Genomic DNA, 70,998 nt, shown 5'->3' with positions numbered 1-70,998 from the left:
ACCAAGATGGTAACAGTAACAGTAACAGAGTTGGAAGGGACCTTGGAGGTCATCTAGTCCAATCCCCTGCTCAACGCAGGAGACCTGTACTAGAGATCCGAACTGCCGAATTGCCGACCTTTCTGATTGACAAGCTCAGCGTCTTAGCTACTGAGTTTGGGCTTTCTTTTGCCAGTTGGGCCCACCGTACTTGCTGATGATGTCAATCCATCTTGTTTTAGGTCTCTTTCGTGGACGCTTTTGATCAAGTGGGCGTTGTGATCGCCAGCAGCCTGCGGAGCTGGCAACGGAGTCGGACAGTGATGAGGCTGAGGAAGAACATGGGCCAGTCCTGGAGGCTGGGGAAGGCCTGGATGAGGGCTCTGCATTGGAGCCAGAGGTGGGGCCAGGTCCATCTGGGAGTGATATGCGGACTCCAGAGCCTCCAGAGGCTGACAGTAGTGAGGCAGAGGAACAAGAGGAGCCTGTTCCTAATGCACACATGAGAAGAGCTGCCAGAAAGCAAGAGCAGCTAAACTAAAGAGGACGACTTGAGAGTAGGGCCAAGAGATGATTGGCCCCTCTCATAAGGCTTAAAAGACCAGCAATGGCATTTGGGCTCTTTGTCGGAAAACAACATTGATAGAATTGTTCTTTGTCTTGCTGCATTTATTTCTTGTCGGCGTCTTCTGCTTTTGAACTTTTGCCAAGAAAAGCTTTTGGCAGTTTGCTTAATTAGGCCAAGGTTGGTAATAAGACTGAAGAATTATGTTATGAAGAATTATGTTATGAAGAATTTGTTTTGGACCGACGCTGAGGATGAGTTAATTCTCAGCTGTTCTAATAAAGTCTGTTTGTTTTTGAACTGACTGCATTTACTACTATCTACTTGGGCTTAGGTCACAACAATGGGATCCATTCTGTGACTGCTTTGGTCCACCGGCCATCAGTTCTTCTTGCTAGGTCACCAGCCCGTTTCCATTTCAATTCTTTCGTCCTCTCGATGGCATCATAGTATACTTCCATTTGTTCTCTAAATCAGGGGTCTCCAACCTTGGCAACTTTAAGACTTGTGGACTTCAATTCCCAGAATACCTCAGCCAGCAAAGCTGGTTGAGGAATTCTGGGAGTTGAAGTCCACAAGTCTTAAAGTTGCCAAGGTTTGAGAGCCCTGCTCTAAATCCATGCGCAGGTCTTTCAATCTTGTCTTGCGATGCAGAGCGTGTGTCTTTCCATGGCTCTCTGAGCCCCTCGTAGCTTTTGTTATCGACTGGATACCTTTAGAAAGATGAGTGTTTCAGAGTCAATATTTTGGAGAGTTAGCTCCAGTTCTGTTGTAATTGAAATAGCGTGTAAGCCTGAGCACTAAATAAATAAACAATACAATAAATCAACAAGGGCTTGGCTTCTCAAACATCACATTGACGGTAGAGCTCTATCCTTGAAGAGCCTGTCCTTTATTATGAATTATTATTATTATTATTATTATTTTTCCGAGCCATCCTTTCCTCCGGCAAAACTTCCATGTTTTCAATGGCATCGATCACAGGAAGAAAAGAAAAAAAAAGATCCCAAAGTTTTCTGAAGGTCAGACAATTCATACAGCTGTTCAAGAGCCGATATTCGACATTTTTGTTAAGTTTGGAAAAGGAAGCGCATTCCCCGACTCTTTGGAGTTTGCAAACCAACCATGGAGTCCAGGAAAACCCAGCAAACGGTCTGAGAACATCAGGTACTTTAAGGAAGCGGGCCAAGTTTGGGCTTGATAAGAAGGAGACCATTGGCAGATTCAGATAATAAATACGTTAAAAAAAAAAAACCACGCACACAGCTGTGAACAAATCAACACAGTGTGATCCCATCCTCCGAGCCAAGTCATCCCTAATGGAGCTGAAACGTTTTGGTCTGGCAGGAAGACCATTTCGTGTGTCAATAGAACTCCATCAAAGAACATCTGGAGATGTTAAAAGAACATGAAAAAAGCTGGGCTGAATAAAGCTCCCACCTCAAAGGGAGACGCATATTTCAAAAACTCCTTGGCCCCGGCCGGTATACAGCGGAGGGAAAAGAGGGGTCCTAAAAAAATCCATTGTGGGGCAAACTCCACCCTTAAGAGATTGCAGGCAATGCTGTGATGGATGCAAGCATAGGAAGGTACCAGAGGTGGGTTTCAGCAGGTTCTGGCCAGTTCTAAAGAACCGGTAGTGGAAATTTTGAGTAGTTCTGAGAACCGGTAGTAAAAATTCTGACTGGCTCCAAAAGCAAATCTCATTTACTTCTCTGCAGGGTCTTTATGGCTAATTTTAGTGCCCGTTTGCTGCTGAGCATCTCACCAGTCTCAAAATAATGCCGTTACTTGAATGCTGTTGTCGTTTTTAATAGCAGAGGGTTACATTGTGTAAAGCAGGCATAGCTATTGATGGGTGGAAAAGTGGTCGGATTTCTTGGAAAAGATCATTTGACTCAACATTTTACTGAGGGGAATCAGTTCCTCATCTCCAAACATCGATCAGGCCACATATATGTATAATTTCTTTTTGAGTTTTCTTGAATTTTCCCTCTATTTATTGCTAGTGGCTATATGACATTTCCACACATTTTATACTTCCGTTAGAAGGGCATAGGCCAGCCATGGGCTGGAATAAGTTTGATTCAAAATTGAGCCTTCCTTCCTTCCTTCCTTCCTTCCTCTTCTTCTTTCTCTCTGTTTCTCTCTCTTCTTTTTCTTTCTTTCTTTTTATTCTTTGTCATTTTGTTTCTCTCTTTCTCTTTTCTTTCTTTCTTCTTTCTTTTTCTTCTTTCTCTTTTTCTCTGTTTTTTTTCTTTTCTTTTCTTTTCTTTCTCCTTGTCTGTTCTCGTCTTTGGCCTAACCTTTCCTATGGAAAGTAAAGAATAGTAATCCACAAGGCCTAATAGGTCTCTCCTATTAGCTGGCAATTTCAGCTGAACAAGCCATTAAAACGAAAAAAATAAAAATAAAATAAAAAGTGTGCATCATCACTCCCGCAACACGTGGAAATCTCTTAATCCTTCCAATATTACAAAAGAACAGAAACTTGATGAGCCTCCAGAATCAGAATCAAATATATGAACATCCCACTTGTTGAAGCGTTCCAGAAGGATTGCACAACCATAAAGTTTGGTGAAATATTTTTTGACTTTGTCTTTCTTGGAAATCCCTACTATATGTTGGTACCAGACAAAGGCTCTTCAAATAATTGTTTTCTGCACATACACTTTTGGTAATGGATAAAAGGCCCTCCAACAGTGGTGGTATTCAGGCGGTTCAGACCAGTTTGGGAGAACTGGAAATGGAGACTGTGGGTGGGCCCCAGGGGTGAAATCCAGCAGGTTCTGACAGGTTCTACAGAACCAGTAGTGGAAATTTTGAGCAGTTTTGAGAACCGGCAAATGCCACCTCTGGCTGGCCCCAGAGTGGGGTGGGAATGGAGATTTTGCAATATCCTTCCCCAGGAATGGGGTGGGAATGGAGATTTTGCAATATCCTTCCCCCAGGAATGATGTGGGAATGGAGGTTTTGCAATATCCTTCCCCCAGAATGGGGTGGGAATGGAGATTTTGCAATATCCTTCCCCCAGGAATGGGGTGGGAATGGAGGTTTTGCAATATCCTTCCCCCAGAATGGGGTGGGAATGGAGATTTTGCAATATCCTTCCCCCAGGAATGGGGTGGGAATGGAGGTTTTGCAATATCCTTCCCCCAGGAATGGGGTGGGAATGGAGGTTTTGCAATATCCTTCCCCCAGAATGGGGTGGGAATGGAGATTTTGCAATATCCTTCCCCCAGGAATGGGGTGGGAATGGAGATTTTGCAATATCCTTCCCCAGGAATGGGGTGGGAATGGAGGTTTTGCAATATCCTTCCCCCAGGAATGGGGTGGGAATGGAGATTTTGCAATATCCTTCCCCCAGGAATGGGGTGGGAATGGAGATTTTGCAATATCCTTCCCCAGGAGCAGGGAGGGAATGGAGATTCTGCAGTATCCTTCCTCTGGAGTGGGGAGGAAACAGAGATTTTGCAGTATCCTTCCCCTGCCACGCCCATCAAGCCACACCACGCCCATCAAGCCACGCCCACAGAACCAGTAGTAAAAAAATTGGATTTCACCACTGGAGTGCCCGCCCCTGTCCTGCCTCCTCACCCCCGACCCAGCGCTATGCCATCCTATTTAACCACGTTTTTTAAGCTGCGTGCATGTGTACAAGCCCCGCGTGGGAGCAAAGTGCCTGGGCAGAAGGCAAACTGGTGGTAAGAATATGTGAAACCCACTTCTGCCCTCAAATGATTGTTCCCTGGACAGACGCTTCACCTGGAGTCAGAAGAGAAGATCACTTTGAACATGGCTCGGCCAAATTGTCAGTCTTGCTGTTGCAGAGGGTTGCCTGAAAATATACTGGTGGCCTTTTTTCTTTTTAAAAAGATACAATTTGTGGAAAATAGATATTCAATCCAATTGGAGAGCCCTTTCCAAATATTTCAAAGGAAGGAAGGAAGGAAGGAAGGAAGGAAGGAAGGAAGGAAGGAAGGAAGGAAGGAAGGAAGGAAGGAAGGAAGGAAGGAAGGAAAATGGACAAAAAGTAGACAAAGCCATTACAATAGATCAAGTTTTCCTAGCCAAATCTACATAAATACAAAGAATGCAATTAAACAGATTAAGGCCTGATGTACTAAGTTTATTTGGCCTTGTTTTTTTAATTGAAATTTTATGATTCCTCTGATGCCCAACAGATGGCAGCAGCCCCATTTCCTATTCACTTATGGATGAAAAGGATCTGCTAAATTGTGTTCCCAGAAGGAACTACATCCAGGCTATCCTGAACTGAGAATGGGAATATGCTTGGGAGCTAAGCTTTCAAGGTGTGAATTTGGACCAGAGGCTAACAAATGCAGCTGGAAACTCACAGGTCTGAAAAATCCCAGGAATTGTGTGATTTGATTATATATATTTTTTTCTGGACAATTGGCTATTGTTGAACAGGGGGTGGACTAGAAGATCTCCAAGGTCCCTTCCAACTCTATTATTCTGTATTTCACTGAAAAGGCTCCTCTTTATGGTGGTATTCCTGTTTAAAGAGGCAAACACTACAGAATGATTCCAGAGGTCAACATGAGAAGCTGAAACATTTGAGCAGCTGGGAAGGAAGGAAGGAAGGAAGGAAGGAAGGAAGGAAGGAAGGAAGGAAAGGAAGGAAGGAAGGAAGGAAAAGCAGGGAGGGAGGGAGGGAGGAAGGAAGGAAGGAAGGAAGGAAGGAAAAGCAGGGAGGGAGGGAGGGAGGAAGGAAGGAAGGAAGGAAGGAAGGAAGGAAGGAAGGAAGGAAGGAAGGAAGGAAGTTCAACTCTCAGAATTATTCAGCCAGTCTACTGGATGGAGAATTCTGCAAATTGAAGTCCACATATGACAGGCGAGGAATTCTGGGAGTTGAAGTCTGCATATGCTGGCTGGGGAATTCTAGGAAATGAAGTTCACACAACTTCATCTCCCAGACAATAATTGACAATAATTCTAATGCAAAATACCCAAAGCACCCCACTTTTTAGAAACGAATAATGGGATCAAGACCTACTCTCTCTCCTCTCCCTCCTCCTGTTCCTAACCGGCCTTGCAGCTTTCTTGCTCTCCTGTTTAATAATAGGATGAAATATAATAATTGTGGAAGGTTTGCATTCGGTTCTGATTGTGGCTTCTTTGCTTGTTCACCATGGGATTTCAGCTATGTGAACACAGGTGACCCAGGGGGATGCAGAAAAAAGAAAGAAAGAAAGAAAGGAAGGAAGGAAGGAAGGAAGGAAGGAAGGAAGGAAGGAAGGAAGGAAGGAAGGATGGAAGGAAGAAAGAAAGAAAGAAAGAAAGAAAGAAAGAAAGAAAGAAAGACAAGAATTCAGTGGTTATATAGGATATAAGTTCCTGTGGTTGCTTGGAGCTTAAATGAAGAACATGTTTCTTCTCCTGTTTCAGCAGCCTGATAAATGCCATTTTTCTCCCGCATTGGACCCTGTTCAAAAAGTTATGAAATGCATTGCTCAGCAAAATAAAAATAAAAAATAGAGAGAGGCAGAAGCCGTTTCCCTTAAAATTGCACTATAAACAGGTGGCTTTATTCTTCAAACACAATGAAAAGCTTTCCAATAGCAGGACCCTCTCTTGCAACATGAGGCATATGGTCACAGAGGAAGCGCCGTGCTTGGCTAGGATTTCCCTCGCGTCTGAGGGTCTCCTCTGGCTAAGTGGTTGCCAAGAGAACAATTCTTTTGATACGAATATTATTATGCCTGGAGCTTGTCCTGAAGCCTGCTAGAAATGGATACGGCTGCAGCAATGCAGAGGCGACCATGCACATTGAAAAAATATAATAAAATAAAATGCACATCATAAATTCTGTCCAGATGGTTTTAAAGAATCGTTCACTCTTGCTTGCAAAGAAGAATTGATTCAGAACCGAGCTGGAAGGGGCCTTGGAGGTCTTCTAGTCCAGGAAACCTAGTTTAGGCAGGAAACCTTACACCACTTCAGACAAATGGTTATCCAGTCTCTTCTTAAAAACCTCCAGTGTTGGAGCATTTACGACTTCCGCAGGCAAGTTGTTCCAAAGATTGATTGTTTTCACCATTAGGAAATTCCTCCTTAGTTCTAGGTTGCTTCTCCCTTTGATTAGTTTCTCCCCATTGCTTCTTGTCCTGCCTTCAGGTGCTTTGGAGAATAGCTTGACTCCCTCTTCTTTATGGAAGCCCCTGAGAGATTGGAAGACTGCTACTCACCCCTAGTCCTTCTTTTCATTAAAATAGACCAACCGAAGTCCAGCAAGCTCTCTTTATATGTTTTAGCCTCCGATCCCCTAATCATCTTTGTTGCTCTTCTCTGCACTCTTTCCAGAGTCTCAACATCTTTTTTATAACATGGTGACCAAAACTAGAACAATGCTTAGTCTTGGTTTTTGTTTACCTCTTTCCTGCTGATCTAACAATTTTTCTTTCTGCTGCGGTAAGGGCATCTTTGCGAGCTATGCCTGAATGCTGTGTTTTATAAATAGCCCTCCAACTACCAAGAGTCCCAGGAGGATGGAAGAGTTTTCTGTTTTCCTCCTCTTCTTGATTTTGGGGTACTTTAGAATTTCTTGAACATTACTACAGTTGACCCTTTTAAAACCTGCTTTTGAACGTAACTTGGCTCTCGCGGCGGCCGTTCTGTTTTCCGTTTCAGCCAAAAGTTGAAAAATCGTTGCCCTTGGAGAGAATGTGCTAACTGTTGCAGGAAAAGAGTAAAATTCTCCATTCCCCCTAAAAAATCCTTATTGAAATCTCTGTTAGGTATAGGAACCATTCAGGGCCGACCTGGGTTTGACACCAATCCTTTCCATTCATGGAAATTTATGGAGAAATAAAAATAGAGAGAGGCAGAAGCCGTTTCCCTTAAAATTGCACTATAAACAGGTGGCTTTATTCTTCAAACACAATGAAAAGCTTTCCAATAGCAGGACCCTCTCTTGCAACATGAGGCATATGGTCACAGAGGAAGCGCCGTGCTTGGCTAGGATTTCCCTCGCGTCTGAGGGTCTCCTCTGGCTAAGTGGTTGCCAAGGGAACAATTCTTTTGATACGAATATTATTATGCCTGGAGCTTGTCCTGAAGCCTGCTAGAAATGGATACGGCTGCAGCAATGCAGAGGCGACCATGCACATTGAAAAAATATAATAAAATAAAATGCACATCATAAATTCTGTCCAGATGGTTTTAAAGAATCGTTCACTCTTGCTTGCAAAGAAGAATCGATTCAGAACCGAGCTGGAAGGGGCCTTGGAGGTCTTCTAGTCCAGGAAACCTAGTTTAGGCAGGAAACCTTACACCACTTCAGACAAATGGTTTTCCAGTCTCTTCTTAAAAACCTCCAGTGTTGGAGCATTTACGACTTCCGCAGGCAAGTTGTTCCAAAGATTGATTGTTTTCACCATTAGGAAATTCCTCCTTAGTTCTAGGTTGCTTCTCCCTTTGATTAGTTTCTCCCCATTGCTTCTTGTCCTGCCTTCAGGTGCTTTGGAGAATAGCTTGACTCCCTCTTCTTTATGGAAGCCCCTGAGAGATTGGAAGACTGCTACTCACCCCTAGTCCTTCTTTTCATTAAAATAGACCAACCGAAGTCCAGCAAGCTCTCTTTATATGTTTTAGCCTCCGATCCCCTAATCATCTTTGTTGCTCTTCTCTGCACTCTTTCCAGAGTCTCAACATCTTTTTTATAACATGGTGACCAAAACTAGAACAATGCTTAGTCTTGGTTTTTGTTTACCTCTTTCCTGCTGATCTAACAATTTTTCTTTCTGCTGCGGTAAGGGCATCTTTGCGAGCTATGCCTGAATGCTGTGTTTTATAAATAGCCCTCCAACTACCAAGAGTCCCAGGAGGGATGGAAGAGTTTTTCTGTTTTCCTCCTCTTCTTGATTTTGGGGTACTTTAGAATTTCTTGAACATTACTATAGTTGACCCTTTTAAAACCTGCTTTTTGAACGTAACTTGGCTCTCGCGGCGGCCGTTCTGTTTGTTTTCCCGTTTCAGCCAAAAGTTGAAAAATCGGTTGCCCTTGGAGAGAATGTACTAACTGTTGCAGGAAAAGAGTAAAATTCTCCATCCCCCCCCCCAAAAAAATCCTGTTATTGAAATCTCTGTTAGGTATAGGAACCATTCAGGGCCGACCTGGGTTTGACACCAATCCTTTCCATTCATGGAAATTTATGGAGAAATAAAATAGCATAACAACATTTCTTTTGAAGCTACTCTTTCTATGCTCAAGATACCTGAAACAATCCCACCATCAGTTGATGGACAACAAAAACAGACAGACTTGCAAAAACATGTATCATTCAAACTTTTAGTCCATTTAAATGGGAGTGGTTTGTTTTAAAGAAGGCTGTTAAACAAACTAGGATGACTCCTGCAAACTTGCTTAGCTACAAGCCGCTGATCAACAGCGACTAGGTTGAAATAAACCTTGTGCTAACCAAGTTAGATTAGAACAATTAATCAGTGGAACAACTTGCCTGCAGAAGTTGTGAATGCTCCAACACTGGAAATTTTTAAGAAGATGTTGGATAACCGTTTGTCTGAAGTGGTATAGGGTTTCCTGCCTGAGCAGGAGGTGGGATTAGAAGACCTCCAAGGTCCCTTCCAACTCTATTATTCTATTCTATTCTACTCTACTCTACTCTACTCTACTCTACTCTACTCTACTCTACTCTACTCTACTCTACTCTACTCCATTCCACTCCACTCCACTCCACTCCATTCCAATTATTCTATTCTATTCTATTCTATTCTATTCTATTCTATTCTATTCTATTCTATTCTATTCTATTCTATTCTATTCTATTCTATTAATTCTAATTCGTCAAATCACTCCCCTTAAAACTCGTGCATTTATGCTCCATAGTGGAGTTCTTTTTTTGCATCTTAATGTTTTTAATTAAAGCCTGATGGCTGAATTAGCCAGAACGATTAACCAACACAAACTACCGTAGATTGAATTTGGCTGTTTGAGTTGAGTGCTGATTAGAATAAATGGCAAGAGACCAACTTGCTTTGGCCTACAGATGGGAGGTCAGCTGACGTTGGCTGACCGAGACTCTGCAATAGATGGTTAAAACAAACACGTTGCGTGCCCAGCGCATCAGTTTGTTTGTAAGATGCTTCCCCCACTTCTTATCTCTTCCAATAAGGCAACCTTGAGACAAACCATTCCTACAAGCAGACTGTGCAAATATGACTAGGCAGGAACTAAATGTTCTTTGTCCAGAGATGTGTATTTTTAGATTGGGAGAGCTCTCGTTGACATTTTCCGTTTCCGCGTCTAGTGGTGTGTCTTCCCCGACGCTTACTGTAACTTTGTGAGGGTGGAAGTTACAGCGAAATTGGAATAGGAATCAGGCAACCCCATTTCACCGGACAGGTGAGGTCAACACCAAAACTGAATTTGATCTCGTGTTCAGGTAATCCTCGATGTACGACCACAGTCGGAGCCCAAACCAAATGCCGTTGCTGGTCTTTTAAGCCTTATGGGAGGGGCCAATAATCTCTTGGACCTACTTCCAAGTCGTTGTCTTTGCTTGAGCTGCTCTTGCCTTCTGGCAGCTCTTCTCATGCGTGCATTAGGGACAGGCTCCTCCTGTTCCTCTGCCTAACTACTGTCAGTCTCTGGAGGCTCTGGAGTCCGCACCTCACTCCCTGATGGCCCTGGCCCCACCTCTGCCTCCAACACAGAGTCCTCATCCGGGCCTTCCCCAGCCTCCAGGACTGGCCCACACTCTTCCTCAGCCTCATCGCTGTCTGATTCCATTGCCAGCTCTGCAGGCTGCTGGCGGACCGCAACACTTACTACCAAGTGAACTTTCCATATTGACACGTGTCTGTAATGCCCTCTTGTGTAGCCTACCTCGTATTGTGCAAGACTGCCCATGACGAATGTTTTCTGGCTCCCTAGATTAGAAGATCTGCACGAAGCCACACCAGAGGCAATCGTCTGGATAGCCGAATTGGACATCTTATTGTGAGGGCCCAGCTGTATCCGCATGGACATTTTGTGTATAATTACGTGGGTTGTGTGTATGCATTTACTTCTCTTCTGTCATGTTCTGTTCACACGCTAAATAAATAAGGATAAGCCCACCTCTTAGGATGGGAAGGCTCTGGGTCTCTCCTGTTCTGGGAATCCCACAGTGGACAAGGGAATTCAGTCTCCCGCGGAAGGAAATATGTGTCTTCTGGTACCTCACGAGATCAAGACGTGTCATCTTTGGGCTCTGTTCTTATCCACACTTCCTATGATAAGTAATCCATTGGCTGAACCTTTGCTGATCGAGGGAGCTGAGTTCAGCAGTTCCTCAAGCTCCGCTTTTCTCACAGGCTGATTTTGCAATCCCACATTTCAACTGCTGTCTAGAATGCACATTTCTGAAGCTTACAATTATGTGGCAAGATCTCTCCCATGATACACATAGCTGATGGACCCCCCACCTCCTTTCTCTCTCTCTCTCTCTCTCTTCCCTCTCTCCCTCTTCTCTCTCTGTCTCTTTCCTCTCTTTCTCTCTCTCCTCTCTTTTCTCTCCCTCTCTCCTCTTTCTCTCTCTTCTCTCTCTCTTTTATCTTTTTCTATTCCCTCTCTCTCCTCTCCCTCTCTTCTCCCTCTCTCCCCTTTCTCTCTCCCCTCTCTCTGTCTCTCTTCTCTCTCTCCTCTCCCTCTTCTCTCACTTTCATCTCTTCTCTTCCCCTCTTCTCTCCCCCTCTCTCTTATATCTGTCTCTCTTCCCTCCCTCATCTCTCTCCCTCTCCTCTCTCTCTCCTCTTTCTCTCTCTGTCTCTTTCCTCTCTTTCTCTCTCTCCTCTCCCTCTCTCCTCTTTCTCTCTTCTATTTTATCTTTCTCTATTCCCTCCCTCATCTCTCTCCCTCCTTTCTCTCTCTTCTCCCTCTCTCCTCTCTCTGTCCTCTTCCTCTTCTCTCACTTTCATCTCTCCTCTCCCCCTCTTCTCTCTACCCTCTCTCTCCTCTCCATTCTCTCTCTCTTTCTCTCCCATGCACTTAACTTGGCACAGATTCACCTGCAGATCGAAAGCAAGATCCATAAACTGCATGAAGTCAGTGCTTAACGGCAAAAGCAATTAATAGCATATATACTGCACCAAGGCCCAGCGAGCCATGTTTTATGGCGCTGGTTCCCAAAACAAACAAAAAAAGGAAAATCCACACCCATTGTGGCTAGCTAATCATTAAATGCAAAAGATTTCTTAATTATTTGAAAAGTGGGAAACGTCACAGTGATTCCACGAATTAAATACATCGGGGGGGGGTGTCTTTGAAGTGAACGTTCTCTTCTGAACATTTGCTGAACCACCAAACATCATGCTGTGCCTCCATTCCAGGGTATCTGAATATACTTTCTCAAATTCTAAACTAGGGATGTCCAAACTTGGCAATTTTAAGACTTGTGGACTTCAACTCTCAGAAATTGCCCAGCCAGCATAGCTGCTGGGGAATTCTGGGAACTGAAGTCCAGGGATCTTAGAGTTTCCAAAGTTGGACACCCCCATTTTAAAAGATTCAGATAGTCCTCCACTTACAGTCACAATTGAGTCCAAAATTTATGTTGCTAAGTGAGACATTTGTTCAGTGAACTTTGCTTTATTTTCTCGCCACAGGTGTTAAGAGAATCACTGCAATTGTTAAGTTAGTGACCGAGTTGTTAAATGAACTTGGCTTCCCCATTGACTTTGCTTGTCAGAAGGTCACAAAAAGAGAGCATGTGACCTCTGGACACTGCAATGTCATAAATATGAGTCAGTTGCCAAGCTGACTGAGCAACCATCATAAATACGATTCAGATGAATTTCAGCTGACCATTGAACCTGACTATGGGAATGCTGCTGTGGTCATCAGTGTGAAAAGTGGTCATCGGTCACCGTTTTTCACTGAGGCTGTAACTTTAAACGGTCACTAAATGAACTGTTGTAAGTTTGAGCACTACTGTATCATATGATCCACACAGAAGGTCCATTTTTCTATACCGAGTTTGCCTTTGCGCCATTATGGGCACAATGCTGCTTGTCGCAAACAGACATTTCAGCAAATGTCCTAGAGAGATAGGAGATTCCTACGAATCTCCCTGTCGTGTCCCACTCCTCCGCTGACGGCCGGGTCAGGGAAATCCGGATCAGGCTTGCCTCTGCAGCTCTGCCCAAAGTCCTAGCAAAGTCCTCAGAGCAGGCAGGAGACCAGTAAGTGACTTCAGCAAGATAAGTTTGACTTTTGCCTGACTCAGAGACTGCCAGAAAGCAGATCCTTTATATAGGCCATGGGGTGTGGCTCCATGACTCAGCACTCATTAAGGCCTGCCCCTCCCTTCCCTCTGCAGCCTCCGCCTCTCCAATCTTCTGATGCGAGGGTCACTCCAATCAGCTGTTGTTGGGAGTAAACCCTCCTCAGGCTCACCTGCTGTGGAGGAGGGGGAGGGGTCTAGCTGCTCCGTTTGCCTGGGCATGGAGTCAGGGCTGGGGCCGGGAGGTGCTCCTTCTTCTGCAGTTTGTCTGGGCATGGAGCCAGGACTGGGGCCGGGAGGCATACATTCCTCAGTGTGCGGGAGCAGGTAAGAAGGCCCCGGCTGCTCTGAGGGCGGGCAAGACACAACACTCCCCAAATGCGTACAAAATTCATTTTTCATGAAAAAATCAGTGCTCAGACCTACCTTTTTAAAATTCACACTGCAACCAAAGCCGCTCTATGAAGCTTGTTGGTTGAACAGCAGGATAGAAATCCAATGGAACATTCCCTATTAACTTAGCCCATGATAAATTGCTAAGTTATTTTAAGAACAGGCTTAGATCCTTGCTATTATTTAATCAAAGCGCTAGGATATAATTTATTTTCTGGTTGTACTCTTGTGACAAGGATTGTTTTCCCCCTCCCATCAAAGAAATAATGTTTCTTCAGATTACATCCCAAGCAAATACTAGCACCTCTGTTTATTTATAGGCCTTTTTGAGCAGTGTATATCCTACAAGCCAAAGATTAAACCCTACTTAAGCTTGTTTGCACAGTAAGGGAGGGGAATTCCATCCATCTAAAGAACGGTGAACTCAACTGATATTCCTGAAATACAGATGGTTTCCATTGATGAGATAAATCCTTCTTTTTTTCTTCTTCTTTTTTTTTTCTTTTTCCTGGCTCTTAAAAACTGTTGTTCCTCTGAATTGCATAAGAAGCCTTGCTTGTTATTTCAGATCATAATGTATGACGGGAAGAACGGCTTATATTCTCCGCTCTTCCATCTGCTTTAGACTGGCTCAATCAGTGGTTTCAACAGGACCCCTTCATAGTTTTTTCTCACCAAATCTCAAAGTGAAGATTGAATCGGGCTCATCTGTTTTGTTAAACAAAATCCTGCCGAATTGTTTAGCTCTGCTGGAATTGGATTCTGTACCAACATCTTTTTTTTAATTCACCCCTTCAATTCCCTAAATAATTCACTCCCTATGAAGCACAGACATTTCTCTTCTTCTATTTCATTTTCAGATTGCTCATAGATTTCTTTAGAACGTCTTCTGGGAATATTTTTAATCTGATTCGAACACAGTGAACGAGCAAAAGATTTGGGGGTTATTTTCTCTGTGGGTCATCCTTCCATCCCACTGAAAGCTCCTTGGCTACTCATATTCCCTGATCTAAAATAAAATAAAATGAGATGAAAACTCTTGGCAGGTTTTTTGGTTGATATGGGCCCAAGGGATTAAAATATGGAAGGGTAGGAAGCCAAGACCACAGGAGAGGCAATTGTATGGTTCAAAACAGGACATTTTAATATTATTTTTTTAAAAAAAAACCCACTTCTGGTGAAATTCATTCCCTGCCTTTCTGCTTCTATAGGCATGTGGTGAAAACAAAACACAAACCATAAAGCACAACCATAAAATAAAGGTCCTCACTCTGTCAAGGAACTTGGAGTACTCATTTCTAATGATCTAAGTGCCAGAGCCCACCGTAACAACATTGCCAAAAAGACATTAAGAGTTGTTAACCTAATTTTGAGAGGCTTCTTCTCCGGTAATATTGTATTGCAAACTAGGGCATACAAAACCTTTGCCAGACCAATTCTCAAATACAGCTCATCTGTTTGGAACCCGCACTGCATATTGGACATTAACACAATTGAGCGAGTCCAGAAATATTTCACGAGAAGAGTCCTCCACTCCTTTTCTCACAACAGAATACCTTATGCCACCAGACTTGAAATTTTGGGCTTAGACAACTTAGAACTATGCCACCTTCGGTCTGACCTAAACATAGTAGATAAAAATATCTGCTACAATGTCCTACCTGTCAATGACTACTTCAGCTTCAACTGCAATAATACATGACCGCATAATAGATACAAACTTAAGGTAAACCACTCCAAATTGGATTGTAGAAAATATGACTTCAGCAACAGAATTGTCAACGCCTGGAATGCACTACCTGACTGTGGTTTCTTCCCCAAACCCCAAAACTTTAACCTTAGATTGTCTACTGTAGACCTCACCCCATTCCTAAGAGGTCTGTAAGGGGCATGCATAAGAGCACCAGTGTGCCTACCGTCCCTGTCCTACTGTCCCCATTTATTTATTTGTACCCATTTCCTATGTTCATAATCATGTTTATACTTATATCTATTATCTTGCACATGCTTGACAAAAATAAATAAATAAAAATAAAAGGCAATTAATTTTAGTTGCCAAATTTGGAGACTTCCGCTTTAGACTGTTTAAGCCAGGGGTCTCCAACCTTGGTCCCTTTAAGATTTGTGGAGTTCAACTCCCAGAGTTCCTCAGCCAGCTTTGCTGGGTGAGGGACTCTGGGAGTTGAAGTCCACAAGTCTTAAAGGGACCAAGGTTGGAGACCCCTGGTTTAAGCCATTGGGTTCTCTCTTTCTGTTCTAGCATAGAACAGGAAGAGAGAATGTTGTAACAGAGCAGTAGAGTGTACTATAGCTGTTCGTTGTCATTTCTTACTCTTTCAAGATAACTCACTCCTGTGGTCACGCAATGATCCTCTCCAACCAATGACCTTCTGCATAACGAAAGGAAGATGCGCCCATTTGACTTCCATCATCGTCCATCAGATTGGGCTCCATCTTGGAGCTCAAAGAGGCAAGTGAATTCATTGAAAAGAAGGCTAGCAATTTCTGGAGTATTCATGTGGCTCAACCCAACTATGAAGTCTACGAGATGGCATTGGATGTCAAGAAGACTGAAATGTAGGAAGTCCGTTCCAAGAATCGGAGAAGTCTTTCATAAGGAGCCTCAACCGTTCATCTGAAATAGAAGCTTCTATTGATTCTTAAAAAAATTTCCAGTGTTGGAGCATTCACAACTTCTGAAGTCAAGTTGTTCCACTTATTAATTGTTCTAACTGTCAGGAAATTTCTTCTTAGTTCTAAGTTGTTTCTTTCTTTGATCAGTTTCCACCCATTGCTTCTTGTCCTACCCTCAGGTGCTTTGGAGAACAGCCCAAGTCCCTCTTCTTTGTGGCAGCCCCTGAGATATTGGAACACTGCTATCATGTCTCCCCTAGTCCTTCTTTTTGTTAAACTAGACATACCCAGTTCCTGCAACCGTTCTTCATATGTTTTAGCCTCCAGTCCCCTAATCATCTTTGTTGCTCTTCTCTGCACTCTTTCTAGAGTCTCAACATCTTTTTTACATCGTGGCGACCAAAACTGGATGCAATATTCCAAGTGTGGCCTTACCAAGGCATTATAAAGTGGTACTAACACTTCACGTGATCTTGATTCTATCCCTCTGTTTATGCAGCCCAGAACTGTGTTGGCTTTTTTAACAGCTGCTGCACACTGCTGGCTCATATCTAAATGGTTATCCACTAGGACCCCAAGATCCCTCTCACAGGTACTACTATTGAGCAAGGTACCACATATACGGTACCTGTGCATTTTGGGTTTTTTGCCTAAATGTAGAACCTTACTTTTTTCACAGTTGAATTTCATTTTGTTAGATAGCGCCTAATGTTCAAGTCTGTCAAGATCCTTCTGTAATTTGAGCCTATCTTCTGGAGTGTTGGCTATTCCTGCCAGCTTGGTGTCATCTGCAAATTTGATGAGTTCCCCATCTATCCCCTCTGATGCTAACCAGATTGTGGCTAATAATAATAATGATGATGATGATGATGTGTAATGTTCCCCTTCTGTCTCACAGTCCTCCTTCCCGAATTTCCTTCCTTCCTTGGATTCGATCCATCTGTTTGTGGGAAAACAGAAACAGATATCAATCTAGCCCTGCTTATTCGTGCCAGGTACATTCCTTCGGAAACTCATCCCTCCCCCCCCTTTTTTTTTTCTTGGCTGCTCTACGTGTCTTCTGATGGGTATGATGGATGGACCGATGAGCTTCCTTGTTGCCAAGGACACATCACACCAGTCTTTCCAAGCTGGAATGAATTGGGTGTCAACTGACATTCCAAGCTGCTTCAGAATGATATGATGATGATGCTTATTTTCGAAGGAAACCATGAGCTGCGGCTTGGAAATAATTGCAAAAAGTATCTCGTTTAAACACAGTTTGCTCCGGCGAACCGAGAGAAAAGTATCAAGACATTTTTTTCACCTTTACAGTACACGCGTTCATCTCTTGGAGTGGCCTGCAAAGAACACAAAACGTGTATACAATATGACTCAGAATTGGTTTTGCTGTCCTGGGTTTCACCCCCAAACTATAGGGGGAAATTTGCATCGTTCTTTATTTGTTCCAGAAGCACCTACAGATTATAGCTTTATAACAATCAACACTGAGCAAATAAATAGGTAGCCTGCGAACTTTTAGAGTTTCTAGAAAGAAATTATGGAAGAAACAAAAGAAACCACTGTTTTTTAAACGAAGTCTCAGCAACCTCTTCTCAGGTGCGAATGGAAATTCAGAAATAAGCCAGTGCAGAGGTCCACGGATTACATAGCCGTCTGCTTTGGGTAATTTTTGTTGTTGCTGTAGTTATAAAATTAGACTCTAATGATTTGATTTCACACTACTAATTACATTCTCCTGGTGTGCCATTTCTAATTAAATGTTTTCTTCCAAAGCATTTTTATTGGCCTCTGCGTATATAAGCCATTCATTTTCTCCTGCCCTTTTAAGTGGATTTTGGAAACTGCTAATTTTCTCTTCCCAGTTAGCCATTGAACAATGCAAAATTGTCGCGAGGGCAAATAACTGGGTAGCCAAGGAACACAAAGAGGTCACCAGTTTTCTCATTTGCTCCTTGCAGATATCTAAATTTCAGTATCTTTAACAGATGTTTAGTTTTCATTTGAACACCTTCAGTGAAGAAGCATTCACCGCCTACCTTGATAATTGAATCTACTGTTAAATTGCTCGTATTATTGCAGCATTTCTTTTAATATTTAACCTGAATCTAACTTCCTGGGTCTTGAGACCATTTATCCATGTCCTCTATGCTGGAATGACACATAATAAGTGCAATGAGCAGAATAGCAGATGTGAAATTCGAACTCCACCTGCATAGAATTGGGTTAGTGCCATCTAGTGGCTAAATTATATGATAACATTATCCACGTACGACTCTTCTTGTTCTTAAGATATTTTAAAGTGGATTGTTTATCCCCCCCATCACAAATCAGAACTTTGTGGAAGGTGGGACGGGAAACCCACATCAAGACAACATTTGAAAAGTCCTTTTGGGTTCAGTCCATAAATTTGAAGACTCTGACTTTCCACCTCATAATTCCATATCATATGTTTGATTCAAGATTTAGTTTTCTTCAGATCTCTAGAAAAGGAGAACCATAGACTGTCCAAGACCAACTGGTTTCAAATATTTTGTATGCTTAACAAATAAGAACACTGGACTTTTCCTGTCACATGGGCTGAAAAAAGAAAAGGAACTTGAGAATTGCCAATTTCACCGATCAAGAATATTTCTGCTGGTACTCAAGAGTACCGGAAATACAGTTTTTATGTGATCCGAAGCGGGAACATTGCGAGAAAAGTTAAGCAATTTTTTGCAACGGTCACACTGCGTTTTGCAAGAATAGGCAAACTGTGAACCTTTCATGAGGCGTATTTCCTGAGTAACACACCAGTGGGCATCTCAATGAATCAGTGGAACAACTTGCCTCCAGAAGTTGTGAGTGCTTCAACACTGGAAATTTTTAAGAAGAGGTTGGATAACCATTTGTCTGAAGTGGTGTTGGGTTTCCTGCCTAAACAGTGGGTTGGACTAGAAGACCTCCAAGGTCCCTTCCAACTCTTGTTATTCTATTCTATCGATCAAAATAGGGTGTGATCTCTACAACTAAAAAAACCCACATTCCCTAGTTAGTGGTGTTCTACCACCATGGATGTTATCTGCAAGAGTAATGAACCCTAATTAACATCTAATGGAGCTGATGCTAGCAGTACAGGAAATGTCAGGACATAGTCCAAGGATAAAAGAAATACACAGAGTCTTATCTACCCAAGGAGTCCTTTGTGCTCTGCTTATTCCTTTAAATCAATAGGGATAGATTGCACAATTAAATGATAGCTCATGCAAAATAATAAAAACTTGGCATCGCTCCAGGCTGTCTTCACCAAACCTTTCAACACTGTAAGCTTCAATGAATGGCGATATCCCCAAGTAACCTATTGTATCTTTGGATCAAATATATTTCTGTCTACAATTAATTTCTCTTTGTAGAGAGGTGAAGTTGACGGTGATGGCGGTGGTGGAGGTTGGGCTGCAGGTAGGAGAGCCCTGGGTTCAACATGGCAGCCTGGAGATTGGACTTCAGGTCATCGGTTGAAAGACCCTGGAAAGAATCTTAAATTCCACGTAAGGTGGATGGTTTTTGTCTGGGTTGTTGTTGTTGTTTTTTAAATGAATCTCTATGGGCCATCTTTCACTGTCTGCACTTTTCAAAATGTTTACTCAAGGATTGCCATAAACTGCACGCTATTGAACTAAGGATGCAATCCAAGCTGATTTGAACTGAGCCTTATCTGCATCATATAATCATGATCCAAGGCATACATTCATGGGAGAAGAGAAACAGAGAGAGAGAGAGAGAGAGAGAGAGAAAGAGAGAGAGAGAGCAATAAATACTAGGTCATTTATACCTTCCAACCTCCTGATAATGCTGGGAGAGAGTAAACGGGATAGGGGAGGTGGGGGGTGGGGTGGGGAACTAGGTAATGATTTGTCATCCGGGCAGCTCGGAGTAGTAGTCAAACCTTCTGTGTTAGAAACCCTAGCTGTGATTGACAGCTGGGCTGCGGGGGCCTTGCCCGCCTGCGTTGACAAGAACTATGAGGATTTGTCAAAGCCTAATGGACATGGAAATGCCAGATTATGCCGAGTCTCTCGACTCCTCGTACACCATGCTAGAGTTCGAAAACCTGAGGGTGCTGCCCACAAATTCATCAGGTGAGGAGCTTCTTCTTTTCCTCTCTCCAGTCGAGCCCTGTATTCTTAGTTGTCCTCTCGGTGGACAAAGGAGACCGTGAGGTCGAAGGGTGGATCGTACCAACTTCTCCTGGTGAACTCTCCGAGGAACAGAAGGATTGGGCTGTGGGGAGATACCAGGGCCTAGGATTTGATGGCCGATCAAACTTCTGGAGAACTTTCCTGGATTGGCCTGGAGAGAAAAGTTTTGTTAAGGTCTTGCTTTGTTAGACCTAGTAAGGCCAACTATTTAGCCACCCAGATTAGGATTATGTCTGGATGACCGCTTTCCTAAGGATGGTTGGTGGGTTTCGGGAATAAGGGAACGTTCTTCCTACAAGCCTTTGGAAAACGAGATAGCGCCCAGAGAATTGAACCATCTCATTTAGACAATGAAGTGCTTTGAGAAATAGAGCAGGAAATAAACAAACATTCCTCTGGGGGGGAAATAGATAATTTAGCAGTCTTGTGTCCGTGAAATTACTTTCTCTGCTTACCTACCACTGTCTTTTTCCTCTTGCTGGGGGCGTGGGGGGGGGGAGACGGCCATCTAGGATTCATGGTTGCTTAGCAAACGATGTGGTGATTTTTTTCCCACACCCTCAAACTTCACAGAGAATTAGTATAGCTTGGATTTGTGTCCGCTGTTCAAAGGTTCGTCTCGATACGTGTCGGTGTCTCTGCCTGGTGGTATTATTTTTTGTGGAAATAGGTGACACTCTGGGCTGTTTCACAAATTTTTGTGATGGACGCTTGCATGTTTTGGAGACCGTAAGAAAGAGGGCATTAACGTGAATTTTTGTTTTTGTTTTGTCTTCATTGTCCCTTTTTCTTTGGTTACATTGTATTTTCTAACACTAATAGTCTTACTTTTATACATTTCTATATATTTGTTATATACATATTTTACATTTTTAGATTCTCCCCTATATATATATTCTTTATTTCTAGTCTCAAGCCGTTCATACCATTTGTTCCAATTTATGTAATAATCTGTCTATTCTTTTTCTTTAATTTCTTTTGTTAATTTGTCCATCATTTTTTGTGTGTGATATTTTTTTTCTTCATCTGGATATATCTTGGTGTTCCTTTGAACTGTACTGTTATCAGTTCAGTGCAAAATCATAGTTACTTACTTTTTTTTTACTAAGAGACCATGTGCCTGTTGTTCTGAATCAATCAGAGAATCGTAAGGCTGGAAGGGACCTTAGAGGTCATGTAGTCCAACCTCAGGAACCCAAAACAGGAAAACTTATGTCATCCTGGACAAATGGTTTCCCAATCTTTTCTTGAAAACCTCCAGCGATGGGTCTGAGTGTGGCTAAAAAGACAACGGAGAGCAACAAATATAGAAGTTCCTGGGTGGACGAAAATCCAGAGACTTAAAAAAGTGGGAAACCGATATTGGTTTTATGAGAATGGAGAGTGAAGCTGTAAGATTTCACAGTTGGTCACTCACGATTTCGATAAGCAACAGAAAAACCACCTGATCGTATCACAGTGGATGGGAAAGCTTTTATTTCATTTTTGTTTTAAACAGCAAAAAATGTGGACCATTGGAAGTATTTCTTTAGCAGCGAACTGCCAATTCCGACTTCCAAGCAACGTTCTGGAGTTTTAGGAGGCAGAGGGTGTTTTTTACAACACGACCTTGTGAACAGTGGAGGGTTTTACTTACCTTTGCTACTGGTTTGCTCGTGCATGCGCAGAGCATATTTGATGATGTCTGGGTGGTTGGGCGGAGTCTCCCGCCATCGCTACTACCGGTTCGCCTGAACTGGGGCAAACGGGTAGCAGCCCACCACTGCTTGTGAAATCAGGGGTTTAAGTTGAAAACCTAGACCTCGAGTTACAACTACAGTCGAGTCCAAAATGTCTGTTGCTAAGTGAGTTCTACCCCACTTTTACCACCGTTCTTGTCTCAGCTGAATCAGGGAATCACTTCAGATGTTACGTTACTAGCAAGGTTGTTAAGTGAATCTGGTTTCCCCGTTGACTTTGCTTGTCAGAAGGTCACAGAAGTGGATCTCAGGACAATACAGCTCTCGTAAATATGAGATAGTAGCCAAGCACCAGAATTTGGATCACATGACCATGGGGATGTTGCAACGGTCGTAAGTGCGAAAACGGTCATACGTCACTGCTTCCAGCGCCGTTGTAACTTCAAGCGGTCACTAAACAAGCTGTTGGACTTCCTTCAATAAGACTCTTCAGAGGCAGAATTCTTTTACATCCAGGCCAGGCTTACCCACATTTTTTTACCCCAAAGGTGTGTTTTCAGGAGGCAACTGGACTTTCGTTTTTTTCTCTTTCTCTTTGAAGACATTTTGCTTCTCATCCAAGAAGCTTCTTCAGCTCTGACTGGATGGTGGGGAAGCTGAAGAAGCTTCTTGGATGAGAAGTGAAACGTCTTCAAAGGAAAAGAACCCAAGAAAGTCCAGTTGCCTCTTGAAAAAAAGCACTTTTGGGACAACCATGACCCAAATGACGGAGAATCTCTGTAGACACACTTTTTATAGGAATTTGAGCCAACAATCTATTTTTTTATTTTATTTTTTTGGTATTATAGGTTGACATCCTGAGGCTGTGAATTTTATGCAAATCCATTTTCATGGCCTGGTTTCAGATATCAATCATCTTGGTGCCTATTAAGTGGAAAACATAGATGGAATATGAAATGACAATCCATCTCCTACCAGGTGTAGCTAAATTTAAATTTCTGCACAAAGCACACAAGCTCCTTTCAGTTCATTCAAGTATTCTGTCTCGATTGATGGATCAAAATTTCTGCATAGCTGCCTGTCTCATTCAGAAGTGCATCCAGGAACTCATTCATTCTCTTTCTGCAACGAAATGCCTCTGGGTTTGCTCGGTGTCCAAAAAGATGTACGGTAAAAGTTCACGTTGTAGACGCCACATGCTAGATTTTCCTAAAGGTGAAGGCTGTTTCAAGCAGGCACTGCGGTATTTGCTCATGAGCTAATAAGTAAACCAGCTTGCTCAGGAACTAGCTGTTTTGAAATTAACCGTGTTTGCCTTGAGTAAGCACCCTCTTGAAAAATTTGTCAAAACAGCTTTTGAGAACTGAGCCAAAAGGGTCCCATTCTGGACCAATCCTGTCAATGAAATCGAGGAGGTCTATCCAAGAACTTTATATGACGCACTAGGGAAACTGTTCTCGTGAAATTTAGGGGAAAGAATCAGAAAAGAGCCCGTTCGGTTTAAAGAAGCCATTCTGACCATTTAGAGAGAGGGATCCTGGGTGATTGAGTATCAAGAAAATGTCTTTTGCAAGCCTTTTTATGCTTTGTAATGATGGATGGTAGGAATGATTTAACAGATTAATAGAGTGAGAAGGGACCTTATAGGTCATGTAGTCCAACCCACCCACCCACCCCGCTCAAGCAGGAGACCCTACACCATTTCTGACAAATGGCAGTCCAATCTTTTCTTGAAAGTCTCAAGTGATGAAGGCAACTTCCGGAGGCAAGCTATTCAATTGGTTGATTAATAATAATAATAATAATAAGAGTTGGAAGGGACCTTGGAGGTCTTCTAATCCAAGCCCCTTCTCAAACAGAAACCATTTCAGACTAATCGTTGTCCAATCTCTTCTTAAAAACCTCCAATGATGGAACACTCACAACTTCTGAAGGCAAGCCGTTCCACTGATTAAATGTTTTCATTGTCATGAAATTTCTCCTTAATTCTTGGTTGCTTCTCTCCTTGGTTAGTTCCCATCCATTGCTTCAGAAGCTTTGGAGAATAGCTTTACCCCCTCTTCTTTGTGGCAGCCCCTCAAATATTGGAACACTGCTATCATGTCACCCCTGGTCCTTCTTTCCATTAAATGGGCCTCTGTAGCTCAGACTGGTAAGACAGTCTGTTATTAACAGCAGCTGCTTGCAATTACTGCAGGTTCAAGCCCCACCAGGCCCAAGGTTGACTCAGCCTTCCATCCTTTATAAGGTAGGTAAAATGAGGATCCAGATTGTTGGGAGCAATAAGTTGACTTTGTATATAATATACAAATGGATGAAGACTATTGCTTGACATAGTGTAAGCCGCCCTGAGTCTTTGGAGAAGGGCAGGATATAAATGCAAATAAAAAAAAGAACAACAACAAAAAAAACTAGACATACCCAGTTCCAGCAAACTTTCTTTATGTTTTAGCCTCCAGTCCCTTAATCATCTTTGTTGCTCTTCTCTGCACTCTTTCTAGAGTCTCCACAACGTTTTAATATTGTGGCGACCCAAACTGGATGCAGTATTCCAAGTGTGGCCTTACCAAGGCATTATAAAAGTAAAGCATGAGGATCAACCCTTCTTAAAGTCATTGAAGTTGTGAAACGTTGCTCCAACAAAATATATTTTGTAAAAAAAAAAATGCGGTAACAATGATAGATATATTCATAATCTATTCCTTATCATATTTATTTTATTTATCGTATGGCACATTCACATCATACGTCAGCAATAGGGAAAATGGGGCTAAAATAAAACATATTACAAAGGCATCTCTAAGTTGCAAATATAATTTTTTATTTCATTTGTCACTGCCAGGAAATCAACAAAATCTCCATTATAGGCTCTGCTCTGACACAATGTCGCTATGTGTTGGATAATTTATTTTTCCGTCTCCACAATTGCAATTTTGCTGCTAATCATAATGACTCATATACTCATATAGAGGTAACTAATAACCTGAGATATCTCTGAACATTGTTCCCGATACTTCACAAGATAAAACCATGCCAGTTCTCTAAGTTTCTGGCAGAAGAAAACAACAACCTATTCACACCCATCCGTACTTATGATCTTGTATAGCTAACATCCCTGGGTAGGGGGTGGGGATGTATTTTATAAAAGGAAAATCTAGCATTCTGGTCTTACGCAACATCTGTGTACTTTTGTTGACAAAGTAAGCATTGGGAAAGATGTTAGCTTTAGCATTCTAGGATAGCTTCTCTCTTGCAGAAATCAAAAACTTCCTACTCTTAATCTTCAGGGATTGACCATCCTTCAGGAGTCAGTTCCGCTCCAAGACTTCACCTGTCATTTTTCTTAGGCCTCCCCTGATTCTTGAAATCCCCTTTTGGCAGGTGAAGTCCACATACTTTGACTTCTCCAACAGAGAGCTAATAACTCTGGTTGTGTTTCATAGTGTTGGAAGAAATATCCATCTGGGTTCAGTTCCAAGTGGGGACAAAGACACTGGAAACATGGAGACTGCTTGGAAAGATGGTTTAATGGTGGTCAGGATCACATGGTTTGAGTTCCTGAACAGAAAAGGCTGAGATCCTGTGCGCTCCCTGGCTTTATGCTTTTTCTGAGCTTTGAATTTCCTGGGGCACAAGAAGAGTACCCTGATTGGCTGTCAGACTCCCAGGGAGTGGGGGTCTTAGCTAGCCTTGCTGGCTGATGTAATCTTCCCAGGTGCCATGTGGTGAGTTTCAGTTGCTAGATGGGTTCTATTATGTTGCAGATGATGATGGCCCATTGACAAAGGTGGGGAGAATGAGTTTCTACCTCTGACCCATTGACAAAGGTGGGGGGAAATGAGTGAGTTTGGCTGAGGCTTTAATGGCCCATTGACAAAGGTGGGGGGGGAGTCAGGAAGCTGCTTTGTCTTTAAAATATGTTTCTCCATTTCTCATCCAGGGAAATATATTCTGCCTTTTTAAATATTTTCTAAAATATTTCATTCTTCTAGGAGGGGGTGGGTGCTAAATTCCTACAATAGTTCCTTTTCATAGAGAGAGAACAGAATAACAGAATTGGAAGGGACTTTTTGAGGTCTTCTAGGCCAACTCCCTGCTTAGGCAGGAGACCCTATACCATTCCAGATAAATGGTTCTCCAATCTCTTCTTAAAAACTTCCAGTGTTGGAGCATTTACAACTTCTGGAGGCCAAGTTGTTCCACTGATTAATTGTTCTCACTGTCAGGAAGTTTCTCCTTAGTTCTAGATTGCTTCTCTCCTTGATTGGTTTCCACCCATTGCTTCTTGTCTTGCCTTCAGGTGCTTTGGGGAATATTGCCTGACTTCCTCTTCTTTGTGGCAGCCCCTGAGATATTGGAACACTGCCATCATGTCTCCCCTAGTCCTTCTTTTCATTAAATTAATTGTACACAATTCCAGCAACCATTCTTTATATGTCTCCAGTCCCCTAATCCTCTTCGTTGCTCTTCTCTGCACTCTTTCCAGAGTCTCAACATCTTTTTTATAATATGGTGACCCAAACTGGATGCAATATTCCAGGTGTGGCCCTACCAAGGCATTATAAAGTGGTATTAACACTTCATGCTAAAAGCAGTTCTATTTCAGTGGCTTTTCAGTTTTGTGTTGATGCTTACAATGATTTTCTGCTGCTGCCAACATTTTTTCTCTCTCTATTCTCTTCTCCTCGACTTGCAACCATTGACTTAGTGGCCGCTCAAAGTTACAACGGCACGGAAAAAAGTGACTTACGACTGTTTTTCACACTCATGACCAGTGGTGGGATTCAGCCAGTTCGCACCACTTCGGGAGAACCGGTTGTTAACTTTCTGAGCAGTTTGATGAATTGGTTTTGGAAGAAATAATTAAGGCAGAGAACCGGTTGTTAAATTATTTGAATCCCACCACTGCTCATGACCATTGCAGCATCCACTGGTCATGTGATAAAAACTCAGACGCTTGGCAACTGGCATGTACGTATGTCAGTTGCAGTGTCCCGGGGGTGGGATCACGCGATTCCCTTTCGCGACTTTCTGACAAGGAAAGACAATGAGGAAGCCAAATCCACTTAACAACCGTGTCAAGAATGAACATAAAACAGGGCAAAATTCACTTAACAATTGTCTCGCTCAGCAGTAGAAACCTTGGGCTCATTTATGGTTGTAAGTCAAGGATTGCCTGTATTGGATCGGGCTGAAATCCCAGTTGCTATCTTTATCCGTTTGGTATTGTTCTTAACAAGGGCAATTGGCCATCTTGAAAGTTTGATCGTTTCACAATGACAGTCTTTTCCTTTTCGTAGAGGCCCTTGTCTCGGAGACAAGCAACAACGGCTTACTTGCAAACGGGATCAACTCGCTGTGCTCCATCTGTGGGGACCGTGCCACCGGGAAGCATTACGGCGCTTCCAGCTGCGATGGCTGCAAAGGGTTCTTCAGAAGGAGCGTCCGGAAGAATCACATGTATTCCTGCAGGTATAAAAGATGCTGCCATTTTTTTTCAGGGAAGTCCGGGAAAGTCCCATTTCCTTACAGATGTTTCTCAACCTTGGCAGTTTGAAAATGAGCGGCCTTCAACTTCCAGAATTATGGGAGTTGAAGACTATACATCTTCAAGTTCTCACTTGTTGTTGTGTATGAAGCTGCAGTCCACACATCTTCAAGCATGCTAGATGCTAGATGCTAGATTCTGGGAGTTGAAGTCCACACATCTTCAAGTTCTCACTTGTGGGTTATGAAGCTGGAGTCCACACATCTTCAAGCATGCTAGCTGGGTAATTCTGGGAGTTGAAGTCCACACATCTTCAAGTTCTCAATTGTGGGTTGTGTATGAAGATGGAGTTTACACATCTTCAAGTCCACACTTGTGTATGAAGGTGGAGTCCACACATCTTCAAGTTCTCACTTGTGGGTTGTGTATGAAGATGGAGTCCACACATCTTCAAGCATGCTAGCTGGGTAATTCTGGGAGTTGACGTCCACACATCTTCAAGTTCTCACTTGTGGGCTGTGTATGAAGATGGAGTCCACACATCTCCAAGCATGCTATCTGGGGAATTCTGGTAGTTGAAGTCCATAGATCTTCAAGTGACCAAGTTTGAGAAACACTGTGTTAGACACAACCATTAGCAGTCTTGGGAAACATCTTTCCCAAGGCATAAACTTTGTCGTTAGCTATCTCTTGGAAGAGGTAATGATTTACAAAGCAATAAACGAAGACGCCCTCTCCATAATATAGTTTTCTCATATTTTTTAAGAGATTTCTGTGGGGGGAGGGAAACAGGAAAAATGCTATGTCCTTTGCTAAAACAGCCCTTAAAAAAAAACAAAACCAGCCCAGGTTGGGAAATAATCTGTTCTCTTTCCTACGAGTTAACCTCTTTCCCGTTCCAGGTTCAGTCGACAGTGTGTGATCGACAAAGACAAGAGAAATCAGTGTCGCTATTGCCGCCTGAAAAAATGTTTCCGAGCAGGCATGAAAAAGGAAGGTAATTTCTTCCAACTGTCCTTCGTTCGTGAGTGTGATAGAGTCCGTGTTGTGTTGCTGGCTGTGTGATCTCTAGCCTCTGGATGAGACAGTGAGTCAGACTAAGTTCCACGTAGGCACATCTCTGCTAGTATCTTTTATGAGTCACAGATCAGCAAGGAACGATTGCCTTTCCCCAAAAGTTTAAATGACTCAGATTAGCCCAGATTGATCTTGCTCCCTGAATTATAACAGAAGGGGCAGAAAGAAAAAAAAATCCGAGGCTCTAATAAAACTTTCTGTCCCCTTCAAAGACCCGATACATCCGTCTCCCTAAATTCTTCTGCCTGAAACTTCTCGATGAGCAATGTCTATACCTGAGGACCTTTACATGAATAGAGTATGCCACCCACGGGTGGCCTTCAAAAATTTTAGCAAGGGGTTTTCTGCCTGGTTGCTGGGTGGGTGTGGCCATGGTGGGCGTGGCCTAGTTGGCCTGCTGCACCATGGCAGGGGAGCATTTTTGCCCTCCCTGGGCTCTGGAGGCTTTTCTTGAGCCTCCGGGAGGGCAAAAATGGTGCCTGTTGATCGATCCATCGACTGAACTATCAATCACTGACCACAGGCAGCCAATTCTTCATCGTCTCTTTATTTCTCCCCAAAAGCTGTACAGAATGAACGGGACAGGATCAGCATCCGGAGAAGCAGTTATGAAGACAATGGGGCGTTGTCCATCACCATCCTAACCCAAGCAGAAGCAATGGCACAGCAGGTAAGAGTGATAGATGAATGGATGGATGGATGGATGGATGGATGGATGGATGGATAGATGGATAGATAGATAGGCACATACATACGTACATACATACGGTAGATACATATGTTAGATAGATGATAAATAGATGATAGAAATAGAAAGAAGAGAGAGATGATAGATAGATAGATAGATAGATAGATAGATAGATAGATAGATAGATAGATAGATAGATAGATAAAGACTGAGGTAGCTAGGTAGGTAGGTAGGTAGATGGGTAGACAGATAGATAGAAATAGAAAGACTGAGAGAGACAGAGAAGAGAGATGATAGATATAGAAAGACTGAGACAAAGAAGTTGATAGATAAATGATAGGTATAGATAGATAGATAGATAGATAGATAGATAGATAGATAGATAGATAGATAGATAGATAGATAGATAGATAGATATAGATAGATAGATATAGATACATTGTATCTATATCTACAGATATATCTACAGATATAGATACATTGCTCCCAGAAGCACGAAGCTGAAGCCTGAAGATGACGAATGAGACTTCGTCGAAACGTCGCCAAGACACTTCCAATTTTACACAGGAGAAAACCCGAACAACCAAAGACCTACATACAAACACCCGTGAAAACCTCAGAAAACAAATAGATAGATAGATAGATAGATAGATAGATAGATAGATAGATAGATAGATAGAGATAGATAGATATAGACAGAAATAGAGTGAGAGAGACAGAGAAAAGAGAGATGATAGATTGATATAGAAAGACTGAGACAAAAAGAGTTGATAGAGAGAGAGAAAGAAATTGAAAGACTGAGAGGTAGGTAGAAATAGAAAGTAAGAGACAGAGAAGAGAAAGATGAGAGATAGACAGACAGACAGACTCTTTTCCCAGACCTTCTTGCAGTAACTTAACTCTGAATTTATTTTGGTACCCCAGTTATTTCTGATAGATAACTTTGCACTAAACTCCCCAAGAGGGTTTTTACTCATGCGGAATTCGTTTTGATCTACCTCACCTCTACAAATGATCTGTTTGAAGTGGGGGGTGTATTCTTATCTTTAACTTGGAGTGTTAATGAAACGCTATTGCCACCTGCTGGAGCAACGGAACCTACGGAATCTGAGCATATTATGCCCAAATAAACTGAATGGAGTAGGGAAGGGAAAAATGTATTGCTTCGATGTTTCAGGTTTTATTGTTGTTGCTGTTCGTTTTTGAAAACGTGCCCATTGCATGCACACATGCTTTCATTTGTAAATTTAATTATCCTGTTTAATCTAAGGCTCCTTTAAAAAAATGCATTAAAATGGGCATGTATGCTGAAGACTATTTCTCCAGACGTAGGCATCATTGCTGTTTTGAGTAATGCACATTTTACAATCTAATTTCTTCAATATCATGCCTGTCCTTCCTTCCTTCCTTCCTTCCTTCCTTCCTTCCTTCCTTCCTTCCTTCCTTCCTTCCTTCCTTCCTTCCTTCCTTCCTTCCTTCCTTCCTCCATTCCTTTTCCAGGCAAGAAATACACCATACAACCAACCTTCCTTCCTCCCTCCCTCCCTCCCTCCCTCCCTCCCTCCCTTTCCTTTTTTTCTTTCTCATCTTTATACAGACTTTTTCTTAAGATTTCCTCACCCCACCCCCCAAAAAACCCTGCCTAATTGCACTGCAAAATCTGGATTTGCAAGAATAACATTCTCACTTCATTTATTCGTTCATCAAAACAAACTTAGACAATTGGAACACAATTGGAAAGTAAGCAAATTCCTCTCCTTACTCTGTTATAGAAAAGGAGGGGAGGGAAGAACCGAAGGAGGGGAAAGAGGGAGCTTTAGTGCCTTATGGGGAGGTCTGGTTACCTGGTCTCTTGTTTTGCAGTATTCAGCTCTCCGTCCTGTGCACAGTGCAGAGATTGCCATGAAGAAAATCGCCACAATCAACGACGTATGTGAATCGATGAAGCAACAGCTTCTGGTTCTCGTGGAGTGGGCAAAATGCATCCCCGTTTTCTGTGAACTTCCTCTGGATGACCAGGTGAGCAAAGCACCATCTTTTGCCCGGAGTTTTACACTCTTAACTTGCACAAGGACGGTGGGTGACTTTACTAACTCACACATTGAAAATTTTGCTTCTTTAGAGTGGTTTGGAAGACGCAAGGAAGCAATAACATCTTCTCCCTCTTGCACAATTTGCAGGTTGCCTTGCTACGAGCTCATGCGGGGGAGCACCTCTTGCTGGGAGTTGCAAAGCGCTCCATTCCATACACAAATTTTCTCTTATTAGGTAAAAAGAATTTTTCTCTGCTTAGGTATATTTTTTTATTATTAAAATAATAATAAAAAAACCTCTGATGATTGCGTGGCTCAGCTGGGCATGGGTGGGGGGAAGGAATTTTTGCTACCGGTTCTCTGAACCACCCGCCACCATGGCTACCGGATCCGGCGATCCGGTGTGAACCGGGAGCATTTCACCCCTGGTGTAAAGATGTATGTCTCTATATTAGCTGGAGCCATGTATCATTTTTTTTATTTCATTTTGTTACAACAGTATATACAATCATCAACATAAACAATAACCCATCATGAGAGAAAAAAGTATTTATAAGTAAAAGTATAAGTAAAAGTATGAATATAATACTATAATGAAGGGAACAATAGGACAGGAATGGTAGGCACTTTTGTGCTCTTATGCACGCCCCTTATAGTCCTCTTAGGAATGGGGTGAGGTCAATAGTAGACAGTTTTTGGTTGAAGATTTTGGGGTTTTGAGTAGAGACTATAGAGTCAGGTAGTGAGTTCCAAGCATTAACAACTCTGTTACAAAAGTCATATTTTCTGCAATCAAGATTGAAGCGGTTGACATTAAGTTTGAATCTATTGTTTGCTCTTGTATTGTTACGATTGAAGCTGAAGTAGTCTTTTACAGGAAGGATATTACAATAGATGATTCTCTGTGTTAAACACAGATCATGTCGGAGTCGGCAGAGTTGTAAATTTTCTAATCCCAGGATTTCAAGCCTGGTGGTATAAGGTATTTTGTTGTTTTCGGAGGAGCGAAGAATTCTTCTAGTAAAATATTTCTGGACGCGTTCAATAGTATTAATGTCAGAGATGTGGTACGGGTTCCAGTATCATCATGTATCATCATGTATCATCATGTATCATCATGTATCATCATGTATCATCATGTATCATCATGTATCATCATGTGCCTCACAACATTCCTTCCTCTTTTTTAGGCAATGACTTCATTATCCCCATGCAATGTCCAGAACTTGAAATTGCCCGAGTGGCAATCAGGATTCTGGATGAGCTGGTGAAGCCCTTACGGGAAATTCAGATCGACGAGAATGAATATGCCTCTCTTAAAGCCATAGTCTTTTTTGATCCAGGTATTGTTTTATTCTTCGCATCGTCCCGAGTTTGATAGGAAAAAAAAAACACGAAACCCCTTCGGTTACAAGATGATAGGAATTGACAGGACAACGTCTATGGAGATTCATGGTTGTCCCAAAGGTGCTTTTTCAAGAGACATCTGGATTTTCTTTGTTTTTCCTTGAAGAAGTTTCGCTTCTTGTCTGAGAACCTTCTTCGGTTCAGTTCTTCAAAACTGAAGAAGCTTCTTGGATGAAAAGCGAAAAGCCTTCCAATGAAAAATGAAGAAAAGTCCAGTTGCCTCTTGAAAAAGCCCTTTTGAGACAATTGAAAGGACAAGCTTCCAATGGGTATCTCGGCTTCTTTTAGCTTTCTTGGACCTTCCATTGTTGCCTTAAAACCTATTTCCATCCTGAACCAAAGCCAATTTTCTATTGCTTTTTCTTCACCTGATGATTTCCCTTCTCCTGGTCAGGTTCCCACCGTAAGGAATGATGACATTTGCTCGCCTTCATTTCCAACTGCCTTGTTTCTCTCCTTTCTCCTTGTCCCAGATTGCAAAGGGCTGAGCGATCCAGGGAAAGTCAAAAACATGCGTTTCCAGGTCCAGGTGAACCTGGAGGATTACATCAACGACCGGCAATATGATTCCCGGGGAAGGTTCAGCGACATCCTCCTGCTGCTCCCTCCGCTGCAAAGCATCACTTGGCAGATGATAGAGCAAGTTCAGTTCATCAAACTCTTCGGCATGGCCAGGATTGACAGCCTGCTGCAAGAAATGCTCCTTGGAGGTACAACATGGGTGGTGATGTGAAGGGGCCTGGACTAGACGTGAAGGGACCTGGATTAGAAGCAAGGAGACCCAAGTTCTGCTCCTTCTTCAGGAAGGAACCTCTGAGGAACCTCTTAGGTTGTCCCTCTCGTGCAGCCCAACGTACCACAAGGTGATGGTTGTGGAGAAAACACAAGCATGGATGCGCCACCTACCAACTCAACCTGCTGAAAGAAGAGTGGGATAGCAAAACTGAGAGACAGAGAAAGTAGCTTTGGGGTTAGGTCTACACAATATCTTTAACCAGCAGTCCCATTTGCCTATCTTTGTTCAGCTTGGCTAGTTTCAACCTTGTTAAAAATACTCCCAAGGGCATTCCGATAGATCTTGGGATCGAAAAAAAGAACTAGAACAACGTTGAATTATGGGGGGGAAAGATATGTTAATACGGCTTCCTTACACAGTAAGGGAATTCTTTAAATCCCAAAATAATGATATAGGATCAAGAGAGTCCAGATTGCTCCCCAATCCATTGCTTTTATGGAAGGCTTGTGGGAGGGCTCATTCCAGACCTGTTTTTGTTTGAAGGGATGAGGAACCTAGATGGCCATATAACAGGAGTCTCCAAGCTTATCAATTTTAAGACTTGCGAACTTCTTGAATTCCTCAGCCGGCTGTGCCAGCTGAGGAATTCTGGGAGTTGAAGTCCACAAGTCTTAAAAGTTGTCAAGTTGGGACACCCCCTGCCCTATAACACAAAGAAATGAAACTGTGTGGCGCAGACTCCACTTGTATTAAATTTCTTTAAGAAAACTACCAGCGTGTTAAATGGCACGGAATTCAACAAAGGCTGAACTTAGTTCTTTCTCTGCCCCATGAGACTTATTAGAGAACTGAAAAGGCTGTGTGTGTGTGTGTGTGTGTGTGTGTGTGTCAGAATTTAGGGGTGCTGTCATCTGTTGAAAACTAAAAGGCAATGCCAGGAAGATTCAATGCTCTTTGCTTCTACTGTAGTTCGACGTGTGTGTAGATTCTTCAAGGGGAACAGACTCCAAGATAGACCGTTTTCTTTTGTGTCGCTCGCTGTAGTTTGAAAGGCAGAGGAATGTGGACATCTAGAATTAAAATCAGACTATTTGGGTGGGGGGTTTGTTGGTTGAATATGATTGGACTGAGATGGCTTTCTTTTTGTGCAGGAACAAGCATGGATATGCCCCAATACCAGCCAGGCCCTTCCAGCCATAACATGGAGCATCTTCCAAGTCACATTGTGCTGCCTAGCACAATTGGTTCAGTCATTCACACCATCTCAGTCTGTAGGTACCCAGTTGCTCAATGCTTCAACTAGGAAATTGTGGTTGAATCTTGACCGTTGACCCAAAGGATACAAATGCTGGGATAGACCGGAGTGGGTGGGCGATACTGATTGGATGAAAGGGTGGTGAGGAAGTAAGACTGGCAGGAAGACAGTAGATAAGGAGTGGATCCACTGAGGAATGGGATCTACCAAACACACCATGAAGGGCTTTTTCAAGGTCCAGGAAAGATTGGTTAGGAAGGCAAATCATGGCTGCGTATGCTCACGTGCATGAGAAGTAATTTTCATGTTCATCTTTTCTTCTACAGCTTCACCAGAAACTTCGCTCCCTTCTCCTTCCACCAGCACAGGAAGTGAAGATTACAAACTGGGGCCCACCCCTGGATCTGAAATCCCAACAACCCTTTTGCCCCAGGGGGTCATCCCCAAACAAGAGATCCTCTAGGAAATCCACTCTTTTATTATTTTTTTAGTTGCCTCTTTTTGAATTCAACAAGCTTTGCTCCCAGGACGGCAGCCAACATTGCTACGTTTCTCACCCAACAAAACCACCTTGCGTCTCACTTGGGTCCTTCCCAAGAAAAGATCCCACGATGTTATTAGCATAACAGGTGTTAACTATCGTATTAAAACATCGGCAGTTAAGTGGTTTATTTTCTGTTACACTCCCATCTATAGTTGTGGAAACACAGGACTGGTTTGGGTGGAACAGCAAATGGAGATTAGCTCCATGAGGATCTTAAAACCAGTTTGATGGCCATAGCCCAATAATAGTTCTAGTGGAGAGATATAAAGTACATATGATTGACATGCTCCTAGGATTTAATCTAAATTTTTGAGATTCCTCTTACCATTTGTAAAATATCAATGTTGGAACAAAATAAATTGTACTTAAAATAAAAGTCTTCAAGCAATATATTCAGTTAATACTTCAGAATGGCCATTTATGGCTTGTGGGCAAGTTAGGTTTTCACAAGAAGCTCAAGTATGCACTCAATTGATCAATCAGAATAGATCTGCAAGGGACCTTGGAGGTCTTCTAGTCCAACCCCCTGCTCAAGCAGGAGATCTAATATCATTTCAGATAGGTTTTCTTAAAAACCTCCAGTGATGAAGCACCTACAACTTCTGAAGGCAACTTCTGTTCCACTGGTTAATTGTCCTAATTGTCCTTCACTGTTAGGAAGTTTCTCCTCAATTCTAGGTTGCTTCTCTCCTTGATTAATTTTCATCCATTGTTTCTTGTCCTGTCCTCAGTTGCTTTGGAAAAATAAGTTGACCCCCCCCCCTCCGTTCTTTGTAGCAGCCACTCAAATATTAGAACACAGCTACCATGTCATCCATAAGTCAACCCCATATTCTCTCTCCTGATGGGCTCCATCAATGGTTTTCTGGTCAGAGACAGACAAGTATGAACCTGGGGACTTTGTGCCCTCTTCCCTTGGAGCAATGTCTCCAAACCCATAAAGTAAATCAAAGCTGCCATTTGCCTGATGCTAGTCAACAAAGCTTCAATCAGTTAACTTTATTCCACATTTTTGTAAAAAAAAAAAAAAAATTACAACAGAACGAGGATCTGAAAACCAAGGAACTTCGTTTCCATCCATTGCTCACACATATTTGCTAAACCAGAGACATAATCAGCTGTTTAAAACATGATCTCCAGAGGCGGCCTATATATGAGTGAGGTCCTTAAAAGTCGATATTCCTAATTCTCAAATGACAGAAATGAAACCGCAACTGATCTTGAGCTGGCTCCTTTTTTCCCCCACCCCTCCTATCTTGTGTTGCATTTTCTTCCATTGGCGGTTTCCCTCCAGGATTAACTTCAAACTAAGACTGAACTGCCTACATTGTGTTTGTATGACCGAGAAGAGTTTGCTAAGATGTACCAAGCACTTCTTGGCCGGATTCTGTAAATGTTAAATTATCTTACCCCTAACTAAGGCCCTGGTCACTTGCAACGGGCAATATTTCTTCTGCATGGCAGACGTTAAAAATGGCAGGCAGTACCAACCGAACATCAGGGAAAATATACATGGATATCTTTATAGGCTTATTAGCCTGAACGGGAGGATTGGCGCCCACCTTAACACCATGGTGGACATACTGGTAGACCAAGTTCTCTCAGAAAGGAGAAGCAGCACGAGATTTGGCTTGCAAAAGGAGAAACACCTACATCGTCCTTGAAAACATACCGAAGGACACACCTGTGGTTGTGCCTCTTTTCTTCCTCACCTCCGTTCTGTCATTTCTGTAGTATTTTTAAATGCTGACATGCCCCAGGAAGGATGTTAGCAAAGGCTCGTACATTAACAGCACTCTCTATGGACACCTCTTATAAACATGCAACCCAACTCACAAAAAGGTAAGGCACTATACAACAAGCAGCGAGGTGAGCCAAAGGTTGGTCTTGCCAAAATCCATGGGCGAATGAGAAGACTGGATTTCAGGCGAGGGTCATCCACAAGAACAGAGATCCAATACGAGTGATAGGAACCAATGCCAGCTACCTTTGTCTGAAGGCTCACTCTCTACGGCCTTCAACTCAAGATGACAATGTGGGTCTAAGCCCGTTACACATACCTCTGTCTAAGGTTAAAAAGGGGTTCCTGCAGAACCTTAGCCCACTAGTTGTTGCTGACTCTATGGGCGGTTTCTCATGTCTCATCTCCGTTTCAAGGCCATTGAGTCAGTGCTGTCTGAAGACATTTCCGCGGTCGTGTGGCCAACATGACATCACGGAGCGCTGTTTCCTTCCCACCGAAGTGGTACCTATTTATCTACTCGCATGCTTTCGAACTGCTAGGTTGGCAGGAGCTGGAATGAGGACAGGAGCTCACCCCATCATGTGGCACTCGGGTCTCAAACCGGGGCTCCCAACTTTCCAGCTTAGTAGCCCAGCGTCTTTGACTGCTGAGCCACCATGCTGCCCCTCAAATGCTTCATCTACACCCAGAGAACTTCACTCAAGTCAAAATCTTCTCTGAGAGGTCAACCATGGATTCGGGGTTGTCCACCCCAAGCCCTCCTTAATCCATACGTCTTGTTGTGCAAATGCAGTTCTGGTGAACTTGTATCTCAACCTCGGATATACAAGCACATTAAGCGCCAACATTCGTGCGACACCTTCATCACGCAGGTATCCTCCTGCTGCCCTCTGTAGATGCCCAGCTAAGGGGGTAGAAGCATGCGATGCCAATACAGAACAAAAAGAACTCATCCCTATTAGAGTTAAGAAGCTAGGTTTTTTTTTATATAAAAAAAATCAGGATACACATACATACTCAAGAGTTGTACTGAATCTTCTGGTTACAAGGAGGCTGCACGGGGGGGGGGGGCGTGATCTCTCTCTCTCTTTTTTTTACTTTTAAGCAAAATTTAAGCATAATTACCATTAGGAAACAAGTGGAATTTCATGATCGATCTGAATCCTATGTGGAATTAAATGCCCACCTGTCTTTCGTGGGTATTTCCTTAATTGTAGCATTTTTCAACCTCTTAAGGAACTTCCTTTCTTACAATGTATCTCAACCTCGGCCACTTTTAAGACACCTGGAGTTCAACTTCCTAGAATTCCCCAGCCAGCCTAGGGTCACTAAACAAATGTTAAGTCAAGGGCTACCTGTAGTCTTGGGATCTAAGGCAGCTTTTTCAAAAACAAATGGACTGGCTTGAGGAACATCTGATGGATGACCTTCCAGACTAACTTCTGCTGAGCTTCAGAAGAGACTTCCTTTCCAATGACCAGTTTCCTGAGTCCCTAGCACCACTTCCAGTGCCCGGGGGAGGGGTGGGGGTGAGGGTGGGGAGGACATTTTGAAAAACCTGCCAGCCTATTTGACGACGACCCGGTGCAGTGACATGAAAGAGACAACGGAGAGTTTGCTGACTGAGAGGTTTCGACTTCCGTTGCTTTCCTTTAAAATTCATTCTCGACCTCCTCAAATAGCAGAGAAGGACTTCCCTTAAACGGAGGACAATAAAACATACTTGTCCGTATGGTTGCTTCCTATTTAGCACTGAACTGAACCTAAAATGGAATGATCCGGTGAGGTGAGGAAATTGGAAACCTCACCCTGTGCAAGCTTTGGGTCCTCTAGTGGGAAAATCAGAAGCCGTGTGAGCTATTCACCCACCCTAACACAGATCGCAAGACTTGTCGGGGCACCAAGAGAAAAAGGGACACCATGGCGCCCAGACACGATCCCGAAACATCTCGTTTCGGAGATTGAGTTCGGCTAGCCGTTTCCAGCATGTCCTGTGGGTGACAACGGCGTCTCATGATTGACAACGGCGTCTCTTGATTGACAACGGCATCTCGTGATTGACAACGGTGGCTCCAGGAACAGTCTTTTCAAAAGAGGAGAAATCAAAGGGGGAAAAAAAGAGGAAACCCCACTGACTCCTAACGAAGAGATCTGGCGCAAAAAAAAAAAAAAAAAAAAAAAAGGCCTATGCAGTTCCTCCAAAATCACGTAACCGCAGTGGAGGTGCTATTTGGACTTCCTCGGCGTTAACTGTCCCTTTCCCCATGGCGTTTGGTTCGTTCTGCTCAACGAAAGACAGGCGTGGCCACATTCCGCGTTCCGAGAGCGAGACGTCGGAGGTTATAAAGGTATAAAAACTCTGCTTGCTACAAGCAAAATGTTTGTTCGGTAGGTTTGTTAAAAGTCCACTGGCCCCAGGTTGCGGCTTTTTCCCGCCTCGCCCCCGCCCCGCCCCCCAATAAATACAACGAACGCCTCGTGTGGGTTTCAGCATGATTGGGCAGGTCAGACAGAAAATTCAGGCGCTCCTTTCTTTGCCCTCATCAACAGGAGTCTCCGGATTCGGAATCCAGCGAAAGGGTTTATCCACAGCAGAGACGGCTGTCCCCCAAAGACCGACTTCATCCCTTCCCAGCACAGCCTCCGTTCCCACGTGGGCTTCTCGCTCTTCAGCCTTTCGATCTCCTGCAAGTTAATGGGGGCCTTGGGTGAAACTCTGCGAACTTGGGGGGTGGGGATGGGGGTGGGGGTGAGCCGAGATTCAAGGTCTCAGCTGGAGTGGAGTGGAGGGGGAGAGGAGGCTGTGAGCAAGGCAGGTCCAAATTGCAACGGAGGGTGGGGGTGACGTTGGGGGAGGGGGTGGGGAATGGCTTACCGTTTCATCGTTGCATATCGAATGGATCTGGGTGCCGAACATCACAGCAGTGAACGTCAGAAACAGAAACCCTTCAAGGCACAAGAAGATCAGCAGGATAACCGTCACGGGTGGGGAGAAGTTACTGCATTCTGGGAAGGAAGGAAGGAAGGAAGGAAGGAAGGAAGGAAGGAAGGAAGGAAGGAGAGGAAGAAGGAAGAAAGGAGAGAGAGGGGGGAGAGGAAGGAAGGAAAATGGGGAGGAAGGAAGGAGAGAGAGAGGAAGGAAAGGAGGAAGGAAGGAAGGAGAGAGAGGGAGGAAGGAAGGAAGAAAGGAGAGAGAGGGGGGAGAGGAAGGAAGGAAAATGGGAAGGAAGGAGAGAGAGAGGAAGGAGAGGAGGAAGAAAGGAAGGAGAGAGAGAGGGAGGAAAGAAGGAAGAGGAGAGAGAGGAAGGAAGGAAGGTAGGAGAGGGAGAGGAAGAAGGAAGAAAGGAGAGAGGGGAGAGAGGAAGGAAGGAAAATGGGGGAAAAGGAAGGAGAGAGAGAGGAAGGAGAAGAGGAAGAAAGGAAGGAGAGAGAGACGGAGGAAGGAAGGAAGGAAGGAGAGAGAGAGGAAGGAAGGAAGGAAGGAAGGAAGGAAGGAAGGAGAGGGGGAAGGAAAATTAAGTTTCAATTCAGAACAACCACATTCACGAGTCTTTTTCGAATAATTACCCAGTCCGAATAAAAGGGAACTATGAGGTAGAATTCAAAACTGAGTTGCAAATCATTGGAAGCAAATACAGAAGACTGCATTTATAGAAGGCCCCAAAACATTGTACAATATACTGGAAGGACAGGCATGTTGAATGGAGAGTCAAAGAGAATGGAAATATATTACATATGTTGACCAGTTTAGGAGATTCCTACTGGTCTGGGAGGGTGACATTCCTATTTTAGGGCTTCAAAAACTTCCTTCAATTTAAGGTGCACTCCTGAAAACTTCAGGAAGCATTTTTGACTTCCTAATCAAGTCTTTCTCAACCGTGGCAACTTGGAATATTGGCAACTCCCAGTGTTCTCCAGCCAGGGGGATTCTGGGAGTTGAAGTCCACTTGTTTTCAAGCTGACATGGTTGAGAAACATTGTCCTAATCTAACCTTACAGCCTAGGATTTGTTAGTGGCTTCCTATCCAACTAATAATCATGCCTGACCCAGCTAATTCCTAAGGCGAGACAAGGCCAGCCATCTGCTGAGATGGAATTTGAGGAATTATATTTTCATGGCTGCCCCAGCAAAATATCTGAGAAAGCAGGCTGGCCATCTCTGACCATCATGTTGAATGGGATGGGGGGGGGCAAACCCTTGGAATTCCAGCGCCACATGTGCGCACGCATACACAGCAAAATGTAACACGGATAGGTTGTGTTGTCTCCCGCAGCACGATCTAAGCATCGCCCACGCTGCGGTCCCATGCATAATTCAAAAAGGCAATTATTTTGAAAACAAAACTTTCAAAAACATCGGCCGGTTGGAAGATGTCACCCGAGCACTCAAACAAAATGCTCTTTTGGAAACGCGCCAAGCAGTTTTTTTTCTTCAGGAAGCAAAATAATGTGGATATCTCCCAAGACTCCCATCGTTTGAACAAGACTCCCATCGTTTGAACACTCAACGGCCGATTTTTGATTTTTGATTTTCAGGCTTCTCAACCATTGAGTATCCAGATTTTCAAAAGGTGATCTACCCCCTTGAAAATCTAACTCCCTTAAAATTTCTTGCCTTAAGATCCATTTTCCAAAACTACTCCAGCTCTGGAAAAAAGACAACGGCTCTTCCGAAAAACCTTGTCCAGCAGAGTGAGGAGGTCTCTTATTTAATCGCATTAGACCCCGAATTTTATTTATTTGTTTCAGAATTATTTCTCTTTGTAAGGCATGATTTGGCCTTGGTACAGCTTTAATCATTCTGGTGTAGTTTCCCCTGCTTTTTATTGACGGATGCTACCGCTTGCTTTTGTAAAGGGCTGCTTAAAATCCTTCCACGGTTTCAGATTTGCGCCGCGGTTCCTTTACGGCCTGGCGGCACCTGAATCGCTACACTAGATGAAGCGATTTAGGCGTGCTTAAAATAAATCAGTCAAAGGCCATGTGCTCGCTTACCAATCCATTGATCTCGGACGCAGGAAAAGAACTGAAACCCACAGAGGACGAGGGCATGAGCTGAAATCAGAGCTATGTACATCTGGAAAAGAAAGGAAGATGCAGGCAATCAATCTTCGGAAGGCACGTCTTCAACGCGACCGCGTTGTCTCCTTCCTTTATTTCTCATCTACCTTCCTTTATTTCAGGGATGTCAAACTCGATTTCATTAAGGGCCGCTTCAGGGTTGTGTTTGACCTTGGGGTGTGTGGGTGGGTAGGTGGGCGTGGCTGTGGGTGGGCGTGGCCGAGGTGGGTGTGGGTGTGTCCAGCTCGACATCACTCGTTGAGGCTCCGTTTTCGGCTGCAACGGCCTCCTGCAGCCTGCTGCCAGTGAAAACAGAGCCTGCATGTGTGCGCGTGGCCACCCCGAGCTCCGTTTTGCTGGCAGAGGGCTGCAGGAGACCGTTGCGGCCAAAAACGGATCCCAGGTGGGCTGCGTGCAGCCTTCCCAAGCTCTGTTTTTGCTGGCAGAGGCACTGCGGACCGGGGCAGTCTCACGGGCCAGATCTAAGCACCCCACAGGCCTTGACTTTGACACCCCCGATTTACTTTCTCCATTTGGGAAGCTGCCCGATTCCACAATGATTTGAGGCAGCTCAAAGCAAAACTTACATGCAAAAACTATGCCTATCAAAAATAAAATAGAACCAGAAGATGCCACCCCTCCCTGGACCCAAGTTCAAACAGCAAAACGAAAAAAGCTCAGCCTCCATTTCTGACCCATCTGAGAAAAAGCCAAAAGGGCAGAGAGATAGAACAGATAACATTTCACAAGGCAGGCACCGAAACACCACCCATGTTCTGACTCGCAATTTTTAAACGTTTCGCTAACCTTCCTCCCGCTTTCCCCCTGATCTGCGGCAAACGAAATCACAATGTCTACTCACAGTAAAAAGCACAAAAAACCTCTGGTTCCTTTCCCCTACGCAGTTGTTTACCCACGGACAGTGATGATCCATCTTCCGAATGCATCGTTTGCAAATACTGATGGGATTTAAAAGGAAAAACAAGTGAGGGGGAAAAAAACAACCCCGTTATGTGTATTTTGGAATCGAAAGTATAGAACCCAGCAAAGGACCCATTTCTTTGAAAATCCAAGGTATTTGCATACAGCAAACAAGCCAGATCTATTTCCTCTTTTAGGAACTTTATTAATTTATATTTTGTATTTCTGAACCGCTCATTTCCCTCTAGGAGAAACGCTGGAAAATAGATCAGGTCTGTATCATATCAGGGTATTTCTTGCCCCCAACATTCTGGGTCCTCATTTTACCCACCTTGGAAGGACGGAAGGCTGAGTCAACCTTGAGCCTGGTGAGATTCGAACTGCCAGATTGCAGACAGCCGGCAGTCAGCAGCAGCAGCAGCCTGCAGTACTGCACTCTAACCACTGCGCCACAAGATCCTCAAGTTATGTATTATATGCTGGTTTCAGAGCAAATCAAGGGCAGCGTGACAAGATACCTGCAGTGATGGGCACGTTCTGGCTTCACGCTGCAACATTTGGGGCACTTGTAGATGACCTCCCCTGGTTTCAGCTGCAAACTCTCCATGTATTCTTTTGTAGCATTTCCTTTGGGGACAGCACCCTAAAAAGCCAGAAAGACAGAACTCAGCGATTCAGGAGAAGGCTACTTATTTACAGTGAACTCCTCGATCGCATATTCCCCAAATAACCCGTCCTTCAGTTCCCAAAATCCCCAAGGCTGCACTGGCTGTGGGATTCGGAATGGGACAACTCACCCCAGCCAATTTACTACAGCCAACTCACCGTGGCCAATTCACCATGGCCAACTCACCATGGGCAACTTGCGTTGGCCAGCTTGCCTTCGCCAACCTACCAGAGGACAATTCAACGAATATATTTATTTAAAATAAGTTTAAAAATATTGTAATCTTTTTTCATTCAGATTTCATTTTGTCCCTCCTTTTGCATCCTTCCTTTAATGATCCTATTCCACCATTTCTTCAATATTATGTAACTTTTGTTCCGTGGTGAGTTGGTCATAGCAAACTGTCCCCTGGTGAGTTGGCCATGGGGAGTTGGCTGCGGCGACTTGTCCTAGACCTGTGGGATTATAGGAAGTGTGACTCCACGTGGTCAAGAAAGATTCCTCCGCGTGGCATCCAAAACTGTTGGTCTCCATACTCACTGGATCCGTTAGCATGGTTCTTAGGTGAGAAGACAACGCCAGCACAGCCAAGCCGTTGAAGAGGACTCCATTGACCAGGGAGTACCAGAAGTCTTTGGAAGGCAGCAGCATGACAAAGGTGACCACGAAGTCAGCGTAGACCACCAGAAGCCAGGTCATCACCGCGCAGACCATCCCGCAGCTGTCGCGGATGAACCAAAGGCGATCTCCCGCATCGCACTCGGATGACGACGAATCATAGCAGTCGTTCTCGGCAAGAAGTGGATGGTGTTCAACTTCACGCAACCTGTGCCCGGATGACTGCATGGTTTTCCAGACTGGCCCTGTGGGAAAATAACCAGCCAGCAGCTGTGCACCGAGGCTCCTAGACGGCACGTATTTTGTTGTCAAGGGGTGGCGAACAGCCCATCCTGTTCTAATTTAAAAGAGGCAAGTCAAACACCATAGGAAGGTACAATCGATGTATCCAAGGTTGACCTCAACAGAGGGCCAAATATTTAAGATCCTACGGGTCAATCAGGGTTTTTTCCCTACATTATGTTGGCTGCCTAGAAGAACTCCTAGAAGTCCTCAAGTCAGCTGTTGAAATACAAATAAAACTAAAGCACTGCTTGGAGCTCAGAGTTGAAACGAGGGGTCTCTGGTGTTCTCTGAGCTTGCCTCTTTTCTCGCAATTGTTTCCTTACCCAATTAAATAACATAATCAGTGCTAGAAGGGAGGGAGGTTTGGAGGAGGAGGAGGAGGAGGAGGAAGAAAAGAAGACGAGATGATTGTGGGGTCCTTGGTGTTCGCTGAGCTTAGCTGCTTTCTTGCAGATGTTTCCTTGCCCAATTAAATAACATACCATATTTTTCAGACATTAAGACACACCTTTCTCCCCCCTAAGAGGCTGAAAATTTGGCTGTGTCATACTCCGAATGTAGCTTTTTCGAAGCTTTTATTCAGCCCTAACAAAGCACTAGTGAGTGAAGCGATCTTCCTAGCTTTGCCTGCTCCCTGGTTTGCCTGCTCCCTGGACTCTCCGTTGTGCTTTTACGAGGCGCTAGAGAGTGAAGCGATCTCCATGCTTTGCTCCGACTCTCAGCTGTTCTTTAGAAGCTTTTTTTTCCCCAGCCCTAACAAGGCACTGAGGCGCTAGCGAGAGAAGCAATCTCCCCGCTCTCCCCGTGCTTTGCCTGCTTTTCTTATTGCTGCTTCCTCTCAGCTGTGCCTTAGAAGCTGTTTTTTATCCCCAAGCAGGGGATAAAAAACCAGCAAACTAATGTGCTGAAGCTGACCAGACTAAGGACACTAGCCAGATGAATACCTGGTAGACAGATTTCCCCCACCCCCATTTTCCTCCCTAAAAACTAAGCTGCGTCTTATACTCCAGTGCGTCTTATACTCCGAAAAATATGGTAATCAGTGCAAGAAGGGACAGAGGGCAGGAGGAGGAGGAGATTGTGGTACCCTTGATGCTTGATTGTTTTCTTGCAGACATTTCCTTACTCAAACTAGGTAACATCATCACTGACCAACCAAGCTCAGAGAGCGCCAAGGACCCCACAAAATTAAAATCTTCCCCTCTTTTCACACTGCTTTCGTTTCTGGCAGCTCTTTTGTACTGGCTTCTCAAGTGTAAATCTTGGGGGAGAAGCCTTACAAGAGGAGGCTCATGAAATCCACCTCCTTCTTGACAGACCAATCGTTGGACTTCAGTGGTTTAATGCTGTTCTTGCAGAAAGTTTGAACACCTTTAGCTGTACTAAATGAGATGGCCCTTTCAATTTGTTATTTTCATGTAGGAATTAAACCTGGGATTTTTTTTTTTTTTTTTGAAAATTCAGCCTCTGTGGGGATGAAAAGTTCTGCTTTGGATCCATCCTCTTTTGCCTGGCCCTCCTTCTCTTTTCCTTGCGCCAAGGAAGACTTCTGGGGAACATTTGCTAAACCCCATTTGGTGTCTTGAGTGATGTGCTAAGGAGCTTCGTGAAGCCACAAACGGACTCATTAAATCATGGCTCGCTTGGGAAAGGGAGGAGTTCCCAGGGAGCCCCCCCCCACGATTCGGACGGAAAATCAAAGGATGAGGAACAGCTGCAGTGCTAAGTCTCTCAAATGCCGGGAATGGCAAGAAATCCTAGAGACCTTTTTCATCCTAAAATCCCTATTGATTCGGTGCTATTACGGTCGATGGTGAAGAGCAGCGCTGAAAGCCTGCGATTGATTTGCTGATATCCGAGCAGATGCTTCTCAGTTTCCCCACAAATGGCGGCTTCCTTCTCTTTACAAATCAGCACCCATGAACACAGATTTAGAGGCGCGTTGACCAAGGTGTAATTATCCTTGATTTATCATTCATCAAGGCAGGATTCCTGGGCCAGGCAAACTCAACAAGATGAGGACAGAAGGAAGGCGGGTTTGATCTTATTTCCTTTTCCTCACTGTTGTTACTAACAGGGACAAAGGTCCTGTGAAGACGTCCAGCCTTAACCTGATGATAGTAAAGCAAAAGTAAAGGTTCCCCTTACACATATGTGCTAGTCATCCCCGACTCTAGGAGGCAGAGCTCATTCTGTTTCAAAGCCAAAGAACCAGCGCTGTCCAAAGACGTCTCCATGGTCATGTGGCCTGCATGACTCAATGCCAGAGGCACACAGAATGCTGTTCCCTTCCCACCAAAGGTGGTCCCTATTTTTCTACTTGCCTTTTTTACCTGCTTTCAAACTGCTAGGGTGGCAGAAGCTGGGACAAGGAACGGAAGCTCACCCCGTAAGGCGGCACTAGGGATTTGAACTGCTGAACTGCCGACCTTTCAATCGACAAGCTCAGCGTCTTAGCCACTGAGTCCCTCTGATGATAGTAATTACCCCTTAATTATTTTCTCTTCTTCTTTTCAAGATACTCAAGAGACTGTCTGGACAAGTCCCTGCACATTTCCTGGTGAGGTTTTTCAAAAGCAGTTTGCCATTGCCTCCTTCCTAGGGCTAAGATTGAGGGACTGGCCCAAGCCGAGCCAGGAGATTTGGCACCTAAGGCAGAACTAGAACTCACACAGTCTCCAGCTTTCTCGCCTGATGCCTGCACCAACTACCCTGAACTGGCTCTGGTCTGTAGCAGATTCTCCTTTCACTGATACCGGTGAAGGAATCAGGATCCACTCAGAACCACCCAAATGCTTACGATCCCTTAGGAATCCAGCTGACAAATGGCATTCTGCAGCAGCACAAGATTCTAATCTTGCCTTTGGAAAATAATCAAGTCATCCACACATCCTAAGCATGACTTGATTACTGTTAAGATTTAAACAACAACCACAACCCAGATGAGGGAAACAACAAGCTTCATTTTTGGCACAGGGTTCAGATCTTAACCCACGGAGCAATTCTTCAGCAAAAACCTGGTTTTGCTTTTTAAGTTAAAGGACTGGCTGTAGCCAGGGGGGAGGGGAAGACAGCATAAAGGAGGTTGACTTGTTGAAAACCCCCAAAAATGTGATCAAACATTAGCCTGGGGGGTGGGGAGAAATCACTCCAACCTCACGCTGATGCACAGAGCCTTCGCATAAAAAGGATCTCTTTCAAACCACAAATATTTTAGACAGGGCTCGACTGTTTTGCAGCTTTATAAAATTGCCTGTATTCCTTTTCTCCAACCTGGTGCCCTTCAAGCATACTGCATTGCAGTTTGTGTATGTATCTTAGCCAGCATCCTCTTAGCCAAGACCAAAGAGAGTTTGATCTTGGAGGAGGATGGCAGATGAAAAACGCTTTTAACTTGGGATGTCAAATCTAGATTTCCCAGTCACGAGAATATCAAATAAACAGGTTTTGCATTCGCTGCAGAAAGGCAATAACTACACATGGGAAACCGATGAGAGGAAAGTCAATGGCAATTTAAAATATTAACCGGACCAAAAGCTCAAGAAAAATGCCCGTCAAATACTCAACCTATGAATAACGTGAACTCTTGATGAAAATACATCCCCCACACAAAAGAAACTGCAATTTAAAATGAAAATAGCCTAGTCATGTGTGTGCAGCAACTGGCCACGAACCCTAGTGGTGCTTCCCGTTTGAAACGTGATCCATCAATCTCACTTCCCTAAATTCATGGCTTTCTAATCGAACAGTGGAGGCCAGTTTACAAACTTCACGAGTTTTGCTCTGCTCTTTTGCCTCCGCCTACGATCCTTTGTAGCCTACTAAGCTTTGTGAACGGGAAGCTGGGTAAGCGGCGTGGAGGTTGGTGCGTGCAGGTGTTTTTAAAGGCGGGGGGGGGGGGAGGAAAAATGATACATACCTGTTAGGGACAACGGTTAGTCGGACATCTTGCTGTTTCTTTGGGCTTCTACGATGCACACGCGGTCATATCGGGTGTGACCTGTCCGAGCATAAATAGAAGCGCGCGTTGGTCACAATCAGAAGAAACCCGAGAGAAAACCCAAGTGAAGCATCACCTGGAAAGTAAGCGCAGAACATCTGCTGGGCGTTGACAGCAGGTGCTCCCTGGAGAAGCACTTTTGACCTCTGGGCTCACTTGTCAAGTTCAAACATTTCCCTTTCACTGGATTGAATCCTGAAATCTCTAAGGGAAAAGGAGAGAGAGAGAGAGAGAGAGAGAAAGAGAGAGAGAGGGGGCTGGGGTGTCACAGCGAGAGGCTTCTGATTCTTCAGAAGAAGGGAGATAATGGTTAATGGGCAGGGTTATCCGCCACCAGCTGTTTTCGGGAAGTGTCAAATTCAGGCCATCTGCCCTGCTCTCTTGCTGGCCAGCTGTTTGCAAGGCTGTTGCCATATTCCAGAAGGTTATGACCCATCTGGAAGGCAGAATGCTCCCGGGGGGGGGGGGCTGCTTGAAACTTGCAACGGATGCAAAAGAAGGTAACCAGGATGACTTCGGAACCATTTTTTTTGTCAGGGTTTAAAAACTTCTATTTCAGGTATTATTCAACCAGCTGAAGTTGGGTTTTTAAAGGCTTGGGACTTGGGTCCCTAAAGGACCAAGTTTCTGTTCTACAGTATGAAATACATTCTTTTCCTGGGTAACTAAGGTTAGATATTTCTTTCCATTTGTGGTCATTCCCCGCCACCCCACTCCAGAAGTTACTTCGTCAGTCACCGCTTCTGTTCAGTTTTAGCTGCTCTGCTATTATTTCATTTCCCATCTTTCTAACTAAACTGCAAAATAATTTCACTTCTAAGTTATTTTAGCGTTTATTTTTTTTACCATTTTATTATTCCTCTTTGGATACTTTTAGAGCAGTGTTCCCCAATGTTTCTGGGTTGGTGGCCTGGCGTGGACTGGGGGTGGGGGGTAGAGAAGAAAGAGGGGATGGTTTTGTGTGAGGGGCAGGCAGCCCACCACTCACACAGCCCGGTGGCAAATAAGCTGTGGCCCAGTAGTGGGCTGTGGCTCACAGTTTGAGGGCCCCTGCTGTAGAGCAAGGGTCTCCAACCTTGGCAAGTTTAAGACTGGTGGACTTCAACTCTCAGAATTCACAAGTCTTAAACTTGCCAAGGTTGCAGACCCCTGCTTTAGAGGATAGCGATGGGCTCTGGTATATCGATCCTTGCACTTAATCTTTTTAATGTGATTTACTTTTATTTTAAACGGGAAAACCTAAAGCAACTTAAAAAGCAGGGGAACGCAGTAGCCGTTACATAGCCAAACTACCAGGGTCTACATGCAAAAGGACGCCAGCAAATCCGAGAGAAATTGCTAATGAAAAGCAAAATTATAATGAGCGGAAAGGCAAAATGCTTCTCCCCCACCCCACCCCAAATAACTCTGTTGATCTATCTCTCAACAGCCCAGAATGCAAACAAACTCAACGGCACGGCGATAACGTCAACAAGAGTGAATAATTCAGAAGTACAGAATGTGAAGTAACTTCGGGCGTCTGGTAAATGATCTGATGATCCACTTGAGAGCAGGGACTTTCCCAGAATCAAGCCAAGCCGGGCCTTCGGATAATTCAACCGACTCTAGTGGTAAGCAAAAAGCGGGGAAGGAAAGGACAAGGGGAAAGAAAAGACCGTCCACCTAAAATATGTATTTTATATAGAAATAAGAATATAAAAATCCACCGATTCCAAGGGTCCTGGGAACAAACATCCACCCCAACAATGCAAAATTGTCGTCCACCATCCAGATACCGTTTCAAAGATTTTTTGGGGGGTGGGGTGGGGGGGAAACGGATGCTCCTTTGAGTTGACATACCCTGTCTTGGAGGGAACCAACCAACCCAGCCGGCCTTTCATTGTCCAGGAAAAGCAGCAGCTGCAGGAGGCTCAGCCGGCTTCTAAGCGCCCAATTAAAACCTCCTCTTGATTATTTATTCCAAGTATTGCACGTTCAAGGTCGCAGTTGCTCCGGCTCCCCGCTTCACGGTGAACTTGCCTGTAACTGAATATTCCAAGCCATCCTAAAGTTACATATTTTTCCAGGGCTGCGAGAGGACCAGCTGTGACTGAAGCAAAACCTACCCTCTGCCTTAAAGCTACCTTCTGCTTTTTTTTTTTTTTCCTTTTGGTGTTTCCGAGTTGCAACATACCTACGATCGGCTGCTTGAGCCAGTCCTCTTCTGTCTGGCAAATTCGGAGGATATTCTAGGCGTGCAGATGGAAAGGGGACGGAAAGATTTGCAGGCCGCTCAAGGCCTGCCCTAACCACATCATGGGGCATGGCAGGTGGGTGGGTGGGTGGGTGGGAGGGGGCGTTACATTCTGGCAGTTGGGCTCCTGCTCTCCAGATCTAGGATCTGGCCCAGGACCACAGGCGTTCTCATCAGCAGGGCCTTGTGAAGTTCTGATGTCACAGAGATCTCTCTAGCTCTCTGTGAGCAGAGCAGGCAAGGTAACTGCTCTTGTCTGAAGGAGGGAGAGAAGGCCAGAGGTCAAGTCCAGAAGCACATCAAGAACAGGGCGGAGACGTCAGTGTGAATCTGGAGCCAAACCTTTGAAACTGGCGACCAACTTCACCGCTCACACGTGGGAAGATCAAGTGAATGTACAGTATATTTTGTAGTATTTTGCAGAAGGATTATTTTTCCTTTCTGCAGTGAAACACACGTTTTATGCAGAAATATAACACCTGTGTTACGTGTCCATGGAAAGGAAAAGGAAAGCAGTCCTCCTGAGCTACTATAACACTCAACAAAACATACACTTGTTTAATCCTCCCGTGTGTTTACCACGTGTGTTGCCTCCAGAGGTTGTGGGTGCTCCATCACTGGAGGTTTTTAAGAGGAGACCAGACAACCGTTTGTCTGAAATGGTTAGAGGGATTCCTGCTCAAGCAGGGGGTTGGAAGGCCTCCGAGGTCCCTTCCAACGCTGTCATTCTGTTGATGTGGACTGGAGATTTAGGACAAACAGGAGTCACGTTTTCATCCTGCTAGCAACTGATCAGCAATGAGACAAAGTAAAAACTAAACACCCGGGCAAACCATGGTACATTTTACGTTTTGCTGATGACATCCGTAATATAACTCTTTTTTTTTTAAGCTATAACACTTGATTGTCCACGTTATTTTCCTCTCTCCTCGTTCTTCTTCAGACCCAAGTGAACATTATAATCTGTTTTTTTAACCTTCCGTTTAGCAGTCTTTAATTTCTCCCCAGGGGCATCAATTTTGATCTGCTCTCAAAAGTTTTGCAATTCATCCTTTGGCTGCTGGATCTACTGGCCAAAATTGATATGCAGATGACCGACTACTGAAGTCAGCTGATGGGTCAGACATCTCTTTCATTCAATTATTTGACGCTTATTGAGGCAGGATCTCCACTAATGACCTCCAGCGTCTTTTAGAGTCATCCAGTTAGTGGTGTTTTTGTAATAATTGTACAGCAGCCAATTATTACATGGTGGGGGGGATAAAAAAAAGGATAGAAATAATTTAAGGTTTTGTCAGGCGACGAGAAAGCCTACCCATTCTATTGTGTGTCACTTTCTGAACGTACTTGGGAGGCATGCTCTAATGCAGTATCAGACGACACTTTGCCTGCAAAATGTCTCAGTGTCAGTTCGCTTTTTTTACTTCTAAAAGGAAAAAGAAAACTAAAAAAACCCACACAAACCCCAGAAGCTAATGCTAGATTTTCCCACGACCTAAGAAAGCATTCTAGTTAAAAAAAGGATCATAATCTAGGACTCTAGGAGTTACACTAACGTCCTGAACTAGCTCAAGACAATCAGTTTCACATTATTCTCTAGAAGTATCACCGCTAAGAGCTTTGGATGGACTTCTATCTAAGATTTACAGCTGGAAATAACTGGATTTTGGGGAGCTGAAGCTGCCAAGGTCCCTGAGCAAAACGGGGGAATCCTGCCTCGAATGAAGCAGGTCAGATAAGCCTGATGAAAAAAGTCTCGGGTCTGTCTCGGGGTTGGACTAAGATGACCGTTCCCATAGAATGTTATTCTATGTCCTATTGTGAGAGATGGGGAAACCCCCCCCCCTCACTCACCCACGTCCCAAAACTCCAGAAACTCATCCTGAGAGGCCACAGTCCCCTAGAAGGACGGGGCTCCCAATACCCATCATTCCCATCCAGGATTCCAAAGAGGAAGGCGAGGGATGGGAGGTGGAAATCCAACCTGCCCGGAGTTGGAACCCCAGCTGGGAAAACTCCCATCAGTTTTTCCCCCTTCCAAAATTGGGATGGACCTCAAATCCCATAATCCTCCCCCCGTGGCTGGGGATTATGGGACTTGACCCTTCCAAAATTGGGACGGGCCTCAAGTCCCATAATCCTCCCCCCGTGGCTGGGGATTATGGGACTTGACCCTTCCAAAATTGGGACGGGCCTCAAGTCCCATAATCCTCCCCCCATGGCTGGGGATTATGGGACTTGATCCTTCCAAAATTGGGAGGGGCCTGAAGTCCCATAATCCTCTCCCCCATGGCTGGGGATGTTGGGACTTGATCCTTCCAAAATTGGGACGGGCCTGAAGTCCCATAATCCTCCCCCCATGGCTGGGGATGTTGGGACTTGACCCTTCCAAAATTGGGAGGAGCCTCAAGTCCCATAATCCCCTCCACCCGCGGCTGGGGATTACGGGAGGTGAGGTCCAGGGCAGGAGAGAGGAGGCGGCATCTGGCAGGGGGCTGGAAAGGGGCGGGGCCGCTCAGGACGGGAAGAGAACAGCTGGGATGGGCGGGGCCACCCGACGGGGCGGGTCCAGATGGGCGGAGCCTCGCTATGCCCCCGCCCTCTCGCCCCCTGACAGACTCACCTCGCCCCCGGTTCCTTCAGGGTTTTGCCTCGCACGATCCCGGCTGATGACGATGGCGGCGGTCGCGGCCCATCCCGGATGGAGGGGTCCGTCCCCGCAGGCCCCGCCGGCTGAGGAGGCTCCGTCGCCGCGGAGGCAGCGCCGAGCGAGCGGGCGAGCGAGCTCCAGGAGCAGCACGGCGTCCCGCGCATGCGCCCCGTCACGCGCTTTTGGCCCGGCCCTCAGGAGGGCAGCGGGGGACGTCCGCGCATGCGTTCAGAGGACTGGGGAGGGTTTTGTTTTTTTTTCTTCCCCCAAGGGGATAGAGGGAGGAGCGATAAAATCCGGGATTAGCGACGACTTCGTGAAGGGGGTTGGGGGGCCACAGAAGGCTTCCCCGCTTCACTCGTTTTGCGGATGGACCGGAGTGGGTGGCGGTGGGAAATAAAACGCGCGTGACCCCCTGGCCGGAGAGAAGGAAGAAGAGTGGCGTTGACATGCCCCCTTGCTCCGCAAATGGCGACCGTCAAACGACATCGGAAGTGACGTTTGCGTAAGCGTGCCTCCTTATGCCTCCAACTCTAGGATGTTCTACTTCGGCCTCGGCCGGGTCCGCGCCTGCGCAGAATGCACAGTGCCTCTCCTGCCCTTCCTGGCAGGGTTGCTGCAATTCGTCAGTTCTGCAACTCTGCTGGGCGCCGGTGCTTCTCCCTCCTTCCCTTTTTCCTCGCTTTTGCAATGCCTCTGGGCATGTGCAGAAAGCCTTGGCCTCCGTTCTTCCTCGCAGACCTTCCGATCCATCCGTGATGCCACCCTTCCTGCTTGCGAAATAATATTATATAATATGCTTCTTAGCAAACCCAGGACAACCTCGCAGGACAGTTGTGCACGGAGCACGCCGCGGTGGGAGACAGCGCACTAAAGAACCGCGTGCAATTGTATTCTCACTGCAAGCTGCAAACTTAGTTCACTACTCTATGGTTACGGGGTTTCTCTTTAACTGCAATGCCGTGCTTTGCTGTTGACTGATAGCCAATAAATGCAATGGCTATCCTTATTACAATTGCAACAACAACAATAATTTCATCCATGTTTGCGCAGCCTAAATAAAATTCTTTATTGGCCAAGTGTGATTGGACACACATACAAGCAACAAGTGATAAATCATAATCATAACCGTCATAAAATACACCATAAATCATAAGATACAACACTTAGTCCTAAGATACTAAATAAGCAATCAGTAGAATAGAATAGAATAGAATTATTTTTTTATTGGCCAAGTGTGATTGGACACACAAGGAATTTGTCTTCGGTGCATATGCTCTCAGTGTACATAAAAAAAGCTGCATTCGTCAAGAATCATAAGGAAAAACACTTTATGATAGTCATAGGGTACAAATAAGCAATCAGGAAACAATATCAATATAAATCGTAAGGATACAAGCAACAAGATTACAGTCATACAGTCATAAGTGAAAGGAATGGGTGATGGGAACGATGAGAAGATTAATAGTAGTGCAGATTTGGTAAATAGTTTGACAGTGTTGAGGGAATTATTTGTTTAGCAGAGTGATGGCGTTTGGGAAAAAAACTGCTCTTGTGCCTAGTTGTTCTGGTGATGCAGATCTGATATGTATTTCAGGCCACATTTGAAAAGAGCAAAGCACCCTCAAAATCTATGACTCTACTCCGGCAATGGGATTTCAGTAGCTTATTTCACGTTTATTTCAATGCTTTTCAAAGTTCAAAACTTCCTTCAGACAAAATGGAGAAATAAAATAGGATAACAACATTTCTTTAGAAGCTATTCTTTCTATGCTCAAGATACCCGAAACGGTCCCACCATCAGTTGATGGACAACAAAAACAGAGGGACTTGCAAAAAAAATATGTATCATTCAATTTTTAGTCCATTTAAATGGGAGTGGTTTGTTTTAAACAAGGCTGTTAAAGAAGCTAGGATGACTCCTGCAAACTTGCTTAGCTACAAGCCACTGATCAACAGCAACTAGGTTGAAATAAACCTTGTGCTAACCAAGTTAGATTAGAACAATTAATCAGTGGAACGACTTGCCTGCAGAAGTTGTGAATGCTCCAACACTGGAAGTTTTTAAGAAAATGTTGGATAACCATCTGTCTGAAGTGGTATAGGGTTTCCTGCCTGAGCAGGGGGGTGGACTAGAAGACCTCCAAGGTCCCTTCCAACTCTATTATTCTATTCTATTCTATTCTATTCTATTCTATTCTATTCTATTCTATTCTATTCTATTCTACTCTACTCTACTCTACTCTACTCTACAATTCATATTCTTCTATTCTATTCTATTCTATTCTATTCTATTCTATTCCATTCCATTCCATTCCATTCCATTCCATTCCATTCCATTCCATTCCATTCCACTCCACTCCACTCCACTCCATTCCATTCCATTCCATTCCATTCCATTCCATTCTATTCTATTCTATTCTATTCTATTCTACTCTACTCTACTCTACTCTACTCTACTCTACTCTACTCTATTCTACTCTATGATTCCTATTCTTCTATTCTATTCTATTCCATTCCATTCCATTCCATTCCATTCCATTCCATTCCATTCCATTCCATTCTATTCTATTCTACTCTACTCTATTCTACTCTACGATTCCTATTCTTCTATTCTATTCTATTCTATTCTATTCTATTCTATTCTATTCTATTCTATTCCATTCCATTCCATTCCATTCCATTCCATTCTATTCTATTCTATTCTATTCTACTCTACGATTCCTATTCTTCTATTCTATTCTATTCTATTCTATTCTATTCCATTCCATTCCATTCCATTCCATTCCATTCCATTCCATTCCATTCCATTCTATTCTATTCTATTCTATTCTACTCTACTCTACTCTATTCTACTCTACGATTCCTATTCTTCTATTCTATTCTATTCTATTCTATTCTATTCTATTCCATTCCATTCCATTCCATTCCATTCCATTCCATTCCATTCCATTCCATTCTATTCTATTCTATTCTATTCTATTCTATTCTATTCTATTCTATTCTATTCTATTCTACACTACTCTACTATACTGTACTCTACTCTACTCTACTCTACTCTACTCTAAAATGAATAAATGCTAGCGAAAGACAGTGTCCTCTCTCTGTGGACTGAATATCCCAAATTTCTGTGGAAAAAAAATCTGACAAGAGTTGAATCCTGTACTCGTTTGCTGTAACAAGTTCTGACTTTTGTTTTGTTTTGTTTTGAAAGGCACAGATCAGTTTTCTGTCTTTAAATTGGTTTGCCTGTGTCCACCAGGGAGCAGCCTTTGATTAAAATATGGAAGCACCTTTGAAAAAGGAATCTTTCCTAGCCATCCTCTTTCAGTTTTCTTCCTCCCAAAGCGCATTCCAAGCCCATAAATGAACCATCTTGGTGGACTGTTCCACACGGGTCAATTTAGGGGCCCATATCTTTAACTATCGCTCTGCGTAAACTCTTCCCTGCATTTGGAAAGCTACCTTCTCAAGGAAAAAAAAAAGGATGCCCGCAGAATCTTTTCCTGCATTTCCCCCTTAGGGATACGGAAGATTTTTCCGTGCCAAGAAAACACGTTCCCGTTTTGTGACGGCGAGAACATTTTGGAAGACCTCACGGTGTAGCTGAGACCGAAGATGTGCCATTTGTGGAGTTTTTTGTTTTTTTTTTTAAAAGAAAGAAATGAAATATGGAAAATTACGCCGGGCTTGGAATCCGGAACCTTCCAAAATATCTGTTTGCCAAAGTGGTAGCGAAAGGAGAACAAGGGTGGACGGTGTCATCTGTTCGGGATGGATAACTTATTTATGGCCCTCCTTCCGACAATATTTGTAAGACTTGGCAATCTGCAGCTGACGGAGTCCAGCTGCAAGTCCAGCTGGGATCCAGATGTTTTCAAACATCTGTACATCTGTTGCTTTAGAATTGGGCTTCTATGGCACGGGGAGAAAATAAGAAGTGAAAATTAACGGTTGTGCTTCCCATCCACCCCTTTTCTCTCTCTTTCTCTCTCTTTCTCCACCAAGTTGGCGAATCTTTGGGGCAAATCAATCAAAGACGCTGGGAAGAAGGGCATTTACGGTTAAATATTTCTCTTATGAATAAGTAGGTTTCACGTGGCTCTGTAATTTGCAAATTGGAAACTCAGCCTTGCTCCTGTTAGGAGACAAGCGAAAATTCCCTTACTGGAAATGGGGGAACAGAAAGACAGGGTGTCCGTGTTACAGCGTGGGACACTTGAAACACACTCAAGAACTGTCTGAATTTCAGGATGGAGCGGAAGAAAAATTAATTTCTCCCGAGCCAGGTGGGCATAAGCACAGCCCTCCTTTTCCCTCTGTTTCATTTGGCAGCACACTTCCTTCTCCCACGAAATGGCAGAGGAACCTCGTCCAAGTCACACCTTGGCAGGGTGAAAATAATGGAATTCTCCAAGTTTAAGCTACTAAAAAAACAGCACTAGAAGGTTCAATGTGTTCTTCCAACACCTCATCAAATGGCCTTTAGGCTCCTTTAGCATCTCTTTCCCCTCCAAGGGCTTGGAGTCTTTGGTTCAAGGGGCTTAAATTTGGGTGGGTGGGGGGGTTTCCTTGAATGACCATCGAATTCTTCAGGTTCTTAGACCACGGGTTGAATACTGAGTTGTTTAAAGCAAAGAAGTTGTCCTTTAAAAAAGAAAAAAGGATTTCCTGTTGTGATGACAAGTGTAAAGATGAACTGGCTGGACTTTGCAAAAGCAGGAAATACCCTTGCCCAAATTACCTTGGCACAGGGAGAATTCTTTCAGTTTATGGTATGAAATGGTTGCAAGAAAACAACCAAGCTAAGAGATCATCTAGGATCTTCTTCTTCTCCTTCTCCTTCTCCTTCTCCTTCTCCTTCTCCTTCTCCTTCTCCTTTTCCTTTTCCTTCCCCTTCTCCTTCTCCTTCCTCCTCCTCTTCCCCCTCTTCACACTCCTCCTCTTCCCCCTCTTCCTCCTCTCCCTCCTCCTCCTCCTCCAAAACTCCTCTCCCTTCTAGGCCTGATGATGATATCTAGTTGTTTTTTAAAACATCTGCAAGCTCAGAAAGCATCAATGAAGTCTTCTTCATCCTCCTGTACCCCCCAAACTGCTAAGGTTACCTGAAAATACCACAACAATACACGTGCAAATAATTGCTCCAAACTCGATTGCAGAAAATACAACTTCAGTAACAGAGTGGTCAATGCCTGGAATGCACTACCTGGCTCCGTAGTTTCTTCCCCAAACCCCCAAAACTTTAAGCTTAAACTGTCTACTGCTGACCTCACCTCATTCCTAAGAGGTCTGTAAGGGATGTGCATAAGTGCACCAAGGTGCCTACCGTCCTTGTCCTAATATTTCATTTTGACTTACTTTTTTCATGGATCCAAATTATGTTTATACTTTTACCTGTTATCTTATATATGATTGACAAAATAAATAAATAAAAATAAATAAAAATAAATTCAAGGTGGGGGGGGCTGTCCCTTTAATTTATGTGCTTGCCTGAAATGCTCTTTTAATCCTTGCATTTTGCTGCAGGACATCCTAGATGTGTGAGACGGAGGGTGGCATTTTAGATCTAATCTCAGAATGGAGATCCTATCCCCAGAACCATTTGGCTCCCTAGAGCTACAATTTTGCATCTAAGACTCGCACTTCACACCCACCAAATCCCATCCTCAATTTTTCTCTTTTCAATTCCCAACTCTGACCTCTGTTTCTACTTTTTTTTTTTTTTGATTCTCCCTTATACAAATTATTAGGTATTTCCAATAAGTACAGAAAAACTGAAGGAATAGCTTGTTTTGCTAATGTTTTTTTTTTTTTGGAAGCTTCGGAGTGACCCCTAGTGGTCAGAAGCAATGACTGGGTCAAGGCTCCCAAATAAAAAATTGAGAATATTCAGAGGGTTGTTTAGTTCCATGGTTTTTTTTTTCTGCCCACTTCCTTGTAATGGAAGAGACCTTGGAGGTCTTCTAATCAAACCCCCTGCCCAAGACAGGAATCCTTATATCATCCAGGACCAAGGGATGTCCAATCTTTTCTTGCAAACTTCCCATGTTGGAGAACCCACAGCTCTGAAGACAAGTCGTTCCACTGATTGATTGTTTTCACTGCCAGGAAATTTGTCTTTAGTGCTAGGTTGCTTCTCTCCTTGATTCATTTCCATCCGTTGCTTCTTGTCTTGCCTTCAGGTGCTTTGGAGAATAGCTTGACTCCCTCTTCCCCATAGGTAAAAGGTAAAGATTCCCCTCACACATATGTGCTAGTCATTCCCAACTCTAGGGGCGGTGCTCATCTCCATTTCTAAGCCAAAGAGCCAGCGCTTTCCGAAGACGTCTCCCTGGTCATGTGGCCTGCATGAACTAAATGCCAAAGACGCACGGAACGCTGTTACCTTCCCACCAAAGGTGGTCCCTATTTTTTTTACTTGCATTTTTTACGTGCTTTCGAACTGCTAGGTTGGCAGAAGCTGGGAAAGTAATGGGAAAAGTTACGCGGCACTAGGGATTCGAATCGCTGAACTGCCAAACTGCCAACCTTTCGATCGACAAGCTCAGTGTCTTAGCCACTGAGCCATCTCGTCCCTCCTTCCCCATAACAGCCCTCCAAGTATTGGAAGATAGCTATTATGTCACTTCTAATCCTCCTCTTCGTTAGACTAGACTAGTGGTGGGTTTCAAAAATGTTTACTAACAGTTCTGTGGGTGTGGCTTGGTGGGCGTGGCATGGCTTGGTGGGCGTAGCTTGGTAGGCATGGCAGTGGAAGGATACTGTAAAATCTCCATTCCCATCCCACTCCAGGGGAAAGGTACTGCAAAATCCCCATTTCCTCCCAATCAGCTGGGACTTGGGAGGCAGAAAATAGATGAGGGTGGGGCCAGTCAAAATTTTTACTACCGGTTCTCTGAACTACTCAAAATTTATGCAACCAGTTCTCCAGAACTGGTCAGAACCTGCTGAAACCCACCTCTGGACTAGACATACCTAGTCCCTAGTTCATTGTAGGGTTTAGAAGAAGGCTTTTGAAAGAATCAAAAGACCAGCATTCATTTGCCCTCAGACCGGGTTTCTTGAAACAAGGCATAATTGTGGTTTACAACCTTGGCTTTTTTTTTTTCCGCTCATCCTGAGCTGACTATAATTTTTGGTTTTGACATAAGGATAGCCTGTGGTTAACAGAACATGGAAGTTTCCTGTTTTCCTGCTCATCGCTGACCCATAAATAAATGCCTTGGTGTTATAGGATGAATCGTATTTGCTAACCGTAACTCTTGCATTTGGCTGATTCAGCTATGGCCAGCCTGGTCCCTCCAGATGAATGGCAGACTCAGTGCCCGTAATTGGCAGCCATCGCCTTGTTTTGGGGGGATTGTAGAAAAGGTGGCTCATCCCTCTGGAAAGTTGAGAAAGGCTAACCTACCCCCATTTGGTGTCGCATAAAAAATCTGATCCGTCTACGGCCACGTTCTTTATTTTTCTAGCATTTATGGGACTGGGTGGCAAAAGTCCCTCCACAAAGGAAGACTTAATGGTGACAAACGAAGAGGAATGTTTTGAGTGTTCCAATCTTAACACTAAAAAAAAAAAAAAAAAACCCCACCAAAAACGTTTTGAGGTTTCACATTTGGGAAATAAATTCTCTTCCATCTTGTATTGTTTTTCAAGCGTCGCTTTTAACACATCTGCAAGGGAGAGAAAGCCATCCTCAGACAAAGCCAATGCAAGGGAAGTTCATACTGAACACAGCACTAAAGTTTGACGACATCCATTAAATCAACCCAGAAGTGGGGGGGCGGGCTGCTAAAACTCTGCCAAACTCCCCAATGGTTGAGCTTTCTTTTTTTTTTTTTAAGGTTGTCCTATCTCCTGGGACACATTTGTGTAGCAAATGTTTAAAATCCGACTGGCAGAAGGGAGGGAAGATTCTTTGTTCCATTTACAGGCGGATTTGAAAAGGGCGCATTGCTGGAAAAAAACAACAACCCAGTAAGGGATTACATTTGGAAGAGGTTGTGAGATTGGATCTACACCAAAGATCCATCTAGTCCAGAATTTGGGGTCACCCGGTGGCCAACAGGAACTATTTGAGATATTCACAAGGAGATGAGATGAGGTTTAAAATAGAATAACAGACCTCAAACTGTCTAGTGCGGTGTTGTTGTGACCCAGGTTCCTGGACCCGGACTCCTGGACTCGGATGATTCAGAAAGTGAGGGAGAAGACCTGGCAAGCCCTGCTTCTCTTGAGCCCTTTCCCTCCCTGGCACCCACTCAAAGGGAGGAGGAGGTGCCGGCAAGGCCTGATTCTCTGGAGCCTTCTTCTGATTTGGCAACGCCCCAAGAACAGTTTTGGAGTGATGCAAGACTGCGCAGACGTGACCGGCGCGCGTAGCAGAAGCAGCGTTGGGATAAAGCCAAGTAATAATTGTCATGCAGTGACATCTGCAGAGACTATAAATAGGAGGCGGGACTTCCTGGTTTTTTGTCTTGGACAAAGCAATGAATTTGCGCGGGCAAACTGTATCAATGGAGGGAAGAATATATTCGTGAGTAATTCTGGCCTTATCTATAATTTCCTCGTTATCTCCAGAAACTTGGCAGGCCCGTGGGTGGATGTGGCCAGGACATATATCTATGTAAATAAAAGGAGAAAAGAAGGCCTCTGACTGACTCTTTGCTGGGAGTATTGGGGGGAGGGAAACAGAACAGGTGTCCTTTTTCCTCTACCTGTCCTAACTGAAAGCTCTATCAACTGTGGAGCCAACTGGAGAGAGGGAGCTGCAGCAGAGGGATGAAAGAGCCACACGCGGCTCCAGAGCCCAGTGTTGCTGACTCCTGGGATAGACAAGTTGGTGTCTTCTAGATTTCTTCAACTAAAGCCCCCAGAGACCATTGCTGTTGGCTATTGACGGTTGGTTACTGAGAGTTATAATTCAAGATACGTGGAAGATATACCCCAATGTTCCTTCTTTGTGATTCTCCAGGTTGATCAAAGCTCAGCTGACACTTTAGAGCCACGTAATTAAATCACCAGGCCTTCTAGTCAATCCTCCAAGGAAGGAACAAGAAAATATTTTTCTTTCTTGCTGGCATCAGGCTCAGCCCTGTGATTATCTAATGGCCTGTCAATCAGCAGCAGGCCATCAGATCTGGATTAGTCCTTCAGAGTTGGAGCTGTGGACAAGCAAGACTGTCAGTTTCAGTTTTTCACTTCTGGGAGGAGTAGGTCAGTGTTGTTTCCCCTCTGTTTCTCATTCTTGCAAATTTCTCGGTTTTGGTTTCTCTTCGCTTCACATTTGTCCTTTGATAAACTGAATCCATCCCAGCCCCTTCCTAATGTGAGACTTAATTTATTTTTTTTAAGCTTTCTTTTAAAATTTGGGCCTGTTTCTCTGAACGTTTGCTCCTTTGCTTGAAAAATTGATGAACGTGCATTCTTTCTGCTGAATTTTTTTAATTTATTTATAGAAACAGAGTATATTTATGTGTGGGGTTTTCCCAGATGCGCCTCCTTTGTTCATATATTCCTTTTTATCACACGACGATTTTAGGAGAAGGCTGAACAAGAATAACAGAGTTGGAGGGGACCTCAGAGGTCTTCTAGTCCAGCTCCCTGCTCGAGCAAGAGACCTCGAGACAAATGGTTGTCCAATCTCTTCTTAAAAACCTCCAGTGATGGAGCACCCACAACTTCTGGAGACAATTTCTTCCACTTGTAATTGTTCTGTCAGGCATATTTTCCTCAGTTTTAGGTTGGTCCTGTCCTTGATTAGTTTCCATCCGTTGCTTCTTGTCCTGCTTTGGAAAATAGGTTGACACCCCCCCCCTTCTCTGAGGCAGCCCCTCAAATATTGGAATGGTCACCCCTAGTCCTCCTTTTCTCTAGACTAGACATACCAGGGACGGGTTTCAAAACCCGTCATTACTGGTTCGCTCGTGGGCGCGTGCTCACTCTCGCGCGCGCTACTTCTGCGCATGCTTCTCCACCGCTGCTACTGGTTCAACCGGTAGCAACCCGCTACTGAGACATACCCAGTTCCTGTAACCTGACAACAGAGCAGTGGTTTATCAAATGAAAAGGAGACCCCCTTCAAACATGGGGTGAATGTAGCCCCTTTCCCCATTTAATCTGTTGGAACTGTTGAATGGAAAAGATCCAAGCCAATTCTTGCACTGGTCATAAAAGGAGGAATGAACCCAAATCTGAATTCAGGGCCAATTAGCTGAAGTTCCTATACCGCTCTGTTCCTTTGTTAGCTTTGGGACTCGTTCAAGAATTTGGTTTTAATCTTTGTCGTCGTCCGGCGTCTCCTCCTAAATTTCGCTGAGCATCTCAGATCTCACAGGAGTGGCCTCCGAGAGCATCCAGGGGCCGGCGCTAACATGTTTTCAATGGACTTTTGCCTTCGAAATGCTCTTGAACAGATAATGTTGAAGATGGCCGAACCTTGGGCTTCACTCAAAGGCCGTCCCTTGCTGTGAAGAGACGGGAGCATAAACGGTGTATTTATTTGGCTTTGGGGTGGAGTGACATTTCGGAGTGGAATTCGTGGTATTGGCCTCCAAGAAATGGCATTTGTTTGGACAATTATGATCAATCTGAAAACCCAAGGGTAGGCGCTCTTGTATCGAGATCCCCTTCTATGCTCCAAGCCTGTGAAAATAAAAAATAATTTGAAAAAGGACCTTCCACCACATGGTATTTTGATAAGCCCCTCTGGGCGATGGGTTCAGGCTGTTTCAGATCAAGGAGGGAGCCAGGAATTCTTGAATGTGTATCCACAGGTAGAGTCGACCGAGCCAAGTTACGGCCACGCGTAGAGATCCTATATTGTTCTTTTTTTTTTTTTGCATAAATATTCCAAAAGGATACATATAGCAGGTTCCAAGTTGATATTTTCGTTGGATGGCTTCTGCAGATAGGGAAAGGAGTGGTTCCAGTTGACTGCTTTAAGCCTTCCAAAGTCCTACTAATTTTGTGGGCATTTTAAGAACGGCGAACATATTCCTTGTTGGGCTGGATCAGGGGTCGGCAACCTTAATGACTATCATTAAGTGTTGTAAGTGTTGTACCTTGATGAAGGTATCTTGTCTTGTTATGTACACTGAGAGCATATGCACCAAATTCCTTGTGTGTCCAATCACACTTGGCCAATAAAGAATTTCTATTCTATTCTATTCTATTCTATTCTATTCTATTCTATTCTATTCTATTCTATTCTATTCTATTCTATTCTACTCTACTCTACTCTACTCTACTCTATTCTTAAACACTCAAAGAGCCAAAAAGGTCCTAATCGGAAGCCCCCCACCACCGTTCAATTCTGGAGCTGACCATAAGTCCCGTTCCCCCACCATAGAGTGTCCTCCAAGCACAGCAACCTTTTCCTATGCTGACCGGAAGTCTGGTTCCCCCACCATAGAGTCTCCTCCTAGCGTGGCATCCTTTTTCCTCTACCTGTCCTAACCGAAAGCCCTATCAATTGTGGAGCCGACCTGTGACAAGGAGCCGCAGCAGAGAGATGAAAGAGCCACATTGCGGCTCCAGAGCCACATGCGGGTTGCTGACTCCTGTGCTAGATCAAAAACTCAACTCCCCCATGGTTGGGCTACCAGTAGAAGATCATGAAATGCTTTTATGAATTTTATCAGTGATCACAGAGTCAGCTACCTTCAGCTATCTTCCCATTTTTACCTTCCCAATTGTCAGCTTTGGTGGTCGTAGTCTCCACCAACCAGTGCAGAATTCTTCTCAAACTTCCCTCCATCTATCGCAGGAGACGAACTAAAAGAACTGGCAGGGGGTGGGGTGGGGGATAGATAATAGGATTCAAAATGAAAGTTGTTTGGCTGAACTTCAGAATCAACTCACCTGGACTCATCAAACTGGAAAGACCATCTGAAACAGCAGCCCAAACCAAACAAGAAATTTCCAAAGCGATTTGGTCTGTTTGGATGTTTTTGAGCATATACAGAAAAGATTTTGTCCAAACTCAGGCAGAAAATCTGAATTGCTCCAAATGGACAATTTAATTGGACAGTTTTCTTCATTCCCCAACCCCACATGCTCCTGCCTGAACTTCTGACCTTCTCCTGCCTTATGGCCCAAATGTAGCCCTTAAAAAAGAAAACCCAGTGGCCAATCCTTTCTCTCTCTCTTTCTCTCTCTCTCTTCTTTTTCCCTCTCTCTCTTTCCCTGTCCCTCCTTCTTTCTCTCTCTTGTTCTGTTTCTCTCTTTCTCTCTCCCTCCCCCTCTCTCCTTCCCTCCTTTCTCTCTCTCTTTCTCTCTCTCTCCCTCTTTCTCTTTCTCTCTCTTTCTCTGTCTCTTTCTCTCTGTCTCTCTTTCTTTCTCTCTCTCTCTCTCTTTCTCTCTTTCTCTCTCTCTCTCTCTTTCACTCACTCTCTCTCGTTCTCTTTCTTGTTTCTCTCCTCTTTCTCTCTCTCTCTCTCTCCTCCCCTCTCTCCCCTCCTCCTTTCTCTCTCTCTCTTTCTTTCTCTCTCTCTCTCTTTCTCTCTCCTTCTTTCTGTCTCTCTTTCTCTCTCTTCTTTCGCTCACTCTTTCTCTTTCTCTTTCTTGTTTCTCTCTCTCCTTCTCTTTCTCTCTCCCCCCTCTTTCTCTCTCTCTCTCTCCCCCCCTCCCTCCGTCCCTTGCTCCCTCCCTCCCTCTCTCTCCCTCTCTTATTTGGAAGGCAACCACCGTAAAAATGAAGTCACCAGTCAACTTTCCTGTTGTTAAAGCTGAGCCGGTAATCAAAGGGAAACAAGCCGTCCTATTTTTTATTTTCTTTCCCCCCCCCCAAACAGATAAGATAGGCAAGGTGATTAATCACGGGATTTCAATGACCAAGCTGGGAATCTGAGTCAGGACCGGTCAGTTCAGCTTGATATAAAAGTTGTCAACGTGTAGGGCGAGATGGATGGTGGGGAGTGAGATGGTGATCCCAAGGGAGTTTTAAAAATATAAATCTGGCCAACGATAAAGAAGAATTGGATGGTGCTGACGTTACCCTCTAATTTTTTTTTTTTATGCTGCAAACTAACGGAACAGAATAACAGAATCAGAGAGTCCGAAGGGATCCTGGAGGTCTTCTAGTCCAACCCCTTCCTTGAGCAGGAAACCCTATATGGGTAGTCCTCGAATTACAACCATAACTGAGCTCAACATTTATGTCGCTAATCGAGACATTTGTTAAGTGGGGTTTACCCCGTTTTACGACCTTTCTTGCCACCACTGTTAAGCGAATCACTGCAGTTCTTAAGTTAATGACACGGTTGTTAAGTGAATTTGGCTTCTCCATTGACTTTGCTTGCGGGAAGGTCCCAGAAGACGATCATGTAACCCCAGGACGTTGCAACCGTCATAAATATGAGTCCATTGGCAAACGTCTGAATTTTGACCATGGGGATGCTGGAATGGTTGTAAGTGGGAAGAATGGTCATAAGTCACATTTTTCAGTCCCGTTGTAACTTAGAATGGTCACTCAGTGAACCGTCGTAAGTAGAGGACCATCTGTACCATTTCAAACAAACGGTTGTCCAATCTCTTCTTAAAAACCTCCAGCGTTGGAGCGCCAGGGGTGAAATCCAACAGGTTCTGGAGAACCGGAGGCAGAAATTTTGAGTAGTTCGGAGAACCGGTAGTAACAATTCTGACTGGCCCCGCCCCCATCTATTCTCTGCCTCCCAAGACCCGGCTGATCGGGAGGGAATGGGGATTTTGCAGTAACCTTCCCCTGGAGTGGGGTGGGAATGGGGATTTTACAGTATCCTTCCCCTGCCACGCCCACCAAGCCACACTCACAGAACCGGTAGTAAAATTTTTTGAAACCCACCACTGCATTTGGGGTGTTAGAGGTCCCTGTTTGTCACAATGTTTCTCTCCATCTGTGGCCTTATTCCCCACTCCCTACCCCACCCCCCCACCCCCAGGCCTCACAATGCCCCCTGTTGCTATGCATCTGCGCAACTGCAGATTGTGCCAGATCTAGGGCAGGGTTGTGTTACCCCCGACAGCTTCCTGGGTGTGGGGTGCGTCAATTTCAAGCAATTAACACAACACTGGCATAAGCCGAGAAGCCAGACCCCAAATTGCGCCCGTGGTTGGAAGACTCCGCTCTGGAAAAAAAACAAAAAAACCCATCTTTGTGGCCCATTCTGTGCGAAGAAAACACGTTGGCCCAGCTGAAGAAACACAGCCAAACTTTGAGGGGGTTGAAAAAATTGCCCTGTGTGGTTCGGTTTCAAAAGCCTGGAACCATTTGGAGATTTTCTTCTCTCTCTCTCTTTTTTTTTTGAAAATCTCAGCAGAAAAGCATTCCCAAAATATTCCGGGCGTTGCAATCCTCTCTCCCAGGCTTTTGAGTCTGCAGAAACCAATGAAAGAATTAAACTTTTAATACCACCTCCTGTTCAAAGTCTAAGAATGGCTCTCTTTGGTGAATTTGGAATTCAGCCATGTTGGCATTCTTTCTCTCTCTCTCTCTTTTTTCTTCTTCTTCTTCTTCTTCTTCTGTGGGTTGTTTTCTTCCTTGTCAGCAGCAAAAGCACCATGGCGAACGCGACTGACCCAAAGTCATCCAGATTGGCTTGAGTGCAGAGGTGGGTTTCAGCAGGTTCTGACCAGTTCTGGAGAACCAATAGTGGAAGTTTTGAGTAGTTTGGAGAACCGGTAGTAAAAATTCTGACTGGCCCCGCCCCCATCTATTCTCTGCCTCCCAAGTCCCAGCTGATCGGGAGGAAATGGGGATTTTTGCAGTAACTTTCCCCTGGAGTGGGGTGGGAATGGAGATTTTACAGTATCCTTCCCCTGCCATACCCACCAAGCCACACCCACAGAACCAGTAGTAAAAAAATTTGAAACCTACCACTGCTTGAGTGCCTAAGGTGGGACTAGATCTCCTTCTCTCCTAGGGATACTTAGTCTGATACTTTAGCCACTAGATCAAATTGGCTCTGTTATGTGATCTTGGCATTTTTAAAAACTCTTTCTGAGAATGCTCCGATGGGGAGAATTGATTGAAGAGAAAGCAGAGCTCAGGAAAAACTTTAGAAGGTGGTTCTTCCTCCAGAGGCTAACTTTGGCATGATCCATGGATCAGTTGTGCATGATTGTCCAGAAATATTTCACAAGAAGAGTCCTCCACTCCTCCGCTCGCAACAAAACACCTTATGCCACCAGACTTGAAAGTTTGGGCTTAGAAAATTTAGAACTACGCTGCCTTCGGTATGACTTGAGCGTAGCTTATAAAATCATCTGCTACAATGTCCTACCTGTCAATGACTACTTCAGCTTCAACAACAACAATACACGAGCACACAATAGATTCAAACTTAAAGTGAACCGCTCCAATCTCGATTGCAGAAAATATGACTTCAGCAATAGAGTGGTCTATGCCTGGATGCACCACCTGACTGTGGTTTCATCCCAAAACCCCCAAAACTTTAAGCTTAAACTGTCTACTGTTGACCTCAGCCCATTCCTAAGAGGTCTGTAAGGGGCGTGCATAAGAGCACCAGTGTGCCTACCGTGCCTGTCCTAATGTTCCCTTTAATTGTATTCATTTTATGTATTCAATTCATGCTTATACTTATAGAATAGAATAGATTTTTTTTTATTGGCCAAATGTGATTGGACATAGAAGGAATTTGTCTTGGTGCATACACTCTCAGTGTACATAAAGAAAAGATATGTTCATCAAAAATTATTAATGATAGTCTTAGGGTACAAATAAGCAATCAGGAAACAATATCAATATAAATCGTAAGTATACAAGCAACAAAGTTACAGTCATACAGTCATAAGTGGGAGGAGATGGGTGATGGGAACGATGAGAAGATTAATAGTAGTGCAGATTTGGTAAATAGTTTGACAGTGTTGAGGGAATTATTTGTTTAGCAGAGTGATGGCATTCGGGGAAAAAACTGTTCTTGTGTCTAATTGTTCTGGTGTGCAGTGCTCTGTAGCGTCGTTTTGAGAGTAGGAGTTGAAACAGTTTATGTCCAGGATGCGAGGGGTCTGTAGATATTTTCACAGCCCTCTTCTTGATTCGTGCAGAATACAGGTCCTCAATGGAAGGCAGGTTGGTAGCCATTGTTTTTTCTGCAATTCTAATTATCCAACCCCCCCCACCCCCGGATAACAAAGACATATATGAAGATGGTACACAAGACTCTGGACCTTTAAACATGTTGTTTTCCTCTTCCCTCCCTCTCCCTCTTTCCTCAGATCTCTCATCTCCTTTGTTGACAAATTGTCATTTCAAGCTGCAGATTGCTGACCGAAGGCTTGCCAGTTAAGTATTATTAGCAAGGCCCGTAGGAGTGGCAAGCGTTCCCTTCAGCAGCTGGGCCCCCTCCCCACTTTGCAGGTTGGGTCCTAAATCAAGAAGGCCTGTCTCTGAAATGGCTTTATTCCTGGTGGGAAAGGAAGCCCCCCCCAACCCACCCTCCCACCCTTCTTCCAGACGGCCACATATCTCCGCAGAGCCTAGATTGGCCTGTCCTGCTGACTCCTTATTATTCCAGGTGGCTAGATGTTGGGATTAATTGCCAGGGAGGGGGATTCTGGGTGGCTTGGACAATTTTCCTATCAGGGGCTTGAGAGGCAGCCTTCTCTCTCGCCGGGTGGGCAGAGCCAGGAGCGCTCGGCAGCCTTTCCCAGCTTCTGAGCCTTCGCTAATGATCTGCAATCAACGGGCCCCTCGGCCGACCGAGCTGCCTCGTCAGAAGAGGCGATGAGTGAGAAGAGGAGGAAGAGATAAAATAAGCCAGCCAGCAAGATCGACGGATGCGGAGTTTAGATTTGTGAGAAGGGCGCTTCTCCCCCCCCCACCCTCTCCCCAGCTCCCCAGCTCCCCAGCTCGGTATTCTGACATCTGCAGTGCACATTTTAAAAGTTAGTTAGTTTCTTTCTTTCTTTCTTTCTTTCTTTCTTTCTTTCTTTCTTTCTTTCTTTCTTTCTTTCTTTCTTTCTTTCTCATTTTTCCTTCCTTCCCTTCCTTTTCCTCCTTTTCTGTTATTTTCCTCTCCTCCTTTTCCTTCTCTTTCCTTCTTTTTTCCATTATTTTCCTTCTCTTTCTGTCTTTCCTTCCTTTTTTCCATTATTTCCTTTCCTCTTTCCCTTCTTCTCCTCCTTTCCTCCTTTCCTTTCCCCCATTATTTTCCTCTCGTTTCCATCTTCCTTCTCTCCCTTTCCTTTTTCCCCATTATTTTCCTTCCTCTTTCCCTTCTCCTTCTTTCTACCTTTCCTTTTCCCCATTATTTTTCCTTTCCTTTCTATCTTCCTTCTCTCCCTTTCCTCTCCCCACCCCTCTATTATTTCCCTTCCCCTTCCACCAGCATCTTTAGGCAAGAGGCTCAAGAACTACACTCAACTCAGCTCGCTGAACGTCTATAACTTTGGGGAGGGTCTTCTGTGGGAAGTCCACAAACCACGAGAGGGCAAGCTTTGCCAATTTCGACTTTCTCCAAGGAAAGGAGAGGTTTGGGCTTATACAAGTGAGATGGGGAATGAATTCTTCCTGGCATCTCCCTCCACACCTTGGTTTTAGAAAAATATATTTATAGCCTCCCCGAAATTCTGGAATTTTCATCTGTACATTCGCTCTCCAATGTGTTCCAAAGGGGAAACATTTGGTAGACTCTGGCTATTTCCCCCTGCCCCAACAACTGCAGCTGTATAACCTCAAGGTGCCCTCCGACCACTGTGGGGCTTGGTGGGAGGGACGGAGGGACATTTCAGCCTTCAGAAACGGCCATGAAAGTGACTCTTTCACGACTCTTCCATGCTGGTTGCCAACACATTTCTTGCCCAGAATCCTTGGAGTATCATTCCAGACACCGAGAGGCAAGAAATTTAGGAGAAACATATTCCAAATATTTTGTAATCTCTATCATTGCTTCAAATCCATAGTTAGTGCATCTGAA

General features: G+C 44.2%; 2 protein-coding genes across 3 annotated transcripts; one reads left to right on the top strand and one right to left on the bottom strand.

Moving 5' to 3' along the window:
- Positions 1 to 19,840: 19,840 nt before the first annotated feature.
- LOC131184275 (hepatocyte nuclear factor 4-beta-like) lies at positions 19,841 to 35,616 on the top strand. Its single transcript, XM_058155396.1, has 10 exons — positions 19,841 to 19,937; positions 26,977 to 27,148; positions 28,067 to 28,161; positions 28,805 to 28,911; positions 30,793 to 30,948; positions 31,110 to 31,197; positions 32,153 to 32,305; positions 32,843 to 33,079; positions 34,257 to 34,376; positions 34,687 to 35,616. The coding sequence occupies exons 1-10, from the start codon at positions 19,841 to 19,843 to the stop codon at positions 34,821 to 34,823; spliced, it is 1,362 nt and encodes a 453-aa protein (XP_058011379.1). The 3' UTR covers positions 34,824 to 35,616.
- A 270-nt stretch (positions 35,617 to 35,886) lies between these two features.
- Positions 35,887 to 53,828, bottom strand: ZDHHC7 (zinc finger DHHC-type palmitoyltransferase 7). Of its 2 annotated transcripts, none has more exons than XM_058155227.1 (8): positions 53,057 to 53,828; positions 48,120 to 48,200; positions 43,838 to 44,252; positions 43,149 to 43,273; positions 42,572 to 42,668; positions 41,644 to 41,725; positions 39,524 to 39,654; positions 35,887 to 39,333 (listed from the first exon to the last, which is right to left on the bottom strand). In XM_058155227.1, the coding sequence occupies exons 3-8, from the start codon at positions 44,141 to 44,143 to the stop codon at positions 39,154 to 39,156; spliced, it is 921 nt and encodes a 306-aa protein (XP_058011210.1). In that variant the 5' UTR covers positions 44,144 to 44,252; positions 48,120 to 48,200; positions 53,057 to 53,828; the 3' UTR covers positions 35,887 to 39,153. The 2 variants fall into 2 exon arrangements, with proteins under 2 accessions (XP_058011210.1, XP_058011209.1); XM_058155226.1 differs by having other exon boundaries at positions 43,838 to 44,160; positions 53,057 to 53,827.
- Positions 53,829 to 70,998: the final 17,170 nt, after the last annotated feature.

Source organism: Ahaetulla prasina, chromosome 12 (assembly GCF_028640845.1).
Source record: "Ahaetulla prasina isolate Xishuangbanna chromosome 12, ASM2864084v1, whole genome shotgun sequence".
NCBI lineage: Eukaryota > Metazoa > Chordata > Lepidosauria > Squamata > Colubridae > Ahaetulla > Ahaetulla prasina.
The sequence above is the reverse complement of the archived record's forward strand: the minus strand, read 5'-3'. Positions and strand labels throughout refer to the sequence as shown.

Coding starts and splice junctions, on each gene's coding strand:
- LOC131184275 (XM_058155396.1), top strand. CDS start 19,841: ATGGACATGGAAATGCCAGATTATGCCGAGTCTCTCGACTCCTCGTAC. Junction 28,912..30,792: donor CAGAAGCAATGGCACAGCAG/GTAAGAGTGATA, acceptor CTTGTTTTGCAG/TATTCAGCTCTCCGTCCTGT. Junction 34,377..34,686: donor CATTCACACCATCTCAGTCT/GTAGGTACCCAG, acceptor TTTCTTCTACAG/CTTCACCAGAAACTTCGCTC.
- ZDHHC7 (XM_058155227.1), bottom strand. CDS start 44,143: ATGCAGTCATCCGGGCACAGGTTGCGTGAAGTTGAACACCATCCACTT. Junction 43,274..43,837: donor GAACCATGCTAACGGATCCA/GTGAGTATGGAG, acceptor CTGGCTTTTTAG/GGTGCTGTCCCCAAAGGAAA. Junction 41,726..42,571: donor GGTTTTTTGTGCTTTTTACT/GTGAGTAGACAT, acceptor TTTCTTTTCCAG/ATGTACATAGCTCTGATTTC.